This window comes from Dendrobium catenatum, unplaced genomic scaffold, assembly GCF_001605985.2.
Source record: "Dendrobium catenatum unplaced genomic scaffold, ASM160598v2 fragScaff_scaffold_621, whole genome shotgun sequence".
Taxonomy (NCBI): Eukaryota; Viridiplantae; Streptophyta; class Magnoliopsida; order Asparagales; family Orchidaceae; genus Dendrobium; species Dendrobium catenatum.
This window is the reverse complement of record NW_021319083.1, coordinates 5,371,517-5,443,605: the sequence shown is the minus strand read 5'-3', so window position 1 is coordinate 5,443,605 and position 72,089 is coordinate 5,371,517. Positions and strand designations below refer to the sequence as shown.

Genomic DNA, 72,089 nt, shown 5'->3' with positions numbered 1-72,089 from the left:
TTTTTTATGATGATTTCCAAGAAGAGTAGATTAAATTCTTACAAAATTATTATACATAAAAAAATTTATTGTAATATTTTGAATTATGAGAGATTGAGATATTGATTATTTGAACTTATGCATCATTTTGGTCATTTTTTATTATCATGATACTTTATCTTTTAGTTTAATGATATTTTATATTAATTTTTATTTTTTATAATTATTTTATATTATGTGTCATATTTAAAATGACTTGTGTCATTATGTGGGTTATGCGTCATGGCTCTACTGGATATTTTATGTCATGGTGTACCATTCTCTATTGACAAGTATGCCAATGCTAATATGATCTAGAACTAGGGTGCGAAGGATCTTTTGTTACTTGAACATAAAAAGCTATAGTTGAATTTAAGAGATAATGGTTGATTTCTTAAGTTATCTGACAACCATATGAAACAATAACACATTGATGTATCATTAATAAGATCCAACACATTTGACATCGTGATCATCTTCATGACTAACAGCTTTGGCATATCTTGTCGATGTCTCAGCCATGAACAACTCTTATACTGGGAAAAAAAATCACGTCATATATGACTTGAAGCTAGGCAAACTCATGTTAAGGTGTCTATTAGACACGTGTTTTACATGAACATGGAAGGCCAGTTTGTTTTATTTCAAGTGGCTGGAAGTGAAGCGAGTTCCCAATATTGGAAATAAATAAAATGGCAGGAGTTCCATTCTATATCTGTGCAGCTTTATATATATATATATATATCCTTTGATGATGTTGCTTCCATGTGCCATGGAATGCTGTAATTTTATTCATTCCTTTTTTTTTTTTCATTTCACCGATTTTCATCTTTAATTTTTCATTCTTGGTTACATTTGAGCCTAATTTACGGATCATCAGCTTCAATGATGAATAAAGTTGTGCACTATGCCGTTTAAAAGTTGCCATTAGTACCAGAACAATTCGCATTCTTTTGTTAAATCCTATCTATCTATTTGAATCCCAGCACTAGTTCACTTGTATCATTATTTTCTACTCTTTGCAGTTTAGATACGTTTCCATATGCGGGTACAACTACTACATGTGAATCTTTGTACATGGGTGTTCCATGTGTCACTTTGGCTGGATCCGTTCATGCTCATAATGTTGGTGTTAGCCTTCTTAGCAATGTTGGTAAGTCCATTCATATTCTTGTTAAAAACCCTATCGGATGTGAGATTTCTTTGAACTGTCTTACTAAAACAAATAGCCTCTTCCTATTTCATCGAACATAATAAGGATCTTTTTGTTTCTGGCGTTATAAAAATTTAATCATCGCACACTTATTTTAATCTCTTAATCTTTGTCAATCATGTGTACAAAAAAGGTTGAGTAATTTTTTTACCATTTTTTATCTGACTCCCATTTTGTCGCTACGCTAATCTTATATTTGATAATGTTTTTACCTTGGAAATGTTTTTCTTCCTTTACACAGTCTGTATTTTGTTTTTTATTTCCTTTGTTTATGGAGCTTTTTGGGTAATACTGTTTCAAAAAATTTCTCTTTTTTTTTATTATCTCCTTGAGCTCTCTTGTAATCTGTAAAGTACTCTAAATTTTATATATTTGAGCATTGGCTCTGAACTTTCCGCACCAAAAAAGAAAGCAGTTGCTGGAGTTCCTTGTAGATTTTTCTTCTTGTTTCTGATCACTGACCTTTTTCCTCTTCTTGATCTGTCTTCCTCTAGTTCTTATTTTGGTATTTCTCATCTTGACTTTGATTGCAATGCTTAATCAATTTACATTAAAGTATCTGATGATCATCTGTAAGTCATGCTGAATCATATAATCTCTTTCTCCTGCTAACTGTTCTGACTGAACAAAGCTACCTTTGCCTACGTATGTTTGCAGAGAGAATTCTTTGTATTGCGGCAATTTCATGCGCAGATCGGAGAAAGTCCAAGCTTTCTCTTCCTCTTGCGCATTATTTGCCGCAAAAACCCATTACAAAATTTTGAGAGTTTTTCTTCCGGTTTCTTTCTTTTTCTTTTCTTACTCCCCTCGAAAAAAGATGCTTCATGCAGCTGTTTATTCCAGTATATGCCTGATTTATTACAATCCTCAGGTTTGGCGCATTTGGTCGCGAAAACTGAAGATGAGTATGTCCAGTTGGCAGTGAAGCTAGCATCAAACGTCTCTTCTCTTTCCGAGCTGAGAATGTCTCTCCGTGAACTAATGCTTAAATCTCCTCTTTGTGATGGCCTAAAGTTCACCAAGCATTTGGAGTCCCTTTACAGGACTATGTGGCACCGATACTGCCGAGGGGATTCTCCATCTCTTCATAAAATGGAAGCTCTGCAGCATGAACAGCACACCCATTCTGACAAGATCACAGTTATTTTTTCCGAAGCCACTAAAACAACTCTTGTGGAAGAACACCACCATCTTTCACCTGAGGCCAACGGTCATGTCCTCGTCGCATCTTCCGGCGAAACGCATAGCAGCCCTGATAAGAACATAGCAAATGGAGGCTTGAATTGAATCAGAAAGCATTGTTGAGGTTTAGAGTGCCTTCAGGCTTCTCTTTGGCATGTCTGTGCCAACAATTCCATTTGGGATTTCTTCCATTTTTCCCTGCAACTGATGGGTGAGAGCTTCCATGGAGAGATGATGGTAAATATAGTTAGAATGGAGTTTTGATGTGAAATGATGAAGGGGTTGGCCTTAGAAATACAATTGATGTAGTAGATGCATGATTGTTATAATAGAACATGTCTAGTGGACAAAAAGGGAAATTGTTCTTTCTCAAGAAAAGAAAGAAATTGATTGTGCCCTTGTAAAATCTGCTTAGCCAGAATTTGAGGAAATGGATCACTTGTTTCAGTTCAACACTGCGCGGTTGTGCGTTAAGCATTTAGCTCAATTGTTATTTTTTCTTTTAGACTTCGTTTGGGATGATTTTTACTTATTAGTTTGGATTTATTTTTTTAATTGATTAAATTAAAATATAAAATTGTTTTCTTTAATATTAAATTTATAAAATTTATAAATTATAAATAAGAAAGTAAACAAAAGATCACTGTGGATATTATTTATTCAACATGTAAAATTTTAAATTTTAGTAAAGATGAGTTGCTGTTTTTATTTAAAATATATGTTAGTTAAAAGTGATTAAATTTGTTATTAAAAGTAATAATATTTTAATTACTTTAAATATATTAATTTATTTTATTTTATGAGTTAAGCTGGACTTGAGTCACTTTTGACTTGAGTTTGATTAACTAATAGAGTTCTAGCTAGAGCTCGAGTTTGTTCTATGAGTTAGAGTTGGCTTGTTAATTATGAAAGAAAATAATAATTATGATTCAAGCAATCATTATATTAAAATTAAAAAAAAATGAGAAGCTTATAGAAAATAATAAAGAATCACTTAATGTAAGAAAATAATTTATAATTTTTAAATATTTTTAGTAGCTATGTTTTTTAAATCTTGAATGTTATATATTTTAAGTGCATTTTCGATTAATATTTTTTAAACAAGTTTGCTCATGAGCTAACAAGTCGAGTCAGGGTTGGCTTGAACTTGACTTGTTAGCCCATAGGCCATAGAGCTAGGCTCACGAGTCATTTATTGAGTTGAGCTTGAGCAGGCTCACTTGTCGGCTTGACTAACTTACACACACCCCTAAAATTTTCAAATCTGCCAAGTATGCCTGGCAATGTCATGCTTTAAAAATCTTAGCCTACTTGAATATAAAAATGTATATATTATAATGATTAACAAGTAAAAGGTATTATGGATTTAATGGTAAAATAATTGAGTGCTAATTATTACCATATGTAACAACAATTACAACAAAAATCAAGCCTTTATCCCATTATGTGGGGTCGGCTACATGAGTCTTTTTTCTTCATTGTGTTTTATTAAGAGTAAAATTCTCATCTAAATTTAATAAAAAAAGTCATTTCTAATACTTTCAAACCAAATCTTTTTAGGCCTGCTTTTAGCTTTCTTAACATAGGTTGGATCTAATTCATATACTTTTCTAACCGGGTCATTAGAAGACCAACATTTTATGTTACTAAAACATTTAAGATAACTCTCTCCACAATACTTAATTTTATGCTTCTCTTTTAATGATGAATATTATGCACCGTAAAGCATTCCAGGTCTTAGCACAATCTTATTAAATTTTCTCTTAAGTTTGAAGGATGTTTTTAGGCTTGATGCATTCCTTCATTTCACCAATCAAACTTGAATTCTATTAATAATATATTCATCTATTTTACCATCACTTTGAACAATAGCTTCGAGGTATCTAAAACATGCAATTTTTTTTAAATAAGTTGATCACCATTGTAACAATCCCGCCGCTAAATCAATGACCACTAAAATTATACTCCACTTATTCTTTTTTAGATTTTCTCAAACAAAAATCTTTAGACTCTAATTCAAGTTTCCATAATTCAAGTTTTCCTTCAACTCCCTCTCTAGTCTTATCAACAAGAAAAATATCATCAACAAAAGCATACATTAAGGTACAACCTCTTATAAATGTCTAGTAAAAACATCGAAGACTAAAGCAAAAAGATATGGGCTTAAAGCTAATCCTTAATGTAATCCAACTTAAATAGGAAAGTACATGGTCAAACCACATTTTGTTTGAATATAAGTAGCAACTCCTCAATACATATCCTTAATAACTTAAATATAATAATTATTAACTACTTTTTTTGTCTAGAACTCTCCAGAGCTCTTCTATTAAAACTTTATCATATGCATTCTCTAAATCAACAAATATTATATATAGATGATAGATCCTCATTACTCTCTATATACTTCTCCATCAAACCTCTCACCAAATATATATCTTCCATAGTGAACATGCTTAGCATGAGTCCCAAGCATATCCATATGACCATATATACTTCTATTTGAATATCATTAAGTCCCATTACTTTTCCATACTACATTTTCTTTAAAACCTCTCCATCTTTGGTTTTAACAATACGACGATACAAATAAAAATCTCTATGTTTATTTAGGAGACCAAGATCACTAAAGTCAATCATATTCATATAAACTTCATTTAAAAGAATATCAAAATCTTTCATCCATCTATGATGAATATTGTTTTCTATGAAAAACATTTTTTTTATCTTCATTCTTAATGCACTTTAATTAAGCTAGATCCTTAGTTCTTTTATCTTTTCACTTGGCTAACTTATACATATTTATTCCTTCTAGGTATCTAATCTATTATATAAATCACTAAAATATAAATTCTTTGCATTGAATATTGCTTTCTTAAAGTCGCAATGGGCCTATCTATATCTTTCACAATTTTTTGAGCTTTTACATCTAAACTCATTATTTTAACAAAACTTCTTATTTTTAGTCTTTTGTTATCCATTTTGATTCTACCACCAACTTTTTTTATTATTAAGAGTTTTCTTCTTTTTTATTCTCCAAGCACATACTTTGTAATATTCTTAATATCACTAGTTATTTTTTTCTCACATAACATTAGCCTCCTTATGAACTCAAATCTTGAGATGTTGAATCATACTCTCAAAAATATGTTTATTAGCATTTTTTAAGTGCCCCCATCTAATCTCTAAGACAACATTTTACTTTATTTTTCATATTTCACCATTTCATCTTAAAGTCCAAAATGAATAAGCGATATTGTGTATATAAATTTTTACTTGAATTGAACTCTTTTTTCAGGATGTATCATTTGTTCTAATTCTTCTAAATCATTCTAAAACTTTAATTTTGAATAAATATCCAAATCTACTTGAGGAGCATAAGCACTTATAATATTAATAATCTTAAAATTAATAACCATCTTTAAAACTATAATTCTATTTTTATTCTATTAATTATACAAAATTATTATTTAAACTCTTATCTATAATCACACCTAATATGACTCTCACATAAATACCATAGTTTAAATCCTAAGCTATCAATCTCCTTATCCTTTTCTCCAATCAATTTAGTTTTCTTAATACATATAATATTTATTTCATATAAATAATAATATCCATTAATTCTATTAACTTTCTTGTAAGAGAACCTTTTATTCTAAGTTCCTATAATAATTTTAGTTTCATAGACTAGCTTCTTTGCATACATCCAACCATGATGTGAGAGCCCCTGCATATTTAATAATGCACCCGAGCACTAATACAACAACCCGTGCACACTTTTTTTGTTATATTTATACCCTAAAATACATAACTTTTAGCAAACGTCCTAGCGCTAACATAATGTATTAAAAGATTCATGATATGATTATTTGATTAATTTTATACTGGCTATCAACTACCTAAAGCAATCCTTCACTCTTTTCTTCCAGTGCTTGGGACTCCACAACAATATTGTTAACTACTACATAAATAATGAAATATTTAATAATATGATAAATATAATTTAAACTTGATTGACAAAAAAATTAAGCAAATGATTAATCAAATTGACATGATAATTTTTGCTAAATTTTATTTAAGTTTGTTGAATTTATTTAGAAAATTTAAATAATTGTTTAATATTCATGAAATTTCTTTTAATTTTTGGATTTCAAAGTTTTTGGTGAGCCTATATGATATATGAGTATATGACTAAAATTTTTAGAGACTTTAAAGACTCAAATAATGTTTAAATATCCTTATTGGTTCCATGTCCTAAGACTCCGTAAGATTTAGTTATTTGCATCAAAATTTATAAAACCTCTAAAATTTGAAATCACTTTGAAGTATATGATTGTTATCATCAAAATTTAACTTTTAAGTAATATGGATACATTTGATCAATAATTTTTATTTTTATTTATGATGACAAACTTATGTTGGTTTGAAAACAGGAAGAAAGCTGTCCCAAATGAAGCTGGCCTAAGGCTTCGTTTGGGACAGCTTTTGTTTTGCTTCCTAAATTGGCTTTTTTTTACTAGAAAGCTGTTTTAGAAAACAATAAAAAAGTTGTCCCGAGCTTCGTTTGATATGACTTTTTTACTACTTTTGAAAGCACTTTTCTTCTTCTTTAAATGAATCATCGAGTACTATTAAATAGATATTTGCTTCATTGTTGTTTTATCTTAACATGCTTACACCCTCACAATTTGACTCCATCCATATAACCTTTAAAGCTTTCTTACTTTTCTTATTTACATATATTTCCATTTTTTTTTATTTAATAGACACTCATATTGAAAGAATCTTTATTTCATGAAAATTATAATATATCCAAGAATCTTCTGTTTTTTTACATGCAAAATGCGATTTTACTTTATCTTTCAATATTCAGCATCTTTCCAAAACATTATAATTTTAATGCAATTTCATTACTTTTGCTACCCAACAAAGATACTTCACTCTCATCTAAATCTTAAAATTTGTGCTAAGATTTAATTCTTTTTTTTTTTAGCATCCTCTTTATCTCCTATAGAATTAATTTTTTATTCACAATGTTTGTACTCCGTATTATCAAGGCTTTTTGGTCATTTGTATTTGTCATGAATCTTCTGAATATTTTAGTGATGGTTTCATAAGATATCATCCTAAATAGTTAGCACTTTGGTATAAGAATAGTAATCCATATTTTCTCACCATAATTATTTCTTCATAAGTGATTACAAGCTTATCTCATATTTCTTTAACTATTCTACACACCTTCATATAATCATTATACTTTAGTGTATAAAGCATTTACATTTTTCTCATATAGTAATCAAAGATCTAACTTGACCTAAGGCCAATCTTCAAATGGCTTTAGTGTTGCAACACCATCAATAATAGAAATAGGTATTTTATATTCAGGGGGGTAATTGCTCCCTTAAAAACTATACACTCCGAGTGACCTACCTACAACATGTAATGTTCTAAAATGGTCTGAACTTAACAAGGTAAGCAGTGTGTATAACTTTTATATTTCTATTTTACATATGCTTGTAAATATTCTATATCCTTTTGAATGCATAAATTCTATTTCAGATCGTGTCCCAAGATATTGAGAGTGAAATCTAAATTCTATAAAATTCACTTAGGAGCACTACGACACTAGGGGTGATGGTGTTGTGGCACTGAGGTTTTTGTATCCTGTTGGAAAATTGGTTTTATGGTAGCACTATGGCACTGGTTTGGTGGAGCCTCGGCATGGTTCTATTTGAAATTCCAATTTCTGAAGGGAGCATTGCGGCACTGGGTTTCTAAGTATCACAGTGCTTGGCATAACTTTTTAATAAATATATAAATCCACAAAAGTTTCTAAATGCCAAATCATTTGTCCCTAATGCATGAATAGCCAGCTAGAGAGAGAGAGAGAGATTTTAGAGAGAGGAAGTGGATTTTTGGAGACTTCGAGTCCTTTTTGTCCATTGGGTCAGTTTAGAAAATTACTAAATTGTCGGATCTTGGATATATATGTTAGATTTTTATCTATCTCAATTTTTTATAATTTAGAGTTTTTGATCTTTTTTTACATTTTAATTAAATTTTGGCACAAAAATTTGGTATATCAAATAATTCGATAGATTTTCACTTTGTAACACTTGATATAGTGTCGTTGATAATATTGTGCACATTTTGATAATTTATTTATAAATTTTTGCCATATAGTTTTGAAAATACATAATTTTAATGATCTAAAAAAATATTTTGACACTTATAAGCAGTGTCATAGTACAACAAAACTTCGAAATATAGCTATGAACAATATAGGATAATTTGATTAGTTTTTGGAAAAATGAAACTTTTGTTTGGGTTTACCTTGAATTTTTGTCTGTGGCACTACCTATAAGGCAATTTTATAAAAAATTTGTGATAAGTCTGATGTTATCTATTATATATGAAAATGAAATTTTTTTTTTGTATAAATATTTGAAATATGTGAATTGGCAAAGTTTTAATTAATGATCTATTGGAGATTCAATTGTGTGGTGCACATGGAGTTATAAAGGCTTAAAATTGTGAATCTAATATCTAAATGAGAGTCATAAGGGCTTAAAAATCTGAATATTTGATTGTTATGCATTGGGAAATATAATGGCCTAAAATCTAAATTATGTATCTATTGAGAGTTATAAATGGATGTGTTCTGCTCTAAGCAGTTGATGTGATGTGTTTATTGTTCTGCTATTTATGAATTGGTGTAATGGAATTTCTATTTAATGTTCTGTATATATCATCTACATATTTATTCTAACTAGTCTATTTACACTAATGTGTGGATGAATTATCATAATATTCCTTTTTCATTACTATTAATTATTATCATTAAAGATTTGGATAGGTTGAATGTGATCTACGGAGTTGTGGCTGCTAATGTTAGCTTTCTACATTTATTTCAGGTTAGGTTAAGGGGAAAGTGCATGTTGAGTAAAGAAAGGTTGTAGGATCTGAGATTTATTGTAATAGCTCAAACATGTGAAATAAATTTACTTAAAAATATGATAATTATGAAGTAGAGCTCTTTAGCGCTGATTTGGAGAGTGTTGCAGCGCCATACTATGAACATTATATATATATATATATGCTTGCCTCTATGAAACCCTTAAATCTTAACTTATTTTTGGAGAAAAAAGAAAAAAAAAATTTGTGAGTGCAGGTTCTCCTGTACAAACCGCCAGTTCATCTGTACGATCTGAATAAATTTTTTTGCTAGAACCCATCGTCTTGGGACGAAAATCAAATATCGTCCTTACGAACGTGTTCTGAGGGCATGACAGAGTCGATCGTCCCAGGACGAATGTAAATTTCGTCCGAACGATCGTAAATATCTTTTTAAGCACGATTTGTTTCATTTTGAAGAGAGAGAAAGAGGAGAGAGGAAGAAAATCTTTGTTTTGGGCATATTCAGTCCATTTTCGTTCGACGACGCAGTTAGAAAAGTTGATCTACTCGAGGTACGACACATTATGTCGTTCTCAATTTTCAGAAATGTGAGTTTTGACGGATTTTCTGATTAAATTTTATTTTCATTTGCAAAAAACGGGTATAACTTTGCACCGGTAAAATTTTTACGACGTAACTTTTGGTATGACATAGAGATTATGATTTTGCATGTTTTGAGTATTTTCTAAAAATTTTGCACCGAGTATTTTGAATTCTACAGAGTTTTTATCGAATAGATGATTAACTGGATGTTGAAAAATATTGTTTCAGTACAATAAAAGCTTGAAAATATTATTTTATGTGATCTTTGGTAATTTGAAAATTTTTTGAAATTATAAATTTTTGATTCATTGGCTTTTTTTGTCTACTGCTATACAAAAAAGTTAAAATTTTAATATGTGCTCAATTACTCCGTAGTTATTATGATATGATGATTTGATATTTTATATGATTGAATGATATCAGAATGGAGTAATAAGGTGTCAGAATCCATTGAGTTTCTGTCTGTGTCAGGGATGGGAGGCATAAGGGGTCAGAATCCTTTATGATTCTATATGGATCCGGGAATATAAAAATGAATTATGATATGATAACTCCGTATATCTGATATGTTCTGGTGCTGTAAGCACAAAGGGAGGCATAAGGGGCCAGAATCCTTTGAGATTCTGTCTGGGTCCGGGAATATGAAAATGAATTTTGATTTGATAACTCTGTATATCTGATATTTTTTGGTGCTGTAAGCATAAAAGGAGGTATAAGAGGTCATAATCCTTTGAGATTCTATCTATGTCAAGGAAGGGAGGCATAAGGGGCCATAATCTTTTGAGATTTTATCTGGGTCAGGAAAATATGATTTGAAATATGATTTGAAATTTAATTTGAAATATGATCTAAAATGTTATTTAAATAATTCTTTATATGAATCCGGTTCAGTTCTTCTATATCTGTTATTTTGATTTCGTCTGATTATTTGATTTCTGCACGATATTCTGAATTATGTCTGATTATATGATTTCTGTGAGAATATATGAATTTTTTTTATTCTTTAAATTATGTATGAATACTTGAATTAAAGAATGGATTGCTATGTATTATGTCTTGAGATTTCAATTCAGTGAATATTTGATTTAAAATGAACTGTTTTTAAAGCTTATGTGAATTATTTTTAAATGAGAGAATCTGGGAATTTAGATCGGCTAGTGTGATCTGGCTGAGTTGTTAGCTCACTGTGGTTATCTTCATGGTTTTTAGGTTCAGAGAAAGGGAATGAAGTTTTGGACTAGCCGTTCAGGATCTGATCAGAAGTTATAGGTATTTTTGTACTTTTGATTTTTGTACAGTCATGGCTGGTTTACTGTTCTATTTTGAAATTTCTGTTTATAACTATGCACTGTAATGTATATAATTATTTTGAAGAATGAGAAGAAAAAAAAGTATGGATGAGTTTTCTGTATATTTGAATGTTTATAAAATTCTGTGGTTATGTATTTCATTGTGTATTGGAAGAAAAATCTGAAAACAAATTCCAGAACTAAATCCTAGGGTTATCCGTCGCAACTCAACACGATAGCATCCATCCTGGTCGGATTGGGTCGTGACAGCCTCACCCCATGGACTCCCTTACTTGGTTGCTTAGCTAGAAAGAATTTGAAAGAGGGGTAGAAGAGAAATGAGAGAGAAAGGTCATTTTTATTTTTAATGAATTAAATTTCTATAAATAGCATCTCTCCTAAATCTAAAAAATTGTATTATCTCTTGATTTTATAAGATTTTATCATGCTAATTTGGATATGTTATATATTTGATCATTCTAAAAGATTTGATATAATTTTATTATATTTTAAATGAAGTACTAAATGATATCAAATATATGATATGATAACTCCACATGATACCCTACTAATTTATGTGATTTACTGATTGGGAGTCATAAGAAGTTGGAGATTAATTGTGAGTTATAAGAAGTCAGGGTGACTAGTTTATGTGATCCCGTGGGAGTTTTAATGAGTATATTAATTGAAAGTTATAAGGAGTGACTGATTGGGAGACATAAGTGCAGAAGCAAAATATCTTTAAGATACACTCATTGAATATCTAAATACTAATATACACTCATAGAATATTTTAATAGTGATACAAACACTTTATGAATATTATACTAATATTGTGACTGACACTAGTATTATTTACTGTTATTAAATTGTGACTAATGATATAATGGATTGAGATGTAATGAATTATAGAAGGATAAATATTTAAAACAGATAATCAATATAGACATTAATATAAATATTTATATATATGATTTATAGCATATTGTTCTGTTTTATCTTACTTTAATTTCAACTATAAGATTTTAGTTACTTGCTGAGCTATGTGCTTATTATATGATTTTACATATTTTTAGGAAAAAGTAAGGATTCTATAGTATGAGTTTCTGGACAAGACAACAATTTAATTATGTTGTTTTTTAATTGGTAAGCTCTAATTAAATGGTTAAAATGAAAGACAGATGTAATTCTTTCGATTTAAATTTTGGAGTGTGACATGTATGTCTATACAAGTATGTGTGATTAGATTTTGATAGTCATGGATTTTTTTGTTTTGTTCTGTGACATTTGTGCCATGAATTATTTGTAAAAAATATATTTTTATTTTAAGTATTTTTGAGATGAATGAAAAAGAGTTTGATAATGAGTAATTATAATTTAATTGAAGTTTTGATGGATCTATAGCCTATAAATTATATTTAAAATTTTATAATTCTCTATAATTAGGACTTATGATTTCTGTCATGTTATAATCTGACACAACATAACTTATTCTATTCATGGGTTATATCAGGTCAGGTTGTGACAATACCAACATTAAGATTGTGTGAAATTATGATGTACATGTATATCACATGTGATCAATTAAAAATTAAAGTTAATTATAGAGTCAAAACCTAGTAATTTATAGTTTTACATGTGACCCAAGTGGGGGTGAATTGGATACTTAACAAATTTAATCAAATTATACAGTTGATTCTAATAATAATAGTTTAGTGATTTGTAAGTATATAACTAAGATTTAACGTATAAAACAAGAACACTGGATATATAGAGAACTATAATTCAAGTGGCATAAAGATTTTAGATGGTTTAGCTATATAACCTTGCATCCATGCATATATGTAATATTTAAATAGGATTCTTACAATCTGCATAACTCTCCTTCAGTTCACATACATGGAGAAGCCTTTGCTATCCTTTCTTTAGGTGAATCGTACCTTTCACCTTAGTTATGGGAAATCCCATCTTTTCTAAGCATGCCTCTTAAATGACTTAGCAAAATACTTTATCAAAGTAATAACAACAAAAGTTCAAAAACAACCTATCATGCAAATCATAGTTATGTGAATAAGTGAGATAATAATAAGAAAATGAAGTGGATTGTAATTGCTAGCAATATTTTCATCCTCATAATTTTCTCTTGGTGGCTGCATAATTTTGCAATCCTGGGCTAGGGCTTTTCTTTGGTGGTTAGAACATGTCGTTGATTATATTAGGTTTTCCCCCTTAACTTATATTTATGTATATTGTAGGAACTCTGGAGTACATGCCTAAATTTTTAGAGCAGCGCAAATATTTTTCAGAGACCTAATATGTAATATATGTTATTACGAGACCTGGTTGACTTAACCTAATCTTGTATAGATTTTAACTTATTTTGATTACATTTTTAAATTTTAAATCATTTTGGTTCTAATTTAATTCCAAATGAATTTAAAAATGAAGTGGAGAAGAAGGGAAAATAGGGGTCAAGAGTTTTGGGGAATGTTATGATGTGAATAGTAGCGGCATTGCCCTCTCCGTATTAGGGTAAGAATTGAGGAGGGAGTGTGGCACTGGGAAGTATTGTTGCGGTATTGAACTCTCTATCTATGAAGGTCAAAGGAATTCTATAATATTATGACCAGTTGAAGTGGTGTTGACCACTAAAACTAACTTTTATATATAAAAGATCTAAATCCATTTGTTAAAACTATTACCCTAACAACATGCCGAATAAGGAAGAGATAAAGAAGAGAAGAGAAAAAGAAAAAGGATGAATTTAGAGGTCGTGGTGTTAGATTCATCTGTCAGGTCTATTAAGAGAGTTATTATATTCAACATTGACTCTCAATGCCCTATTTCTAATTTCAATTATGATAATTCTACAACATGTTATGGAGTAAAATGTGTTTTTAATGAATATTACAAATCTATGATAAAAATCGAAATGACCTACAAAGCTCATAAAGCCTGCTTTATTGTATATAAAATTTTATAAAAAGGAAAATGTCCAGCTAATTAAGTAGGGGATAGTAAGATCAAGATCGTCATATTTAGCTCCGTTGTGGAGCAATTATTACGTCCGGTCAAATCCGAATGTATACCGAGTTTTAGGAGATGTGGCTAGTGGTTATTGGTCTGTAAACGTATTCGGTGACCAGACGTAATAATTGCTCTCCGTTGTGAGGTACTTTAGTAATCCAGATACTTTCTTTTAATGTATTGAGTATATTTGGTTTGAATTATGTATATATAATTCTATTTTGAAATAAAATTGGATGATCTTGTGTTGTTTCAATTAATTTGGGTTATTTAGTTGGCTCCGGCGTGTGTGACATTGTGGTTGACAATATTAGATTTAGGATTTAATTCTTCCATTGGATTCTTGAGTTGACATATAATAAGTTTCATAATACCTCAAAATATTCTAAACCTAACGACCCTATCTTTATCCCCTCTCTCTCTCTTCTCTATTAAGCCCTTCACTTTTTCTTAAATATTAGAGAAATGTGATAGAGTGAGTACCACTAGCTCAATCGATTTCTTTCATAATCTCATCATAGATATCAATATTCATTTAAATTACTATTAATAATTTATTCAAATATTCAATTAAGCAATAATGCCTAAATAAAGTACTAACAAAAAGTTATTTCTAAGGATTATCAGAATATATTTAACTTTGGGCTTATTACTTGTACTTTCACATTTGGTATCACAAAGAAATCAGAGATATTAGATAACACTAACTATCAGAATCTTTCTTGCACTTAACATTCTTATTTCATTAAAATTTATACAAGCATTTCAAAGTTATCAAAATCAATTCAGAATATCATTTGTACTTAATCCATTAAATTATCATAACATGAAATGCATGAATGTAATACATTGCTCGATAGCTACTTATAACTCAACTTCTACTTATAACTCATTTTAACATCTCACACTACAGGAAATATGGTCTATACCGGCGGTTTTAACCGGCGGTTTATAGGCCGTCGGTATTACCGACGGCTCCGCCGGCGGTTACGCCGTCGGACTCTAACGACGACCAAATCGACGGCTTAGCTACGATACACCGTCGGTATTACCGGCGGTATTGGCCGTCGGCAAACCGCCGCAAAAATAAACCGCCGGTAAAAAGCCGTCGGAATTGGTTTCCTACGCCGTTTTTACCGGCGGTTAACAAACCGCCGTTAGACCGCCGGTAACGTAAAAAACCGCCGGTAATTCTACACTAACCGCCGGAAAAAACCGCCGGTTATCAGCGTTTTTCCTGTAGTGTCACACCCACATATAGCAAGTGGGGTCAGAATATAACATGACATAATAGAACAACCTCCCAAACTCGTATTCAATAAGTGGGGTCATAGTTCCTCCCGCAGCATATGGAGTTAGAACATAACAAATATGACCCTTGTGTCATTTTAAAGAGTGCACTTGTCATATTCCAGATATCAGAATTTCTTGCATATCATGCCATGAATTATGCAATAACATATAATTATGACATTAATATATGATTATGATGATTCATAACTTACCATAAATACTAATATTAAGCTACATTACATGGATAAAAGCCTACTCATTGAATATTTTCTAATTCAATTTCATTGGTAGAGAAAAATTTAGAATAGCATTTTAAGACTTTTAAAGAACTATTGTGAAAGCCAAAAATACCTCATTTGTTCAATACATGCAAAAAGCATCATAGAAAACTAACTAGTAAAAATTCAACTTTTTATAATCAAAATATTAAGAATAAAGACTATGACAAATATACTAAAAATTACATGGTAGAAATGTCATAAAATGTAAGAAAAATTTATTTTTATTCTTGTCTTTTTATAAACTTATTAGAATTGAAATCAAAGATAGATGTTTAGAAGTCTACTCCATATTCTACAAAACCCTTAAAGCCTGATGGATAAATACAGTGTCTTGGCCTCCAAATATTTCTCTCCTCTTTCTCTTTCTCCTCCTCTCCTTTCTCTCCCTTCTCTTCTCCTCTTCTCCAACAGCTTAAGAAATAGGAGAGGGGAAAATGAAATAGATTTAAATATATTATTTAAAAAAAAAACTTCATTTTGGGTTAGTGTTGTGACGCTCTCCTCCACAGCACCGTTGCACTAGACGAATATTCCAGATACTCCCAAATACTTCAAACCTGAAAGTTAAGCACCACGGCAATGCCAGTCAGTGCCACAAATTATCTTCCTAAATAGAGAGGACAATATCATTGCGCCGCCTCTACCAGAAACATAGCACTTCAGGAATATTTTGACTTCTCATAACTTCACTTCTCCATTTCAATTCTAAGCCCGTTTAAGGGTAATTGGACAATACATGACATATAATTAACAACCAATCAAGTTTAAGCAAGAATTGATGCAAGAACAGGTTAATTTCCTGGATTCAGAAATGACGTGTGTTAAACGAGCAATTATTAGGTCCTTTCACTGGATGTAGAGGAAGGTTCGGTTTTAGCCAAAAATAGCTAAAAAGTGCAAATACCGAGTTTTTTGAAAAACTCGGTATTTTTTCAAAAAACTCGGTATTTGCACTTTTTTAGGCAAAACCGAACCTTCCTCTAGGTCCTTGCACCGGACCAAATAAAAACTCGTGTTAAACATTATTTTTTATCTTATTTACCCATCTCTTATATACGAAGAGCAAAAAAAAAAAAAAAACTAAACAACCACCTTCATATGCTTGATATAGGTTGAGTGATTTATCCTATAAATCTCCACAATACTTAGCTGATTATTAGATTGATTCCTTAGTATACTTGTTAACATTAAAATGCAGCATATGGTATAGACCCATGCAAAGAACAATAGTAATAATATTATATTCTAAAACAATAGAAAAATAATTATATTTACTAATTCAACTTTATTTTTTCATTGTGGAAGCAAGAAAATGAATACGCGAAAAAGTTTTTAAATTAAAAAAAAAAAAGATAAAATAACGAGAAATTTTATAATTTTTTATTTTTTATTAAAATTTTAAACGCATGTGCGATTAAAATTATTATATTAAAAAGTAATTTATATTATATTGGAATAAAATCTCAATCAATCAATCATTCATGTATTCTAATAATTAGATCTCTATCTATTTAAGATATATTTAGGATAGCTTTTTTGTTGCTTTGTTGTTCAAATAACAACCATAAATTCGTTTGGGTATTACTTCCTTACTGCTTTTCAAAACTTTATAAAACGTCGCTGCTATCCCAAACAGATCCTTAATCTAAATCTCATTTAAAAATATTTCACACTATGATTAAATTATTACTTTGCTTCAATTATTTGATATTATTTTTATTAACTGATTATAATAATGCTATCCATTATGCTCATTATAATTCTTAAAATAATAATTTATCCCTCCTCAAAATAAAAATTTAAGAATATATAAGATTAAAAAAATTATATCTAAAATTTAGTAGTAAATAAAATTTAATGATATTTGGATGTGGCATAAAAGGCCATGCCATATCAATATGCAAATACTTAATAAATTTTCAAAACTTGATTTAGTTATTTGATTACCTAATATAAATGTTCATTTTGACTATATTTGTAATGTCTATGCTTATGGTATATAAGCATGCCATAAATTCATTTAATTGTAAAAATATTATTTCTTCTTCTAGACATTTAAACTTACTTTATATGCATTTGTTTAGATCTATTAGTATGGAAAATTTTATGATTTAATTATTATGGATGGTTATTCGAGATGAATAATTTACTTGACACTATTTCTAAAGAAAACTCCTTATAAATTATTCATTGGGCAGAAATAAAATTTGGTCATTTTAATTATTTTTGGATGAAAAATGATTCATCTTAAATAATAAAAAAAGTATCTCTAGAAAAATTCGATTGTAAATCTAATAATAGGATTTTCCTAGGTTACTTGATTTTTGGAAGGGCTCATAGAGTATTAAAGAAAAGAAAATTAATTATGGAAGAATTAGTACATATATATTTTTTATAAGAATTTAGTGGATCTTATTAAAAATGATGTGAATGAAGATGAGATTGAAATAGTTGAGAAAAATAACTTTAGATTTTATTGTGGATGATTCTTTGCTAATGAAAATATATTAATAAACACCCAAAAGAATTCGTTGAAGGAGAACCATCTAAATGTGTTGTGATTAGAATATATAGTAGGGATGTCATAGATTGTTTTGTATTTTAATTTGAAGTTGATCCTATTTTAAAGAACCATTGCAAGATAATTTTTATATTGTATCCATATAAAAAGATTTAAATCAATTTGTGAGAAATTATATTTCTCAATATCAAAATTTTATTGGAACAAATGGGATAAATAAAATAAGTGAGATGACTCGGGTTGTATTATTTGAAATAAGACTATGTTAGTTGCATAATGTTACGTATAAGTTAAGACTATAAAATTTGAAGAATCATCTGCATATGTAGAAAGATTAAAGATTAGTAGATTACTCCTTGCTTATGCATGTTTTAGGTATATTAAACTTTTCAGATGGATACCAAGAGTGCATTCCTCAAATAGTTTATTATCTAAGATGTATTTGTTGAGTAACATCCTAGTTTTAAGAGCCTTGATTATCTTGATCATATATTTAAATTGAAGAAGGCTTTATATGATTTAGAACAAGCTCCTCATGCATGGTACAATAGGTTTAAATTTTTTTTTATTGATCATGGACTTAGAAAGGGCAAAGTTGATACCACCATATTTGTTAAGAATGTAGGAAAAGATCTGATTAATATACAAGTCTATGTAGATTACATATTATTTTATCTGTATATCTTGAGTTTTCATCATTGAAATAAGTATGATAGGAGAGCTTAATCTTTTCTTAGGTATGCAAGTGAAGCAATATGAAAATAATATCTTTTTTTATCAAAATAAGAGCCCAAATAATTTGATTTAATGATTTGACATGAAGAGATCCAAGCTAAGTAAGTCTTTAATGAGCCTAACTATAAAATAAAATCTAGATTTTTCACATAAATTCAGTTATCCAAAATTGTATAAAAGTATGATAGGTTCAATGTTTGTACTTTGTTGCCAACAGGCTTGACATTATGTGTACAATATATCTTTATACTCATTTTCAAAACAATTCGAATGAGTCACATCTAGTAACAATCAAGCATATATTTTGTTATTTGATAGGAACAACCATATTAGATTTTTGGTATAAAAAAATTATATATCATGTGACTTAATTGTATATTTTGATGCAAATTAAGCAAGCAACAAAGTTGATCGAAAATGCACTTTAGGCATATATCCATTTTTAGGATCATCCATTTGGTCATGGTCTTTTGGGAATAAAATCTTGTAGCATTTCACTATATTAGTTGGTAACCTCACTCTTAAGTACACACCAGTTTAAGTATGCATCTCGATTAAGTACGTAAAATTTTAACAAAAATATAGGGTTCAACATTTTAAACTTAAACATGTCATGAATGGTCGCAAACATAGCTGGGCATGAGGTCGCAGATGGGGTGGGGCGTGAGGTCACAGAAAGGGTGGGGCGTGAGGTTGTGGATGGAGCTCAGTGTGCGAATGGAGCGTGGCTTGCGAACGGGAGTGGAACCCTCGACAATAACTAAGTACCTAGTACCTATCAGTTAGATGCATCAACATCGTACATTATTGGGAGGTTACTGTATTGTGACACCTACAGGTTCAGTATCTGGATTGGCCTATTCCGACTTGATTAGAAAAAAGCCATAATAAGAGGATTTGGGGAGGAAGAATGTGATTTTTAGCTGCTTTAGGTTGTTTCCAGCCATCAGCCATAGTTCAAAAAATTGTATGGATTGAAGTATGTCACATTACGTCTATCTTAAATTTCAAAAATACAAAGTTTTTATCAAATTTCTTTATCAATTTTTTGTTTCCATTAGGAAAAAATGAGGATAACTTTGCACTAGCAATACTTTCACCGCATAATTTTTTATATGTTATAGATATTATGATTATGCATATTTTGAATATTGTTTTTAAGATTTTACAATAGGGGTTTTAGTACTTGTGTAATTTTTATTGAATAAAAAATTATATATACTCTAAAAAATAGTATTATAGTATGATAAAAATCTTAAAATATTTTTTGTATAATCCATGATTATTTAATTATTTTTTAAAAATATGCATTTTTTTCCCTAACAGGATTTTCTATTGCCTACCATTAGAGAAAATTATGCAATTTTGAAACATGCTCAATTATGCTTTAATTATTATAATATGATTAAAAATATGCATATGTGATTAAATAATATCTACTGGAAGTCATAAGAGATCAGATTACTTGAAGATTTTGTCTATGCCACGGAATATTATAGTTTCCATAAGGCATATTCTGGTGGCTATAAAGCTATGTTCTAGTGCCTATGTGCATGCTCTAGTGTCATAAGCACAAAAGGGAGAAATAAAGGGCCATAATCATTTTGGATTTTGTCTAAGATCGAGATATGTGATCTGAAATATTTTATGATATAAAATGTTATATTATTTATCTCTTTGATATGGTTATCTGCTCAATATTATTATTTAAATAAATTGGACTACTTTTATACTTTTATTTTTTGTTTTTAGTATAGACAATGATTTATTAAATTGTATTTAACTAATTTTTAATATTTAGTAATTTTTGTTTTCAGAAATTTAGATTGATTTGTGTTGTTTGCTGAGTTATTGCAACTCATTATGGTTTTTTTTTATATTTTTAGGCTCTGGAAAAGAGTAGGAGGTTGTGGATTAATAGTTAAGGATTGATCAGAGTTTATATGTATTTTTATATTTTGATTTTTGTTTAATCATAACTAGTTTATTATTTAACTTTATAGTTTCTAAATGTAGCCATATACGACAGTGTAGATATATTTTGATGAAATGAGAAAAAAAAACTTGTGGATGAGTCTATTTGTAGTATTTAAATATTTTATAACTTCTACATGTAGGTTTGTAGTCTATAGTTTATCTAAAATAAATATTAAAAGATAATCTAAAGTATTCATATTTGTTTTTCATAGCTCAACACGATAAGACATGTATTGATTAGGTTGAGTTATGATAAGCTTTTATGGTATAAGAAAAATAATTTTCGAATAGATCATAAAACAAAGCTATTGGAACTAATATGTAAGCAAAAGTGGGGTAGTTTTAAGTCTGTCTAAGTATTTATTTTTGTTTATTTCATGTAAATGTATATTTTGTTGTATATTTTATGTGATTATGGATCCTCTCGACCCAGATATGACAGATGGGCAGAGTAGTAGTAAAAAAACTCATGTATATAGTATAACTCTAATAATGGGTTCTAATGTAGTTTCATAGTTTTCTAGTTTGATAACTCGGATGATGGGTAAGGCACGGGATAGGGTTCTTGCTGTGAGATCTATTGATGTAGATATTTCTGAGATTAAGGCTTTAGAGGTTTAAGGGTACTATTAAGCCTAGAGCAGCAGTGGACTGGTTGAGGATGCTGGAGAAGACACTTGATGGTATACAATATCCTCGTAACATGAAAATATTGCTAGCAAATTTTCTATTAAATGGCGATGATAAGTGCTAGTGGATGGGCTAGCAGGAGAAAAAAAATTTGTGGAGATTGAATTCTCTTATTTGTTGGGAGGAGTTCTCATACCTATTTAGAGCATGGTTTATACAACCTTCTACACAACAAATTGTTCAGATGTGCACTGCAGCTAGTTAGCACTCTAACAAAGAAGTGTTATAGATTTTTTAGGGGACTTCGAGATAGTCTGTGATAACCACTAAGACCATTTCACATTTTTTTTGAGCTTATGAAGAGAGATCATCTAATAAATAATGCTCTGATGGCTACTCAATAGCGATGAACCGCTAATAAAAAGAGGTTCAATGGTAACACTTATGGTAATGGCTCTTCTAGGAAAAAGATCAGCTTCGCACCTAAAGATTTCAGGAGAGGTAGACAATCAATAGATATAGCAGCCTTTAGGAATGGCGCCATAGCCAGTTTATGTTCTATTAATGGGCACATGTGTGCCATAGTTGTGGCATAAGTCACTTTGGTCAATGTTATTGAGTGACTGGCCAATGTTTCAAATATGGATGATGGGACATAGGATGGCTAGGTATCCAAAGGCCGGATTTGATCGACGATTTAAGCCCAGATCTGAGAGTTCTATTAGACCAGTAGGGAGATCGAGGACAGTTCCACTTCATCCATTTCATGTGAGTTTTGCTAGTAGAGGCATTGGTTCTAGTTTGGTAGCAGGTCCACCATCTGGCAGTGGTCAGGCAAAGTTTGGTAGTATTATTACTCCAACTCCAGTTCAGCCATATATATACAGTTTGACTTAGTAGGTGGCTCGTGGTTCTTTAGATGTAGTGATAGGTATGACTTATATTTTTTATGAACCATATCATATTTTATTTAATTCTGAAGCTAGTCATTTATTACTTTCTAAGAATTTCTTTGATTTACTACGTACACTAGCTTTTTGTTATACTACCTTTTTTTTTCCCTTATCGATTGAAGATGATATTTTAGCTAGTAGATTCTATTTCTGTGATATTGATATTTCTGATAAGAAGTGTAAAATCCAGTTTGATTTTATTACCCTTTTTTTTTTCAAATGATTTTATTTTGGGTATAGACTAGTTAAGTCAGTACTAGGCTCAAATTGAGCATAACTTTAAAAAAAAAAGAGTTTTTTTTTTGTGTGTGGTGAAAGTTGAGTATTTTAGGGAGCTAGAGGTATTTCATTTTATCTGATTTCTGATATTAAAGTAGATAGATTATGAAAGAAGAGTTTCATGGTATTTCTAGCATCAGTCTAGAATAAGAGTATATATTATGGTTCGCTTTCTAATGTCATAGTATAAGAATTTCTTGAAGTATTTCCAGAGAAGTTAGCCAATTTTCCTTTGGACAGAGACAAAGATTTCTTTATTGATATATTTTAGGTACATCCTCGATATTTAAAGCTCTGTATAGGGTGGCACCTAAGGAGCTTTAAGATTTGAAGGTTCAACTTCAAGAGTTAGTTGATAAGGGATTTATTTGTCCTAGTATATCTCCATGGGGAGCACTTTCTGTTTATGAAAAAAAGGATGATTTAATGCGTATGTATATTGACTATAAGGAATTAAATAAAATCAATATCAAGAATATATATTTACCATAGATTGATTATCTTTTCAATCAGCTTCCAGAATCTTCTATATTTTTAAGATTGATTTACGATCTATATACTATCAGGTGAAGGTAGAGAGGCTGATGTGATGAAGATAGCTTTCAATACTCAGTATGAATATTATGAATTCTTAGTCACACCATTTACGGTGACAAATTTACCAGCCATCGTTATGGATCTGATGAATTGAGTACTAAGAGATTCTTTGGATCAGTTTGTTATTATTTTAATATATGATATTCTGGTATATTCTGCTTCTAAGGAAGATCATGTCAAACATTTGAGAATAGTTTTGGAGACTTTGAGGTAGCATCATCTTTATGCCAAATTCTCCAAGTATGAATTCTGGTTGTGGATTATTTCTTTTTTAGGGCATGTGGTTAGTAGTGATGATATCTCTATAGATCCCCAGAATGTTCAGAAAGTTACTGATTGGTCGAGGCCTACTACTATATTTGAGGTATGTAGATTCCAAACTATGGCTGGATATTACAAGAAGTTTATAAGAGAATTTTCACAGATTTCTACACCTCTAATAAGACTAATTTAAAAGTCAGTATAATTTATCTAGACACCAGAGTGTAAGGATAGCTTCCAGAGATTAAAGGATTGTTTAACTTTTGCTTTAATTTTGGCTCTTCCGTCTAGTATAGAAGGATTTCAGATATTTAGTGACGCTTCATTGAGAGGTTTGGGGTGTATCTTGATGCAATACGGTAAAGTTACATCTCATGCTTATAGACAGTTGAATCCACATGATAAGAATTATTCGACACATGATCTAGAGTTAGCTATTATTATATTTGCTTTGAAGATTTGGTGGCATTACTTATATAGAGTCATACATAGGATCTTTACTGACCATTAGTATGAAATACATATTTACTCATAAGGTTTTAAATCTAAGATAAAGGAGATAACTTGAGTTTATTAAAGACTATGATCTAACTATTTAGTCTCAGTCTTGTAAGGAAAATGTGGTGGTAAACACTCTAAGCAGGAAATATTCTAAAGTTTCATTTTTTTTAGCTTACTTCTAATAAGTCTTTGAATCAAGATAAGGAGATATTAGAATTGGAGATAATTTTTTCTACTTATTAGGATTTTGATATATTGCCTCAGATGATTATTCAACTTTCTTTCTAAAAAAGTATTCATAAATCTTAGAAATTAGATAGAGAGTATCCAAAGTTGATTGATTTGATTATATATGGTAAGAAATCAAAACTACATGAATCTGATTTTAATATTATTTTCTATAAGAATAGATTGTGGGTTCCTATTTTTAATGATATAAGGAGAGAGATTCTCCATGAAGATCATATACTAGAAAGAAATATTTTGGTAGTCTAGATTAAAGAAGGATGTGACAGGTTCTGTGTCGAAGTGTGAAGCCTGCTAGTTATTGAAGACAATGCATCAGCGACCATGAGGTATTTTGTAGTCATTACCCATTCCATAGTAGAAGTGGGAAGATGTCACTATAGATTTTACTATGTGTTTTCCCATGTCAAGATAAGGATATAATGCTTGCTGAGTTATTGTTGATCGACTGACAAAGTTTGCACATTTCATTCTATTCTGATAGTATAATTTCATAGATAGATTGGCTCAGGTATATGTGCGAGAGATCATCTGACTACATGAATACCAAAGGTTATAGTATTTGACAGTAACAGCAGGTTTATATCAGGACTGTAGAGAGATATTCAACAAAGTTTGGAAATTAAATTGCATTTTAGTAGGACTTTTCATCCATAGACATGGATAGTGTGAGAGGAGTATACATGTATTGGAGGATTTTCTAAGACTCTGTATTCGTAATGTTGGTGGCAATTAGAAAGATCATATTCCTTTGATTGAGTTTGCTTACAATAATAATTTTCAGTCGAGTATAAGTATGGCTCTATACGAAGCTTTGTAAGGTAGGAAGTGCATGACTCATTTGACTTTGATAGAGGTGGGTGAGAGACATCTTATTGGGTTAGTCTTAATTGATGATGCTATTGAAAAGATTCATTTGATTAGAGATAGTTTAAAGGCTGTACAGGATAAGAAATGGTAGTATTTTGATGCTAAGTATCAGGTTGTGTAATTTTATCTTTTAGATTTTGTATATGAGAAGATCAAGATGATAAAAAGCATTAACAGATTTAACAATGAAGGGAAGTTGAGTTTAAGGTATGATGTACTATTTTAAGTTATTTAAATGATTTAGAAAGCTACTGAAATGTTACCATTTTTCAAATCATATGTTAGAAATTCATAATCCACATCTCACTTCTGAAAAAAATGGATATTTGATTATAAAAATTGGAGATCTACCGAGGACATTGAGGTACTTCTGAATATGAGATATAGGAAAGAACAAAAAATGATTTTATCCAATATTGTTAGAAAGTTAAGGAATAAATAGATTCATATGCTTTTAGTTCAATGGAAGAACAGTGCTGAAAGAGAAACTTCTTGAAAAAAAGTCTGAGATATGACAACTGTATTCTAGTTTATTTTTGTGAGATGAGATCTAAATTTTAAAACACAGAGGACAATATTTTTTACAAGGGGAGAGTTGTGACACCTGCAGGTTCATATTGAACTCACTTTTTCAAGAGGTTGACCAAACTCAAATTGAATTAATCAAATCCAAAACCACATTTAAATCTAAAATTCCAAACAAAAATTCAAGGTCAAGGGGTAATGTCCTATGACCCTCTTTGGGTAATTTTTCAATCACCTCAAAACTCAATCAAATGACCCTAAATTCATGATTTATTAATTGAATATATATTAGGCATGTTCATAGGTCAACCCTCAAAATTTGAGGCCAATCTGAGACCTCTAACCCCAAAAAACTTGATTTAAATCTAAATGGCACAAAACCTTCAAATATTTACATCCTATTCCCCTAGACTTAGCATCTTGTGAAATTTGACCTTGTTACCTTCCCCAAAGCCATTGAATATGACAACATTCATCATTATGACAAGTAAAACCCAAAATTGTACTTTGGTGGACCATGGTTGACCGAGAGTTGACCAAGGCCCAAATGACCAAAATGCCCCTTAAGGGCAAAATTGAACTTTTCTCCAAACTTCAACATGGCACAGTCAAACCAATCCATAGTGTTGAGTCTAGTAATTAGGTTATTAAGCCTAAGTTAATGTCCCAAAGTCTACCAAGAGGGGGGGTGAATTGGTAGTTTAAAAATTTTAAGTCCTCTTTTAAAATTATGTTGAACCGAAATAAAAATTGTTTCTTTTAAGTTTTGAAGAAAAAATTTTTCAACCACAGAATTTTTAAGTTTAAGAATTAAAAATGCGGAAACGTAAAAACAGTAAAGTAAATGACACCAGATTTATAGTGGTTCGGTCTAAAACCAGACCTACATCCACTCTCAAGAGGCACCCTCTGAGTATTGCACTAATACCAATAGTGACTCTCCTTTTGCACCCACAGCAAGGAGGAGAAGCCTTTACAACACACTCTTTTCACCACTCCCCGGTGCGGCAGAGAACCGTTGTCCTTTTACACAATCCCCAGTGTTGGCAGAGAACCATCCATCCTTTCTATTTGACTAAGAATCCAATCCCATGGCTCCAAATATTTGGCCACTCACCCAAGTAACCAAATACACCCTCCTAGAAGCCACCTCAACTCCATTGACTAATTTGAGCAGTCAAACGATTCACTAGCTCTCAAATGAGCTTAAGTGGACAAGCCATCTTAGCAATCCTAACTCTCCAACAAATCTGTTCAAACTTGTCAGTCCAAATCCTTCTTAAAGGAAGTCTAATCCACCCCCTTTAAACTAAGTCATGCATTGGTTTAGCCAAATGGAGGAAAAGTAAGTGGTCCCCTCATTACATGAGCCAAAGGGTCGCACTCAACCACATGCAGTTTCCCTGGCATTCTAACATCCTTAGACATGTGGCAATCATCCAATGGAGAGCTCAAATCAATCTATGTTCTCCATTTCAAAAGCAAGGGCTAAGGAGGGGGAAAACCTAAAGCCTAAGGTTCATTCTATTCTAAATATTCTCTCAATAGCCTCCACTCTATAGAACTCTTCCTCTAGCCTCTCCAACATCTTCTCTACTTCCTCCCATAATTTCTTCATCATTTCTAAGCCCTCAAACCATGTTTTGGTGAAGAGAGAGGGATCTAGAGAGAGAAAGGAGACATTTCAACACAACTTTCAATCTATCTATAACTAGGCCGTAACATCTTTTGTAAAATTGGAGATGACATCACCAGAAGTAAAGGGAGCCTAAGAAGTAAAAATTCATTCATTGGTTGGTGAGATATCTTAACTTTTAGTTAAAATTTTAATTTGAAACCACTCAAAATCTATAATGCATGGATCCTCCAAACTATATGTATCAGAAGATTAAGACATCATGAGTTTGTGTTTCAAATTCCATGGAATCTTGTTTAGCATTTTTAAAGTTATGGGCATTTAAAATTTTAGTTCATTTTGAACTAGAAGGTTCTGGTTAGATCATAACCATCCGATCGCGATATATGCGCGAGTAGAGGGTCTAAGTGCTTCGAATGACATCACTCGTCCATGGATAATAAAACATATCTCCCACAATTTGATCCCCCCGTTAACATGGCTTGATATGGACCATCGAATATCATGCGATTTGATCCAACAGTCTTGTTTCGATGCTGATGTGGTTTATGATCGTGATGGTGTGGCGCTGCATTACGCAATCTTTTCCAATGATAATGCCAACCATTTTTTTAATAAAATAAATTCAAAAATACATTTAAAAGCCAAAAACTTAGAAAGTTCAAAGTAAATCCATTTTTCACCAAATTTGATGATTTTGGTGTCATTGAAAAGGTCTTAAGACCTAGTTTATTTTAAAAATATTTTTAAAGAATTTTGATTAGTGAATTATGAGAATCTTGTGTTTATTTAAATTTAAATTTTAGTAATTTTCTCATGATCCAAACTAGATTCATTTTTTGGTGAAATTTTTTACCACTTTAGGCATCCCCATTAATTTTTATAGGTCTAGGTGTGCTCTAGATTATTGTGGAGTGAATTTGCAAAATGATGGGTCCATTTTGAACCCAAAACTTTGAAAATTAATAACTCCCCAAATTTGAAGGATTACGGTATGATTTTTTTGTGGTGTGATTGCATGTGTGTGTCAGGGTTAGATGAACTTAAACTTGGACCCATTAGAACACTAGTGGTACCTAGGAAAAGTTACTAAGGATAATATTTAGAAAAGTTAAAAATATTTTTAAAAATTACCCACACACCCAATAGAGATGAAACTCTGGGACATTGAACTTTAGGATATTATAAACCCTAGGTTTTAATTTCATTGAATTTTGATGTCATTAGGTCAGAAAATTAATCAAACAAAGAATCAACCCATTTAATGGGCTTCAAACTTCCAAAAAACTAACCAAGGTCAAATTCAATCTTCCAATCAACCTCAGACATAATTAGCCATCCACAATTATTCAATTGGATATTTTAAGCATGCCAAATATTCTCCCTAAGTCAAATCCCCCATTAATTTGACTTGGTCAACCCAAATGGAGGGGTAAAACCCTATTATACTTCCATGTATTTGACTAAGAATCCAATCCCATGGCTCCAAATATTTGGCCACTCACCCAAGTAACCAAATACACCCTCCCAGAAGCCACCTCAACTCCATTAACTAATTTGAGCAGTCAAACGATTCACTAAGCTCTCAAATGAGCTTAGGTGGACAAGCCATCTTAGCAATCCTAACTCTCCAACAAGTCTGTTCAAACTTGTCAGTCCAAATCCTTCTTAAAGGAAGCCTAATCCACCCCCTTTAAACTAAGTCATGCATTGGTTTAGCCAAATGGAGGAAAAGAAAGTGGTCCCCTCATTACATGAGCCAAAGGGTCTCACTCAACCACATGCAGTTTCCCTGGCATTCTAACATCCTTAGACATGTGGCAAGCATCCAATGGAGAGCTCAAATCAATCTATGTTCTCCATTTCAAAAGCAAGGGTTAAGGAGGGGGAAAACCTAAAGCCTAAGGTTCATTCTATTCTAAAATATTCTCTCAATAGCCTCCACTCTATAGAACTCTTCCTCTAGCCTCTCCAACATCTTCTCTACTTCCTCCCATAATTTCTTCACCATTTCTAAGCCCTCAAACCATGTTTTGGTGAAGAGAGAGGGATCTAGAGAGAGAAAGGATACATTTCAACACAACTTTCAATCTATCTGTAAAATTGGAGATGACATCGCCAGAAGTAAAGGGAGCCTAAGAAGTAAAAATTCATTCATTGGTTGGTGAGATATCTTGACTTTTAGTTAAAATTTTAATTTGAAACCACTCAAAATCTATAATGCATGGATCCTCCAAACTATAGGTATAAGAAGATTAAAACATCATGAGTTTGTGTTTCAAATTCAATGGAATCTTGTTTAGTATTTTTAAAGTTATGGGCATTTAAAATTTTAGTTCTTTTTGAACTAGAAGGTTCTGGTTAGATCATAACCATCCGATCGCGATACATGCGCGAGTAGAGGGTCTAAGGAGCTTCGAATGACATCACTCGTCCATGGATAATAAAACATATCTCCCACAATTTGATCCCCCATTAACATGGCTTGATATGGACCATCGAATATCATGCGATTTGATCCAACAGTCCTGATTCGATGCTGATGTGGTTTATGATCGTGATGGTGTGGCGCTGCATCACGCAATATTTTCCAATGATAATGCCAACCATTTTTTTTTAATAAAATGAATTCAAAAATACATTTAAAAGCCAAAAACTTTGAAAGTTCAAAGTAAATCCATTTTTCACCAAATTTGATGATTTTGGTGTCATTGAAAAGGTTTTAATACCTAGTTTATTTTAAAAATAATTTTAAAGAATTTTGATTAGTGAATTATGAGAATCTTGTGATTATTTAAATTTAATTTTTAGTAATTTTCTCATGATCCAAACTAGATTCATTTTTTGGTGAAATTTTTTACCACTTTAGGCATCCCCGTTAATTTTTATAGGTCTAGGTGTGCTCTAGATTATTGTGGAGTGAATTTGCAAAATGATGGGTCCATTTTGAACCCAAGATTTTGAAAATTAATAACTCCCCAAATTTGAAGGATTACGGTATGATTTTTTTGTGGTGTGATTGCATGTGTGTGTCAGGGTTAGATGAACTTAAACTTGGACCCATTAGAACACTAGTGGTACCTAGGAAAAATTACTAAGGATAATATTTAGAAAAGTTAAAAATATTTTTAAAAATTACCCACACACCCAATAGAGATGAAACTCTGGGACATTGAACTTTAGGATATTATAAACCCTAGGTTTTAATTTCATTGAATTTTGATGTCATTAGGTCAGAAAATTAATCAAACAAAGAATCAACCCATTTAATGGGCTTCAAACTTCCAAAAAATAGAAAAATCTAAATTAAATCTAAAAATTACAAATATTATACCATTTTTTTTTAATTAAATCCTTTATCCAAGAAAATTAAAAACCTCTATAAACAACTCAAAATTCATCTTAATTTAATAATTAAGAAAAATTACTAATTCATTAAAATTAATAATTAAAAATTATAAAAAAAAAATTTAAAACTCTTAAAAATGCTTCAATATGTCATCTCTGACTCTTAAGAGTGATTTTAAAGAGTTTGAAGTGAGTTTGATGCAAAAAAAAACATCCTTAATTAGCAAATTAAATAATTCAATTAAATAACAAAACTTCAAAAATTCATAAATAATACTAGAAAATTTTAAATTAAGCAAACTCAAAAGCATTGGACTTCTTTCAGGGTCTAATATTTATAAAAATACCAAATTTCTAGAAATTACTAAAAATCTAAAAGTCTACTCTTTGGTTAATCATAGTTTAAAAACATACTTAAACCTTAAAAAATTATAACTAATTCTAAAAAAATTCAAAACGAGCAAACTTAGTATCATTTTTCTTAACTCAATGCCTAGTATTTATGAAAAATATTAAAACTCCAGAACTTGATCAAAATAAAAAAATTAAAAAATGGACCCTTCTTTTAATGAATTAAAATAATTCATAAAAGCCAAAAATTAAACAAGTGACTAAAATTATAGCAAAACATCAATCCAATCAATACAATCAGTTAACCAATCTAAAAATACACAACAAACCTTTCATTGATGGAATTTTTAGGATGGACTACCTTGAACTGTTGGGCTACATATCCTAAGGAGCCCTGGTTCCTCGAGCTCTTTGTGACAACTCCACGAACAAATTCAATGGAGTGTAAATGTATAAAATAATCTAATTATTAATTTGTTAATCAAAATTAAATAATTAAAATAACTATATCGACTAAGGTTTTTAGGGTGAACTACTTCAAGCTACGAAACTATTTGTCCTAATGAGGCATGGTTCATCAAACTCATTGTGACAATGCCATTAACCAGTTGATGGCAAACAAAAAATAACTAATCTAAAGAGTTAAATTAATAATCAATTACTTAAAAATCCTTAAACCCTAATTTCAACCAATTAAATTAATTAAAAAACCTTGATTACTACTAAGTAATCCGGGCTCACGGGGCTATTAAATTAGCCTTGTTGAGGCTGTAATTAAAAAGCCTCACGGCACTGGTGTAAATAGAGCCAGTAATCACTCAATAATTAAAATTCATCCTAAAATAAATATTAATTTACTAATACTTTAACTTGAATTAAATCCCCTTTGATCTATAACAAATAAAAAAACACTAAAAAATTTAACAACTATCCAACATATGACACATCTAAGCCACACAGTCTGATGCACATAGTTTAGATGTTTTGTTAGGATAATCACTCATAGTTCTAGCCTAGGTTAGCATTCTTTGTTTTTCTGTTGCTTGTGTGCCAAGGTTTTCAAGAGTTTTTACTGCATAGTGGTTGTAATGAATTGATTTATGTGATGTCGATTGATGTGCTGATTTTTATCATGCAATCTATTATCTAAATTGTTGTGCGATAGATTTTCCTAGGTTAAGATGATCTAGATGTTAACAAAGTCTTATGCATGTGGACAAGCCCAAGTAGGGCTAAAAAGGGGGCTAATTAAATACGAGTAACTAATTTTATACATATGTTTTAAATCTTAAGCCTCCTAAAAATCATAAGACCATGGACAAGTGATGTGAATTGCTTAGGATAACCATACAGATTATATTATAATCTTTTTATTGTTCATATGTAATTTGAATTTCATGAGTTATAAAAGTTAACTTTAAATGAAATATTATCTATCAAATTTATAGTCCAAAGAGGAGGAAAATATTTCTTAGGAGAGTTCCTTTCATTTAGGGATTCAAATTATTATGATTTGAAAATCCAAAGAGAAAGGAAACATCCCTTCGGGGAGGAATTCTTTCCACTTGCATACTTGGACCTGATGAATCTGAGCTCATAGAAGAGAGGAATACGAAGAAATAAAAACTTCAAAAAATATCCCATTTTAAAATTACTTGCATCTTCTTTAGGGTTAGAATATGGGTTGTTGTCAGTTGTATCTGACCACTTTTAATTTTTAAAGACCTCGGGTTGTAATTATGTGGTATTTGTCATATGGACTTTTTTATTTACTTGATATATTTTGATCATGTGATCTGATTGTTGTGTTTACTTTTATGCATTAGGGGTTTCGTAAATCTTCCTAGGTTTGTTTCTTGCATTGCAATTTTATTTTAGCCTGGATACAATTAGGCTCTCAAAGGACAATTTTCTACTCATAACTAAATAAAATATTTAAACTGACCTAAAAAGATAAATTGATCAAAGAAGTGAGCTCGAGCATGCTGAATGTCTCATGCTTGCATATTTACCTTCTCTTCCTTGCTAGGTACCTCCATACTTGTAGGTTGTGACAGACTACCTGACCTATTAGGATGGAGCTCTATATAGGGGATGTCGTGCAATTTATAGAGAAAAATCTATTTTCTATGCCAAATTTTTAAACAACTTAATATTACTTATGTATATAAGGTCAATCAACATGCATTGCACTAGAAACTAATTAAATTGATAAAATTTTAAATTGCATTCAAGTATAATCACCCTATATAATTAAAGGGACCAATTATTACATTCTCTAGACATTAGCCCCAATTCCTCAAAACTTATGTAACAATCCTATCAATCTTTAATAAAGATTGGGCTCATGGTTTTCAGGTGCCTACATAGTTAGCTAGCTCTCCAATCCAGGCTGAAGTAAGTTTAGATTTATATGTGTTTAGCTAGGTTCGGGCCATTATGGTTTAGTGTCTAACCTAGATTTAGGATCCAAGGCAGACCTAAAATCATAAATCCCCAATTTTAGAAATATAATCATAATATTCTAATAAATTGCTAACTCAAACTAAATTTTTTCCTAAATCAAAATATAAAGCCAAATATCTAGGATAGATATAGGTGTTTCTGAATTATTTCAAAATCCCGAGACACCTCATACCATTTCTCAATTGGCCTTCAAAAATAAGTGTTCAAAATTTGATCTAGTTTCATATGGAATTCCAATATCATTCCTTTGATGTCACTCCTTGAAATCTCAAAACTAAGACTTTTACTACTATTTTAGACTTTTACTACTATTTGAATCGAGAGTGTTTGTAAGAAGCTTAAAAATTTTTACGATATAATTAACTATGAAGGCTTGTCTTTATAGGAGATTTAAATACCCCATATCAATTTAAAAATTAATTAATTCTCTTTAGAAAAATTAAGAAAATCAATGACATTCATTATTGTCATATTCAAACGATTGATGGTGGGTGATATCCTCCCCTTTCTGGTGAAATATATTACTCACTATCAATATGCTTGAGTATGAAATTAATGGTACACATATCAGAATTATTGTAGTAAGATATACATGTGAGCATCATTTTGACCCTGTGGGATTATTTGTAGTTCATTACAATAATCTAACTATGATAACTAATGATAAAGCATCCTAACTATCATAATCAAATGAATAATTGGATGTCATGTTGATTCTTTAAAATCATATGTAATTCATCCCTAAATTTGATTATGGTAGTTTGGATTAGACTTCTAGTGTCATCATATAAACCTATTAGGAAATGATATTGTCACCTTCCAAGATGATATATCGTTCATAATGACTAGTTCGATTACAAAACTAAAAGAAATTTAAGACTTTCTATAATTTCAAATTTTCACAAAGAATTTATAATTTCAATTGCTTTGCATCTTTCTAAAGAAAAAATTTTGTTGCATCTACATTGGCATGTTCTGTCCTGATTAGAAAAAGCCACAATAAGTGGATTTAGGGGGGAAGAATAGGTTTTTTTAGCAGCTTTGGGTTGTTTTAAGCCGTCGAGCCAATTTATAAAATTATCGAGATCAAGGTAAGTCATATTATGCCTATCTCAAATTTCAAAAATATGAAGTTTTAATCATATTTTTAAATCAAAATTTATTTATGTTAGCAAAAAATGCGGAAAACTTTGCATTAAATAAAACTTTCCTCGCAGAACTTTATATATGATATAGAGATTATGATTATGCATATTTTGAATAATTTTAAGAAATTTTATAATAGAGGTTTTAGAATTTATGTTATCTTTATTAAATAGAAAATTATCTGGACTTTCAAAAATAGCTTTATAATACGATAAAAATCTTAAAATATTATTTTGCATAATCCATGATAATTTGGTTATTTTCTTAAAAATATTCATTTTTACCTAGTAGGGTTGTTTGTTGCCAACCTTTAGAAAAAAAACTATATAATTTGGACACATGTTTAATTACACTTTAACTGTTATAATATGATAAAAAATGTGCATAAATTATTAAATAATATATGTTGGGTGACATAAGGGCCTTTTTTTCCTTGAGATTCTATCTAGGTCAGGGTATATTATAATGCATATAAGACATATTCTGGAGGCTATAACGCCATGTTCTTGTGGCTATAAGTCATGTTCTGATGCATACAGGCATGTTTTAGTGCTACAAACATAAAAGGGAGACATAAGGGGCAAAAAATCTTTTGAGATTATATATGGAACTAGAATATGTGATATAAATTATTCTATAATTTAACTGCTAAATATTGTTATTTAAATAAGTTGGATAACTATTAATGCTTTTATTGTCTTTCTCAATACATACAGTGATTTATTAAATTGCATTTAACTAATTTTAAATATTTAGCAAAATATTTAATAAAAGAATTTTGAAAATTTAGATCAACATGTGCGTCCTGTTAAGCTGTTGTAGCTCATTATGGTTTGCTTGTGATGTTTAACATTTAAGGATTCAAGGGGGACCAAGGGGGGTGTGTGCCCACCCTAAAAAAAATGCAATGTCTAATTAAGGCTTTTAAAAAAAGTCTTAACATATGGGTTAGGTAATTGTAGGGACTTCTCATGTGTGGGTGTGAGAAGTTCTTAAAGGATTACTTTTTCCCTGAAGAATTTTTAAAATATCTAATTCAAGGGGGACCATGGGGGATGTGTGCCCACCCTAAAAAAAATGCAATGTCTAATTAAGGCTTTAAAAAAATGTCTTATCATATGGGGTAGGTAATTGTAGGGACTTCTCGTGTGTGGGTGTGAGAAGTTCTTAAAGGATTTCTTTTTCCCTGAAGAATTTTTAAAATATCTGATTCACCTCCCCACCCCCCTCTTGGTTAGTCTCAAACTAGTTCTTAAAGATTTAACAACCTTCACGAACTTTCAGCATCAACATTCTAAGCATTGAAAATTTAAATGGGGTTTTATTGAAATAGGGGGCATGGTGTCCATGCTATAGAGTAAATTGGTGTGTATGTGTGTGTGTGTGTGTAAAATATTATATTACTATCAAAGTCTTAACTCTACAATTGTCTTTACATCCAATAGTTGATCATATGATATATAGTTTCACACGTGACCCAAGAAAGGGTGAAGTTAGTATTTAATCATTTTAATCAAATTATACAATTGATTTTATTAATTTTATTTTAATTATTAGTGATATATCATCAAAAAATATCTTGATCGGGCATGAATCTCGAGGCAAAGTTCAAACGAAAGCCTCTAAAGTAAGAATAAAAATGGGGATGTGAGAGAGAGATGAAGGATGAAAACTCTAACTTCTATATAAAAGAAGGGCACTTGTACTTGATATAGGATATTTAAGATAGTAGAATGCCTCAACTATAAAAAAGTTACAGGAAGAAAAGAGGGAGAAAAAGTACAATTTCTCTCATGTCCTGAGGAGGCAATATTTAGCAGAAAGAGGAAGGAGGAATATTTTGTAAGGAATAGGAATATTCTAAAATATTTTAAGAATATTTCAGGAATAAAAATATTTTGAGAATATTCATATATATATACGGACATTTAGAATCAAAACTTTTTGGGGTCATCAAAACCATTTTTCAATATTTCGAATCCAATTTTGACACTCGGAGCTCAATGGAGCCTCTATAATATATTTTGAGCAATTTTGATTTTCTAAAGATTAATTTTTTAATAATTTTTGCTCCAATTAATGTGCCAACTTCTGGACATTTTTAATTTACAACTAAAAATATTTTACTTTGTTCACAATCTCGAGAGGAGACCTATGTTGATGTCCAGAGAGTGATCATGCCTCATAATTATTTGAAAATTATAATTTCACATTTAAAAATTTTATAGAGCTACAATTGTATTTTCGGACTCTACAAATTTTGACGTCTAAAAATATTTTTTAAATTTTATATTAGTCTAGCACGAATGTCGTGGCAAAACTGATAAAAACTTCCAAAATTAAATTTGGAATCATATGAACTCATATTTCAACAAACTTATAGTCGAACTAAATGCCTCAAAAGGATGAACCCAATAACATCAAACTTGATTTAATCCAAGCCAAATGGGACCAAATCAATGACTTGAAGCACATTTAAAAGAATTAAACTATAAATTGGATGACCAAATGATTTTTAAATGTAACATGCTTATAGCGGGATCGAGCGGCTCAAAAAGACAAATCTAATGAGCCCAAGATTGTTGAATTCTGATATCAATAAGACATTCAAATACGTAGTAAACAATCCATAATCAAGGGGATCATATCGGCCGTCTATTCAAACCACTCCCAACGTACCTTTGATCTCCCTCCTATTTACTGGCCAAGCCACTCTTAGAAAACCATAAATAGACCCCTCATGGAAAGGGGAGGGAAGTGAGAAAGCAAGAGAGGAAGGGATGAAAGCAAGGAAGAGAAGGAAGAGAGAAAAATTAGAGTTTTCTTGCCACCATATTCCGCCTCGACCATCACTGGACTTCTTCCTGGCCACCTACTGATGTTGAATTTCTTCCTTGCCATCAACTGACATCGGACTTCTGGTTGGCCACCAAATGATGACAAATTTCCTCCCATCCATCGACTGATGCCAGACTTTCGCCCGGCCATCGATTGACACTAGACTTCCATCCGGCCACTTACTATGGTTTTTCCAACCTCCATCACCAGAAAACAGTCTTTTTGACCTCCATCGCACACTGACTACAATCCATCTGATCACCTCTATTTTTTTCGACTATGAATCTTCCGACCTCCATCGCTAGATAATGGTTTATCAGTAAACTATGGCTTTTATCACCTTCGTCACTAGAGTACCATCTTTACGACTTCTGTCACCCGCTAACTACGATCCTTCTAACATACATCATCAGGCAATGGTCTTTTTTTACCACTATTGACCATTGACTATGATCCTTTTGACCTCAGTCGCCAAACTATAGCCTCCTGACCCCCGTCACTAGATAATAGTCTTTCTAACCACTGTATCCCGCCAACTACGATCATTTTGACCTCCGTCGTTACATAATTATCTTTCTAACCACTGTTATCCACCAACTATGGTGTTTCTATATTTTTTTCCCACCGACTACGGTCTTTCTGACCTTTATTGCCCGCCGAATATGGTCCTTCCAACCTCAGTAGCCAGACTATGGTTTTTCTAACCTTCGTCACCATACTACATTCTTTCCGACTTCTGTCACTCATCAACTACGGTCATTTTGATCTCTGTTGTCATACTATGATCTTTTTTTACCCACGTTGCCCACCAACTACGGTCCTTTTGACTATCGTCGTTCGACTACAACCTTTCTAAACTTTGTTACATGCAAACTATGGTCTTGCCAATCAAATAAACATGTCATTATTGATTCTTCCAATTTCCACCATACATTGCATTTTATATTATGCATATTTTCTACATCAAGTCAAGGCCTCCCCCCAAGGAAGGGCCTCCTTTGTAATGGACTGTAAACATTAGTTGATTCATTCAAACTTGGTCAGGCCCCATGATTTTTCCCCTTTTCATAGATTTTCACATAAAAACTCTAGTTTCTCTTATGAACACAACACCCCTCTTTTATTTGTATGTGTGCTAAATTTTTGTACAAAGCTAAGACTCTAAACTTATAATTCTCTATCACCGCGAATATTTCATGACGCAAGAATGATTATATTGGGATAAAATTTCAATCATTCATATATTCATTGATTTTAGTAATTAGATTTCTATCTTTATGCTTTTTTGTTTTGTAGTTAAGATGTTTTGAGTAAAAATGTTGAAAGTTATATATTTTAATCAAAATTTCCCTCTAAATACTTTCATGTATCACTTTTGATTACATGAATACATTTAAAAAATTGTTGAAAAATAATTATATATATAATTTTTATGTATCGATGATCCTTCTAGAAGAGTAGATGTACTAAAGCTAACCTATATTAAGAAAGATGGAGATATGCCTAAAATGACTAAGTTAAAAAGTATTTAAAAATAATTTTTTGTTAGATTTAAATGATATTTGACTATTAATACGATAGAATTGAGAGAAAAAAAGATTCTTACAGCCAACCCCATGTTGTGGGACAAAGCTTGTTGTTGATGTATTTTTATAAATTGATTATATTATACAACTTTTTGAGTTTAAAATATAATAATTCTTATTTTTTAATTTGATAATACTTAGGTGCAAATAATTCTTAAAATAATTTTACTTTTGTAATTTTGCCTTCTTAAATAATAATGTAAGAATACATAAGATTGAAAATTTATATTAAAAAGTTAATACTAAATTATAAATTAATAAATGAATATAATAGTAACAACATCAACATCAAACCTTTATCCCATTAAGTAGGGTTGGCTACATGAATCCTATTTCTCCGTTATGTCTTATTAAGGAGAAATTATTCAGTGCGGAGTTTGGACGTAGCTCTACATCCAGACTCCAATTTGTGGTCGACAAGTATTTGTTGGGTTAATTTATTTTGTCTAGTCACCTGGATTTTCTTACTAATGCATGACCCGATGACTCAGCCCGATCATGAGGTAATATTTTTGAAAAAAGAAAGCCAATGCATCTCATTCAATTCTGAAATCGATCGAACAAAAGTTTTAGGGTTTGTGATTGGAAGGTCATTTTTCATCGTCAAACAAGGAACGTTCTATTCACAAACCACACTTTATCTTCAAGAAAGCAAGCTCTATCCTTCATGTTTACTGTTTATGATTTATTATAAGCATCAAATTAAGTTTATACTTCTTTTTATTTCATGTAATTTTAAATTTATGCACCATTTCTATTTATCAATTATTTTAATATTGGGTTTTTTGTAACTGGAGAAGTTATTTTGTGTGGAGTCTGGACGTAGAGTTTTCATACACCCAGTTTTATGATCTTCTGTATTACAATTGACCAAACATTTATTGTTTTGACTTCGCAGAATAATTTTTTGTTTGTAATTTTGCTTGTTTAGTTTATGTATAAGGTAGTGATGTGTATAAGCACTAATACACACTGTGTACAATACTTGAACACAATATGCACAAGTGCTTGTACTTATTGTGTACAAGCTCTTCTATACACTTTGTATAAGATTATAATTAGCATAATGATGATAGCGAGAAATATTAAAAGATTTACAACATCAACAACATCAAGCCTTTATCCCACTATGTAGGGTCAGCTACATGAATCCTTTTTCTCTATTGTGTCATATTAAAGGTCAAATTCTCGTTTAAATCTAATAAGGAAATGTCATTCATAACATTTTTTAACCATGTCTTTTTAGGCCTACCTCTACCTTTCTTAACATAAGTCAAATCTAATACCTCTACTCTCCTAACCGGGTCATTAGAAGGCCGCAGTTTTATGACCAAACCATCTAAGGCGAGTCTCTTTAATCTTATCTTCTACTAGAGCTACTCGAACCTTTTCACGTATAAGCTCATTTAGTATCCTATCTCTAAGGGTAAAGCCACTCATCCACCTGAGCATCCTCATCTTTGCCACACTTAACTTAGTATCATGCTTCTCTTTTAATGGCCAACATTCTGCACCATAAGGCATGTCGAGTCTGGCGTGCCCGTGCATCGCATATTGCTTTTTTAGATTCCTTACGAGCCTTTTTATATCTTTCCCAATTATCAAAATTTTTAAAATTAAACAAATTTTTATAACAAATATTCTTATTCTTAATCTTTTCATGCACATTTGGATTCCACCACTAACTATTTTTACTATTAGGAGCTTTTCCTTTTGATACTCAAATCATATCTTTTGTAATATTCTTAATATCACTAGCCACTTTTTCCCACATAATATTATCATCCTCATGTACAGATAAAATCTTAAGACCTAAAATCTTACTCTCAAAAATATTTTTGTTAATATTTTTTAAATACCCCCATCTAATCCTAGAATATCATTTAACTTTATTTTTTATTATTCGCCCCTTTTATCTTAAACTCCAAAACTAATAATCGATGTTGGGTACATAAATTTTTACTCGGAATAACTTTACAATCTTTGCAATCTAAACGATCTAATTTTCTTATAAGAAAATAGTCAATCTTGGTTGTACTATATCCATTTTTATAAGTGATAAAATGCTTATTCCTTTTCTTAAATAAGGTATTAGTAATTGAAAAATCATAAGGTAAACAAAATTATAATATGGTCTTACCACATTCATTTGTTGTTCCAAAACTATAGCCACCCTGAATGTTTTTAAAATCATCTACATCTCTACTAACATGTCCATTTAAATCTCCTCTAATAAAACCTCTTTATTCTAGAAGTATCTTTTATAATAATTCTTCTAAGTCATTCAAAAAATTTAATTTAGAACTCATATCCAAACCTACTTGAGGAGTATAAATACTTCTAATATTAACAACAATCTTTAAAGCTATAATTCTATCTCCAATCCTATTAATTTTTATAACATTATACTTCAAATTAACTCTTACTATAATAACACCTACATCATTTCTAATACGATTCCTACCCGAATAACACTCCGTTGCCAGGTCCCAAGTCCTGGATGAGAAAAGTGGACGGTTACGTTAGGTAGTCGACAACCAGGATAAAACTTGTCGAATAATAATGACATGAATCCTTTAAGAAATTATATTAATGCTAGGGCATCCCCTGAAAGCGATGCGCTGTATGGCCTAAATATAGTGACAAGTGTACAAGGGTCGCTGCACTAGCACCCGAGTGCAGTTTTAAATAGGCAAGGGTTCCTACATTAAGGACAGATGTGGGCAAAGAAGCTAGTCCTATATTAAAAAATTTAAAAAAAAAAAAAAATCAAAGAATGCATTTGATAATGAGAAAAAAAAATATCAATGATGATTTTAAAAATAACAAATGTTGAATTAAATATAAAGGTTTACTTTGTTGAGTTATTAATATGTTGTTTTATTTTATATTATATTGAATCTAAGATTAATAAATATAGTGAGAAAAAAATATTTTACAAGCTTGCACATTTTATGTATAAGGGAAATATAAACCACTTGTAAATTGTGTTCACAAGCTTTTATCATCAATTTAAACATTATGTACAACTATATACACATGTATTACTAAATAAATAGCATTTAATCTTCTAAAGTTTTTTTATAAGGCAAATTAATAAATATTTTAAACTTTTTTTGGTTGCAGATGTACATCTCAAATATTAATTTCCGTTGCAGACCCTCAACATTTAGATATGTCTATGACTCTTTAAAAGGGATATTACGTGATGATGTGGAGGACATTTTGAATACGTTAAACAAATTTCAATTTATGGAGTTGCCTCCATTTCAATAAAATACACCTCTCATCTATATGCTGACATCATGTTGGGATATTTCCAAGTAAGCATTCATAATCAAAAGACATTAGCTAAGATTTATACTAGAGAAGTGGCTCTAATGATTGGTTTGCCAAATAGGGGTGATTTGATATGTTAGAAATCTAAGCCACTAACAAAATATGCTGGAATTGAAATTAAAAATGAAATAAAGAATATTGATAAATAAACCCCCTGCCATTTTGAATGTAGTTATAAGCATATCTCTTAGAGAATCCAACATTCTCGATACCTTCAACTTTATTTGTAAGGTAGAAAAAAGCATATACGGTTCTAATTATGGCTTATGTCATTGTTTTAAGAACTAAAGTTTCCTCATCACTCATGTTCTTACATGATCTGAGTAGATCTTTATCTTATGGCCTTGCGAATACTAAAACCAACATTATGTACATATCTACAGTACATCACGTATGCCTCCTTCTCACACTTGTAAACACTCCATAAGTGTGTATATAATATTTTGTAATATTTCTCTATGCACACAGTGCATAAATTGTACACAGTGTGCACACACTATGTATAAGATTATACACAGTGTGTGTAAGATCGTACATAATTTGAACAATAATCTTTTATACAATACGTATAATCCTGCACATATTGTGTATAAGATTTTGGCACACACTTTATAGAATATTGTACACTATGTACAAGACTTGTACACATTGTGTACAACAACCTTGTATACATTGCGTACAAGACTTGTACACAATGTGTATAAGGTTGTTGTATACAATGTGTACAAAATTGTTGTATACATAATGTGCAACTTCATATATAATTTGTACGATCTCGTATATAGTGTAAAACAATGTAAACAATGTGTAGAAGATTATACATATTGTGTACAAGAGAATTAATACACATCTAATACATCTAATACTCTTATCCAAAACTTTAACCTATACTTCTTCTTTTCTTAATATAAGCACATCTAATACATTTACTATCTTAATCCGGTCAAGGGAAGAACAATGTTTCATATGACCAAATCATTAAAGGAGACTCTCTAATCTTATATGTCATTGAAGCAACTTCAAACTTTTCATGCATATACTAGTTTTGCATTATGTCTCTAAGAATAAAGTTACTCATCCACTTGAGCATCCTCATCGCTCCAACACTTAATTATATATTTCTCTTTTAATGGTCATTATTTTGGATCACAAAATAGTATAGGTCTCACCGCCGTGTCTGTGTGTGTATATATATATATATATATGTTTAATGCCCATTATATCGTTGTGGTGAAATTATAATTTCATTTGGAAGCCACGTCACTATATTCAGCCGCGTCATCGGCCGCCGGAGACGCGCACGTGCACCATCGACGATCAATCCGCTGCAGAGAAGCCACTGGAAATCCACGTCGGCATCGGGCCGAGGGAAGTGGCTTCACAAAAAGGGCCCCCGAGCTATCTCCCGATTCCCATTTTTCTCCCCGCCTTTCAATTTTTCTAGTCCGACTGCCGAAAGTAGGCTGGGGAAATAAGACTCGCGCTTATTGGTCTCCTTTGTTGTGCATAAACCCTAGTATTTACTCGGATTCATCGGTTGCTCAGTTCATCGAGTTGGTGCTCTTTGGTGGGATCTTTGATTCTGTGCCACCCCTCGAGGTAATCTTCCGTCGCTCCTTTGATGCATTCGATTCCGCTTATTTTCTCGATTTTTGGACGATTTTTTTTTTTTAATTTTTTTATTTCTTTCGGGGATTTTGGTTTGCATTCTATGGGATTTATGATTGTTGGGTTTTTGGTAGGGGATTAGTTATCGTATATCTTGAGCTGGATTTGAGTTTAGGCAAGTGTTTCTTCTTGGTGCTCTGGGTTGAAGTCGAGGGTTTGGTTCTCATGAGAATTGTTAGGGGGATGCAGAAATCGGCCTGTGGGGAGGAGATCGTGCAGGGTTGGAAAGATTTGTTCTGCAAAGGAATTGGCATCACAGCGCCCAAGGCGAGAACTCGTGATAAACCTGTGGGCTTTGTTTGGAATCTCTGATTTGCGTGAAGGGGCACGAAAGTGGAGAAATAAATAAAGGACGGCCTGGTGTTTCTGTAGAGCAGGATGACTCGAATATTGGTTCAGCGGGGCTCAGGGAGTTCTTCCACGAGCCAAAACCGCCCGTCTTCAAGTTCAGTTCCACCGCCTGTGCCACAGGGTGCATCAAACACTAAGGAGGAACAGGAAAAGGAGCAGACTCAGGATCCTAGTGGTTTGAACGACCTTATGCAGCATTGTGTTGGTATTGATGAGAAAGTCGCTAGTAGCAATGAGATTCCAACTGAAAGTTCTCAGGGAAGTAAGATTGAAGTTACGAACATTGAACAAATTGAGAACAAAAAACCTTATATTGAAGAATCTGTTGAGTCTGCTGTTAGAGTAAGAGTTTCTGGCGGGCTTCATTTATCTGAGAAGTTGGAACGTGATGATTCTGTTTCTGTGGGTGTTGGGCCATCGCAAATGCTCATTGGTGGGTCTAATCCCCCTCCTCCTCCTGTCCCACCTCCAAAGCCATCGTCATCAAATACGGGATCAAGAAGATTAGGGCTTGGGTTTTCTAATGCAGTGACTATTGGTTCTAGAAGACAAGTGGCACGTCCTGTGGTTTCTACATGGTCATCAGCTTCAGGCTCCTTGCCTTCTTCTCCTAGATCATATGTGGATGGTGAAGGGTACAATAGTGCAGATGAACAGGGTCCTTGTTTTTCCTCCCCTTATAATGATGTGGTATGGTCTATTCATTTGCATTATTATTCACTTCAATTCCATATTTTGTTGAAACTTTTAATTTGTTTTATTCGCACAAGTTGTAATCTTAGTGTATTTGGTTTTCTATTCCAGTTAAGTTATTTTCCTTGCTACATGTAGAATTTATCTTTACTTCACAAAGTAAAAGCATGATGGTCCAATTTTTCACACTGTTTGTTAATTTTGAAAAATCTTAAACCAAGAACAATATATCTGTTTCGAGGCATATCTTTCATAGCCACTAAATGTATGCATATTTATTTAAATGGTTATCTTAATTCTTTTCTCGAATTGGAGATCAGTTGCATAAAGCTTGTTAATCTTTGCAAAACCAGCCCTGCCCCCTCTAAAAATAAAAGAAATGAAAAAGAGGAAATAAGGAAAAACATGAAAAAGGGCAGTTTTGTTAATTTTATTCTTGCATGTTAAATTCCTGAAATAATCACCATTTTTTGCAATCATCATCCATAGATGAAGTAAAGATATAAGTTTTAGCGCTATACATTTTTTTTAGGCAGTGAACCTTCTTAATATTGCTCATTACTTATGGTTATCTATTACATGAATTCAATTTCCTTTTGAAGAATTTTTAAAAACATGAATGCTTTGCTGTCACAGTAAATCAAACACTATGGCGAAAATTTGAACGCACATGTGCTTTAGGTTGCCATGTTGGACACACTATTTGGAATGACTAAGAAGAATTAACATAAAGTATACATCTGGGAAGAAAAAATTTTGTTGATGAAGATTTAAATGAATATGTTGGTAGAGTGATAGAAGATTTTAAAAGCTTTTATGGTGGCTATGAGTTTGAAGCAACTAATGAAGTGGTAGGGTTATATTTGATTTTGCTCTTGCTTATGATTTTGTAATTGCTAATATCTTATTTAAGCAAAGAAATGAACATTTCATCACTTATAAGAATAGATATAGTAAAATTCAAATTGATTATTTTTTTTATAAAAAAAAAATATCGTTTCGATTGTAAGGATTGTAAAAGTATTATGAGTGCAAGTTTATGCACCCAATATCGCTTAATAGTTTTGGACTTTAAGATGAAGGGATGAAATATAAAAAATGATGTAAAATATTATCTTAAGATTAGATGAGGGTCTTCAAAGAATGCTAACAAAAATATTTTTAAAAATAAGATTCAAGACTTTAAGATTTGATTGTGTATGAAAAATGGTAATTTTATGTAAGAAAAAATTGCTAGTGATATTAAAAATATTATAAAATATGTGTTTGGAGTATCAAAAAGAAAATCTCATAATAGTAAAAATAGTTGGTGGTTGATTCAAAATATGCAAGATAAAAAATAATAAGTTTTTTAATAAAAATTAGTTTTGATGTAAAAGCTCATGAGATATAGAGAAACCCATAAAGATTTTAAGAAAGTAATATGTGATTCAAAGATTTTAGCTTTTAATGATCTATATAATAGATTATATATTAAAGAGAGTGAAATATGTATGTTTAAGTCAGCCAAGCAAAGAGATAGAATAAGTGTTTATTTCATGCAAAATTCATTAAGGATGAAGATAATTTTTTTTTGAAGAGGATATTCAACATAGGTGCATAAGATATTTCGATAAGCTTTTTAATAAAGATTGTGAGAATACGATTGACTTTAGTGACCTTTGCACCCTAAATGAAAATAGAGATTTTTGTTTTTGTCATCATATTAATAAAGCCGAAGTTAAAGAGGATTTAAAGAAAATAAGGTATAGTAAAGCTATTGGACATGACGATATCCCAATAAATGTATAGAAATTCCTAGGAGATGAAGAAATTTCTTGATTTATTAAACTTTTTAATTTTATTGTGAAGAGTAAAAAGATGTCAGATGAGTGATGGAGTGCTTTGATTCCTATGCATAAAAATGTGCGAATTATAGAGCAATTTAATGTGTCATACATTAAAATTAATGGAGAGTTATTGAGCGTAGGTTACAATGTGATATTAATGTTTCTCAAAATCAATTTAGATTTATGCTAGGTAGGTCTACTATGAAAGCTATACATTTATTGAGAGGTTTGATGGAGAAGTATAAAGAGAATAAGGAGGGTTTGCATATGATATTTATTAATTTAAAGAAAACCTATGATACAATTCCAAGAGATGTGCTTTTTATAGTTCTAGAAAAGAAAGTAGTTAATAATGCTTATATTCAAGTCATTATGAATATATATGCTGGAGTTGTTACTTGCGTTAAAACACAAGGTGGTTTGACCAAGTATTTTTCAATTTAAGTTGGATTTAATCAGTGACAAGCCTTAAGCCCATATCTTTTTGCTTTAGTCATTGATGTTCTTACTAGACATTTTCAAGAGGATGTACCTAGTGTATGATTTTGCTGATGATATTCTTCTTGTTGATAAGACTAGAGATGGAGTTGAGATCAATCTTAGAGTCTAAAGGTTTTTGTTTGAGTAGATCTAAAACCGAAAAAATGAAGTGTAATTTTAGTATTAATAGATATAGTGGGGGGATTGTGACGATGGACGATCAAATAATTAAAAATAGTGCACATTTTAGATATCTCGAGTCTATTATTCTAAGTGATGGTGAAATAGATGGAGACAATATTAGTAGAATTCAAGTTGAATGGTTGAAGTTGAGGAATGCATTGGCTTGTTGTGTGGTAGAAAAGTACGCCTCAAACTTAAGGGAAAAATCTATAAGATGGTGGTGAGACTTGCGATGCTTTATAGTGCAGAATGTTGGCCATTAAAAGAGAAGCATAAAATTAAGTAAAGTGTTGCAGATGAGGACGCTCAGGTGGATGAGTGGCTTTACTCTTAGAGACAAAATGCGAAACATGTATATACATGAAAAGGTTGGAGTAGCTCTAGTGGCAGATAAGATTAGAGAGTTTCCTTAGATGGTTTGACCATATAAAACGTCATTCTTTTGACGACCTGATTAGGAGAGTAGATGTATTAGATTTGACCCATATTAAGAAAAGCAGAGGGTAAACCTAAAAAGACTTGCTTAGAAAGTATTAAAATGACCTTTTTTTTATTTGATTTAAATGAGAAGTTGACCCTTCACAAGTCATAATGCAAAAAAGGATTCCCGTAACTGACCCCACGTAGTAGGATTAAGGCTTAATATTATAGTTGTTGTTAAATACTTTTGATTCATTGTAGGCATTTTAGACATGGGGTGGCCATGTATGGGCCAAAAATTGTACATAATCTAATGCTAGCACAATCTATTTATTTTTCGAGTAACCTTAATTTTACTCTCTTGCACAAATTCTTTCTTTTTATCACTTTATCTTGGTATATTTATAAATAAACTTGCTAAATTTATAAGTTTTGTGCCTGTAAGTACTAGCGTAAGTTTTGTCCCTTTCCAATCAGCCCTAGGAGTAGCTGGCGAAGCCTTTGATTGCATCTTGATCAATGTTTTCATCATGCCTTCCATGTTTCCAAAACCGATTTCCATGGAGGAAAACCTTCCCTCCAGTCCTGAAAATCTTTACTCCATCCTAGAATGTTTCTCCTGCATCTCGATCCTAAGTTGTTCCATCTCACTTTCCAAAGCGTCCATCTTCTTTACTGCCATTCACAAATTTTGGCCTCCAAACAACAAAAATCAGTAAGGTTGAAAAAATTCAGCCGAAATCAACAATAGGGACTTTAGCTTTCAGGCCAAGACACGGCTTTGATACCAATTTGATACGCCTTGGAGTTAAATTCAACAAGTAACATCAGGAAATTCATAGAAAAAAATAACAGATTTAGGAGGAATACTTGTCTGATTTTGATTAATAACTCAACAAGAAATAGAAGATACGAGCGATCTACAATTAGAGAGGTAGATTATCCCTCCCGATCAACCTAGACGCTGCCAGGAAGCCCTTACAGAAAAACTACAGCAGAAAAACTCAATCAAAACCTAACCCTAATACAAAATAATAATCCCTATATAAGCCTCTACTCTTCCCCCAATTTAGCCTTAAAAGATCTCCCTTGCCTTAATTAATTCCCTCTCTATTTTGAATTCAAATTTACTTCATTAATTCATTCTTTAATCATCCTCCTAGCATATGGTATAATTGGATTGCTCGGCCCCACAAGCGGGGCTGAAATTTCTAATGGTTCGCCCTCTGTAGCTGGTCTACCCCCTTGCTGCTGGGTCGGTTGCAGGACTGATCCTGCTGGACCGGACCGGTCTTAACAGATCATTAATACACATTGAAGTCTGTGATGATTGTTACATTTGTAAGGTAGAAGTTCTTCTACTGTGTATTATATTAAAATGATTGAGAGGTGAGAATTAGAAGTGCCCTCTGGGCATTTCCATATGATGTATATTCTAAGCAGTCTTCATACAGAAATTGTACTTCATGTTATCATCTATGATACATCTTTACCATCCATTCATATGCTTGTTCTCTTACCAAAAAATCCAATGATTCACTGTTTTTATGTTATTGACACAGTAAATGTTACTACACTTGATATTATATAGCATGATGCTAGATGATGTTGGAGATTTGTTTTTGGCCATGCTATAGCCCTGGAGTTTCTATATCGAATGTTGTGGTTTGGTATTGTGAAGAATCTGGGAGATGCCTGTCATGGGTAATGAATTTAAGAAAGCTGAGTTGCATGGATAATGATTTAGTGAATTTCTATATATACTTGGTTGAAGTTTGACTGATCTCATGATTTATTCAGTCTCACATGTTATAAAAGCTTTTATTATAATTGTGTAATTATCACGTTGAGTTTAATTGACTTAGCATTTTTTTTTTTAACATGAGCAATCATGTGGTGTTAACTATTTGAAAGAACAACTTTGCAGTGTATCTCCTTTTATTCCATTTTTATTGCACTGCTACTTGCTCTTTTAACGTTAATTGTGCTAGGATGCAGAATTTACATACATTCCTCTTACAGGAAAGGGAGCGACTCTTTGAAATTGAAATTAGGCGGGTGAAGGGTTTAGATGTTAAGAAGATGGCGGAAGACGGTAATTGCCTATTTCGAGCCGTTGCTGACCAAGTTTATGGTGATCCTGAAGTGTATGATTTAGCCCGGCAGATGTGCATTGATTACATGGTATTTGTAGACCTTTTTATTACTTTCAATTCAGAATGCTCTGTCCTTTATCCTAAAAGCCCTATGTGAAACTAGGTTTCTTGCTTACGCTTTAACAGAACAATAAAAAATATTTTGACATGATTGCATACTATATTTACTGCTTTAAGAGAACAATAAGAATTATTTTGACATGATTGCATGTTCAATTAACTGCTTTAAGAGAACAACAAGAATTATTTTGACCTGATGGCTCGTTCAATTAACTGCTTCTCCAAGTTGTAAGGTTTTACCAGATTGTTCTATTGTTCTTACTTTCTCAAAATGTTCTAATAACAGATTTCTTTTTAATTTATGGTTTGTGTATTTTTTTATAGAATAGTTAAGCTCTTCTATTTTGTGAGCTAGTTTTCTTTGGATTAATCAGATTGATTTCTTGAATCTTTTCTGCCTCTTTACTGATGTTCTAATATGTATAAATTTGTTACTTCTACTTTGATGTTTTTCTTTTCCAGATTCAATAAATAGTTCTACTAGTTGATATGTCTAGTTTCATGCCTCTTTAGGCAGTCTATATATATATATGTGTGTGTGTGTATGTACCCTTGATAAGTGCAGACCTGACGGATATGTTTCTCTTCTAGATGTGGGGGCATAATTCAATACTAGATAAGACAAGATGAAATAGTCCCATTGTATTATCTGAACTAGTTCTTCTGAATGATTTATTAGCCCATGCTTACTATTTGGTGCATTTAGGTTTTATTTGGCCTCTTGATGTATCTTTACAATTGAGTTTCCGTTGCAAAAGATGAAACGGTTCTATGTCCCCATTGGCCGCAAACCATCTTACAGTACTTGATATGCTTCTCTTCTAGATGTGGAGGCATAATTCAATACTAGTTATGTGCTCGTAATCTCTGTTGGCCATGGCAGGTACTGATAATAATCTTTTTCTTGTTGTAGGAAAGGGAAAGGGATCATTTCTCACAGTTCATAACGGAGGGCTTTACAGCATATTGCAAGAGGAAAAGGCGAGACAAGGTTTTTTTTTTCTCTTGTTTTTTTTATAAATATTTGTTGTGCATCCAAATTCATTTTGTTATGGCTTCAGTAACTTAGGGTATTTTGATTTTTAGGATACTTTTTCCCCGCTTTAGTCTTGTTGAGGGTTGATAATGGTTTACATGGAAGCAATAACAAATAATACTATTTTATTGTAAATATTATCATGTTCATTAATTTAACTGTGTAGTTTCTACAATTTTTCTAGTGGTGCTGCTCCGCTAGAAAATGTGGCGTCCATTCTTATTTAATTAGTTTTTGATGTGTTCTAAAATTATGCTGCCTTGGGCCTAGTCGTTTTTAATGGTCCTACCATAAATGCTATTTTTGTCACTAGTGATACTCTTATTTTCATATATTTGTCTTGCTATTGTATTCGTCACAAATTTCTAGATCAATTGCAATCCAATGTTATTGTGTTCTAAAATTACGCTACCTTTGGATCTAAGTTTTTGTCATGCAAACGTAGGATGAGATGCACAAAATAAGTACGGAAAAAAATTAAAAATTATAGCCACTATTGTTGTAGGATTTAACTCTTAATAGGACATAATGAAAAAAAAAACCCATATAACTGACCCCAGATAGTGAGATAAAAGCTTCTTCTTGTTGTTGTCATCACTCTTTGTACGGGAAAAAATATATTTTTTATATTGCAAATCAATATCCATATAGTTGATTACATCCCTTGTATGATACCTGAGCAAATGCTTGATTATAAATGTTTTTCTTGTATTCTGCATTATGCCTGTAATGAGGATAGTAGGGTCAGTTCAGGGTTTGGAATAGTCAAATGACTGAAAGGTCGCCTGGCAGGAAACTGCTGGAAATCTGATCAAATGAGATAGGATTAAGTAGAACGTACCCATGAAGTAAGGGAGATAGTACAATGGGATTCATAACAAAGAGGGATCAGATCTACAAACCTATGAACCTTCTTGATTCAGGCTTTTGCACGCAAGATTTCATGTATGCCATTAGGATTAGGTATCACATCCTATGAAGAGGACTGCCAAAGATCAGCCTTGGAGATGACCAATTGACTATGCATAGGGAATAAGACTTATTAGACTAATTCGTTTACTACATGAATATAAAGAATTCATGAGGTAAGGATTTTCGATAGGATTTTTTTAGAAAAGCTATTTGGGATTTGATTTTAAGATTTACAGTAAATCCAATTTCTTGTGGAGAGCAAAACATAATTTAGTGAAAATGGTTAATTTTTTGCAATTATCTGAGGATAAGAATATATAGAAAATCAATGAGCATGAGAACATAATTCATGGTCACAATCCTAATGGCGCTTATAATGTATGGGTTATTATTCATGTAATTATGAAAATTTTAGGATTTTTTGTAAAATTTAAAACAAAATGGATGGCAGCCTTCTGATGATTTTGGGATGAATGCAAGGAATTTATCATATTTAAAATACTTTTTTGTAGATTATAAACATCATGCCAATACAAAAGAAAAAATCTAGCAAATTTTTAGAATTTCCTACATTTAAGAGTAAATTTAAAGGCATATTACTTTATGAAAACATTAAAGTAGATATTAAGAAAGTAAAAAAGAATCTTAAACATTTCAAGATTTGTACCCTTAAAGCCTTGAAATATTCCCAGATTTTAATGAAATTTATTTGTTTTTTTTTAATAATTTTAAAAACATAACACCGCCATTGTCGGGTTGCAGGACTTGGATGAGGGAAGTGGAGTGTTGCGGTAGGTAGTCGACATCATTAAATTTATCAAACAATCATGATATGAATCCTTTTATGCATTGTGTTAATGCTAGGATATTTTTGGAAGCAATGTGTTGTATGAGCTGAATACAACAAAAAAGTATGCAAGGGATACTGCATTGGCCCCCAGGTGCAATGCTAAATAAACGAGGGTTCCTACCTCATGGACGGATGTTGGCAAAGAAGTTAGTTCATGAAAATAGACTTGGGATAGAAACTTGGAATATAAGTTATTTTACATGGAAATTAATGAAATTAGTAGATATTATGATTCATAGAAATATAAATATTCTACCTATTTAGGAAACTAAATAGGTTGAAAAAATACTAAGGAGATTGATAATTTAGGATTTAAACTTTGGTATTAAGGTAGAAGTTGTGTAGGTGTGATTATAAATAAGATTTTGAAGGATAATGTTGTAGAAATTAGTATAATTGGAGATAAAATTATAGCTTTAAAGATTTTTGTTGATGTTAAGATTATTAATGTTATATATGTTTATGCTCCTCAAGTAGATTTGGATGCGTTCAAAAATAAAATTTTGAAATAATTTAGAAGAATTAATACACATGATATCTCTTAAAAATAATTTTTATTAAAGGAAATTTTAAATGGATATGTTGGTAAAGTAGTAAAAGATTTTAAAATTATTCATAGTGGATATTAGTTCGGAGTAACTAATGTAGATGGTAGGATCATATTAGATTTTGTTTTAGCCTATAATTTTTTATTTAAGAAAAGATATGAGTATCTCATCACTTATAAGAATGGACATAGTAAAACTTTGATTAATTATTTTCTTATGAGAAAAATAAATCATTTATATTGTAAAGAATGTAAAGTCATTTCAAGTGAATGTTTATGTGCACAACATTTACTTATTAGTTTTGGACTTTAAGATTATTGTGTGCCAGACCATTCGCGGCAGCAGGGAGGTAGAGTGTTTAACATCCTAATTTTGTATGAAGATTCAACATATAGAGATAAATGAGAGGGTTATATCAATCATAAGAAACCAATATTTGTATGTGGAAAATCGTGAAAAGGGAAAAAATCACGGTGCCTTGCCCAGGTGAAACGATTTCGTTGATTTGAATACTGTTGGCAACGATCAAAGCCTGGTCCTCTTACTTAGGGTACCTGGCGGTAAGAGTTGAATGCTGTTGGCGGTGATCAAAGCCCCAATCCTCTTACGCAGGGTGCCTGTCAGCAAGAGTTAATTGTCGTTGGCGGCAATTAAAGCCCGATCCTCTTATGCAATAGTTGAATGTCGTTGGTAGTGATCAAAGTCTGGTCCTCTTACGCAGAGTGCCTGGTGGCATGAGTTGAATGCAATTGGCAGTGATCAAAGCTTGGGCGTGTGTCAATGATGGCAATTGGAGGGTGCACCGATGATTGCAGTCGGGCGAAGGGCCAATGATTGGTTGCTTGAAGGCAAAGGGTTGATTATGGTTGTTGAGAGGTAGGGGTCAACAGTGCCATGTGAAGGCCTAAGTCATCGGTGGTCAAGTTGCTTTCTATTGAAGGCAATATGCATTCACATTGATAAGGGTGGATGGCGGATAGTGGATAGCTCGACGGAGGGGTTCGGGTGGTGTGCTGATGACAACAGTTTAGTGGTGCACTATCGGTGCCAATTGAGTGGAGACCTGATGGTGATCAGGCTCTAATCTTTCCTTAAAGGATTTATGGAAGATGGTTCAAAATGCTGCATGAAAGAGGTCGATGAAATTTGGCAAGGATGTTTGACTTTTCCAAGGCTGTTTGTCAAAGCATTGCTTGATGATGTTAATCAATTAAGATGAATTCCTTAACGTTGTTAGACTTTTCCGAAGTTTTTTGTTAGAGTGTTGTTCGATGATGTTAACCTATATGGAAGAGGTTGAGGGAATCCACCAAGCATGTTTAACCTATATTAGATTATTTGCCAGAGCATTGCTTGATGACGTTAACCTGCTTGGAAGAGATCGAAGGAATCCACTAAGGATGTTTGACCTATCATAGATTGTTTTCAGAATGTTGCTCGATGATGTTAATCTATGTGGAAGAGTTCGAGGGAATCCACCAGTATGTTTAATCTATCTCAGATTGTTGTGAGAGCGTTGCTCTATGACATTAACCTGTATGAAAGATGTTTAATCGAATCTCCGTGGGGTCGATTATACCTTGACCGAGAGGGGACGAATGCTGCATGTATCCCAAATTTAAGGTGAAGATTGGTCTGTCTTTAGACTGTCACTGCCTTTTTGAGGTCGGGCCATGATCTTGACCAAGGAGTGGAAATCCAGCCGAGAACTGTATAGAGTTTAGGATTCACTTGAAGCCTTTGCTAATTTCTCTTATTTCTTGGAAGTTTTATGAGAGATGGTTGTCAACTATGATGCACCGACACTTCTCCTCAAAGAGGCGTGCAGTGTTCGACACCGTATCCGACACGACACTCGTCCGACATTCCTCCAACACGTGTCAGACACGCCGAACACGTGTCAGACACGCCGAACACGTGTCAGACACGCCGAAAACGTGTCCGATTAAAAAATATTAAATACAAGTTGGACACGCGTGTCCGACATGCGTATCTTAAATATTTTATGAATGTTTATAAATATAATTTCTTGTATTTGACGAGATTTAAACTAAATTTCTTATTTCCTATCCATAACACCAAATCAACGTCCGCAATTAATGCCCAATCATCGAATATTCTCATTTTCATTTCTTTTTGGCAGTGAAGGTATTTTCATCTCCTTTCTCAGCAACTAATAAATGGCACCAACACTTGACTCTCGACATCCTAATACTAATCATTTTAAGCACAAATTCTAGTTAAATGACTTATTATTTTTAAAATATTTTTAAAATTATACTTATTTATTTTTATACACTATTTTTTAAATATAAAAACAATAATACCATGTCCAACCCGTGTCCGTGTCCTATATTTTCAATAATTAACGTGTCCGTGTCGTGTCGTATCTGTGTCCGTGTCCGTGTCTGTGCATCATAGGTTGTCAATGATACTATTTTGGATGTTGAAAATATTGGAGGACCATGTTTTGCCTTAATAATGTTTGAGGTTACAGCCAAGGTTGCCCTAATCCAAATATGTTTCCTGTGAAATTAATGCACTAATGACTGATAGTTGGGAGGAGATAGAACAATGCATATTTGCTATTGCAGTGAGGTTCCCCCCAATATTGAAGGTCTTCTTTTAGACCTGATAATAGTTTGATGGTAAAGGGATTACATCTTTATAACCATGCCTAGGACATTGACGTGAACCACCCTTCGAGGTTGTAGTAAAGGTTTCCCCATAATTAAGAATCATTTCCCATAGCCAATGCCAAATTATTGTGTGCCAGAACATTTGCGGCGGTAGAGAAAGAGTATTAATGTCATAGTTTTGTACGAAGATCCAACATACACGCAAAATAAAAGAGAGGAGTATATCAATATAATAGGCACCAAAATTTTTACGAATAAAGGTGATTCACAAGAGTGCGAATTATAGAGGAATCAAGTTAATTTGTCATACAAAAAGCATATGACAAAATTCCAAGAGAAGTTCTTTGGAGAGTTATAGAAAAAAAAGAGTTAATAATGCTTATATTCAAATAATTAATGATATGTATGCAAGAGTTATTATTTGTGTTTGAACATTAGGTAGTTTGACCAAGTATTTTTTTATTTCAATTGGATTACATCAAAGATCACCTTTAAGCCCATATTTTTTGCTTTAGTCATGGATGTTCTTACTACATTTGCAAGAGGATGTACCCTGGTGTTTTTTTTTTAACCTGTGATTCTTCTTATTGATAAAGCTAGAGAGGGAGTTGAAGAAAAACTTGAATTATGGAGATCAACCTTAGATTCTAAAGATTTTTGTTTGAGTAGATCTAAAATCAAATACATGGATTAATAAATTTGGAGGTGGGATTTTACTAATAATAGATCTAGTGATGAGGTTGTGATATTGGGTGATCAAGTCATTAGAAATAGTGCACCTTTTAGATATTTTGGGTCTATTTTTTAAAACAATAGTGAAATAGATGGACATATTATTAGTAAAATCCAAGTTGGATGGTTGAAGTGGAGGAATGCATCATGCTTATTATGTGATAGAAAAATATCCTCAAACTTACAGGAAAATTTTATAAGATGGTTGTGAAACCTGTAATGCTTTATGACGCAGGATGTTGGTAATCAAAATGGAAGCATAAAATTAACTTAAGTGTTGCATAGATGAAAAATGCTTAGGGGTATGAGTGGCTTTAAAAATAGAGATAGAATGCGAAATGAGGATATACGTTAAAAGGTTGGAGTAGTTTCAATGACAAATAAGATTAGAGAGAGTCATCTTAGATGGTTTGATCACATAAGACGTTGGCCTTTTGATGATCCTGTTAGGAGAGCAGATGCATTAGATTTGGCCTATGTTAAAAAATGTAAAGGTAGACTTAAAATTTTTGGTTGGAAAGTATTAAAAATAATTATTTTTTATTAGATTTAAATGATAATTTGACTTTTAATAGGACACAATGGAGAAAATAGATTCATGTACTTGACAGCATGTAGTGGGATAAAAGCTTATTATTTTTGCATAATTTCAAAATACATGCAACATGCATGATAATCCTTGAGGCGCATACACTTTAAAATGCCTTCTAGATACGTGTCATGTTTCAACTCATGTTAGATAAGCCTCGACATGTGTCATGACACTTGAAATCTGTCTTAAGAGTTATTTTAAGCTCAAATCAGGGTCGTGCATATGCTAGGCATGATCCAACATATGGGCAATTTGTGTGAAGCATTTCTGTGGATTATGTTAATTACAAGGTTCAGTTGTCCAGTTCTCTTGCTACATGACCTTAAGATCTCAAAAGCCATCTGCTCCCATAAGACATTCCTTTGTAAGCCATAACATTCCTTTATCTTTGTATTATTCACTCCCAAGACCTCACAATTGCTCGATTACTGCTCACATAAGCCATTCCAGCCGCCTGTCTACTTGTATCATCTCTCCCAATCATTTTATTTAGTCAAATTTTTCTGCTGCTAGCTATTGCTCACACATTCCTGCTTTGATAAGCCATCTCTCTTGTGCGTTCTGTTAGTCTGGTTGTTCGCTGCAATCATTATAACCTTTCACATGTCTCGTACTTCAGCCATTTGTCTTTCGATCCCCACAACAGTCAATCCTTATTTTTGGCTCTTGTTTTTCACTTAAATTTTGCTTTTAGCTTTAGCATTCGTCTATTCCTCCTCTACTCTGGTATTATGGTTAGATGCTAATGGCTATGCCTTTATCTTTTCTTCCCTAACCTTAATTTTTAATTTATGTTTTTCTTGCTTTTTTGTTCTTTATTGCCAATGAGTAATTTTTCTATTTTTAAGATGAGGCTTTCTCTTGTTTTTTAATAATAAGTTTTTAAGATTTTGTTTGTTTATTTTGAGGAGGATACTGGTGCTACTATTTTTTAGTTAGGATTTTTTATTGCTTCCAAACAATGTTGATTTTGGCAAATTATATGACAATGATTAATGAATGTTAATGTTTACAACAATTAGCACTCATTGAAAATTTTGAAATTTAATTGTAATTTGGATTGTTTGTTTTTTCTTTTTGTTAAGTTTTTAATGTCAAGTATATTATATTATACTAAATTATGTGGTGCTTTTAATAGAAAATGCTTGTATTAGGCGTTTTAATTATGCATTTTATATTAGTAATTTATAAAAAAGAACATGTTCATGGCTTGCAACATTTTTAATGGTTGTCATGTTTATTGTCTTGTTGTGTCCATGTCTCATTAACAACTGGATAAATAGAATCAATGAATATGAATAAATAGTTACAATTTCCATTGTTACCAAATAATAGAACCTTCAAAAATAGTGGTTGTATAGAAGCTAGGAATTTTATGTGCTGAATAGGGACATGGAAACAGTTGAACCTAACCAATCAAGTAATCAAAACTTTAACATTCACATTTCGTTCTTATAGTCACCATTATAATAGCATTTTACATAAAAATAAAACAAGAAAATAGAAAATAAGACAATAGAAAAACGTCAAAACTCATAATGTCAATGTTCTCGTCTCGATGCTAGTAGCTTGCATTTACCATCAAGAGTAAATTTTCATATTTCCATCAAATTGAATTTAGATTAGGCATGTGTAATTGTAGTCACAATGTTGTGGGAATCAATAGTGTTTGTGTAGACTTAGGCTTCGTTTGTGACAGCTTTCTTATTGTTTTCTAAAGCAGTTTTCTAGTATAAAAATTATAGTAAGTATGCGCATTTCATTCTCTTATGACACCCCACACCGCAATGTCATTGGCTGCAGCATTCATCAGGGAGGTGGTTAGACTACATGGGATTTCAAAGTCAATAGTGTCTGACCGAGACAAAGTGTTCCTCAGCTAGTTCTGGAGGGAGCTGTTCAGGTTGCAGGACACTATTCTCAAGAGGAGCATCGCCTACCATCCTCAGACAAACGAGCAAACAGAGGTAGTGAACCGAAGTGTGGAGACTTACTTGAGGTGATTCGCTTCTGAAATATCGCGGATGTGGGCAAAATGATTAGCATGGGCCGAGTATTGGTACAATATATCGTACCATTCTGCTTCTCAGATGACTCCTTTTGTACTTTGGGAGAGGAAACACGCTAGTTTCGTCATTAGAGCAGTACTTGGAGGAGAGGGACAAGGTGTTGGAGGAGTTGAAGAAACATTTGTTGAGAGCACAACAGATCATGAAGAAGCAGATAGATATACATAGAAGAGAGATACAATTTGAAGTAGGGGAGAAAGTGTTCTTAAAACTACGACCTTACAAGTGCAAGGAAGGCGCTAAGACGGGCAGGGCATCGCTATAGTCGGTGCAAGACGGCGGGAGTGCGACCGAGCGGGACGGCAACAACGCCAGCTCGCGGGATGCGACTGATTGACGAGATGCGACTGATTGACGAGATGCGACGGTGCGGTCGATTGATGCGGGTCCGGGATGACAGCAGGCCGAAGCGACCGATTGAAGCGAGACGCGATGCGATTGACACGAGACACAACTACGATGAGACACGACATATGGGGCAATTTGGGTTCCGTGGGTTTCCAGGTCAACCTGAATCTGACCTGTTTTTAAACGGGTCAAAAACCGAACCCGAACTCGATCCCTTTCACAAATGGGTTGACCCAAACCCATATTTTTTCAGGTCGGGTTTTGGGTCGTGTAAAAAATTGACACCCCTACACATTGTCGGAGCTGCTACATCGATGGAGTGGCTGTTGCTATAGGCTCGAATCTTGAAAATGGTGCATTGGAGTTTTTGCTTGGAGGCTCGAAATGCTAGTGCGATCGAAGGTTGTTGGAGAAGATAGAAGACTTATGGAGGCTCTAATCGACGTCTCATGACAACTCTTTGCTTCTGTTATGACAAATAATATGCCAAGGATTGAACTAAACAAAACTTTGGCGACACCAAACCTTGAATTATAAATTGACTTGAAAACTGTTTATGTAGCATGCTTTTTGCTAGCGTAGCACTTAATGGTGCGAAGTGCCTGCTTCATGCGCTTTGGTTGCATAAGAATGTGGCTTAGCGTGCAAGCAGGATGCTACACATTTCCTTGATACTAAAGCGCGCTTTTAACAAGCTTGGATCACATTTCCTTGATACTAAAGTGTTCTTTTAACGAGCATGGATCTATCATATTTTTGTAGTTGTGGAATTCAATAATGTAAAACCTGAAATTATGGTTTTGCTTCATGATGTTGACTTTGCAATGAATGATTTTGAAAACATTTATCCTAATGAACTTCATAATTACCACCACTTAGTAGCATACAATATTCTATTGATTTAATTTTTAATCATCATTGACTAATTTACCTCATTATATGATGAATCCGTTAGAATATGATGCATTGAAAAGACAAGTGAATGAATTACTTAAGAATGAATTTATTGTCTTTGCATCATACCTAGTTCGCTTCCACATAAAAAGGATGATTGTTGGAGAACATGTAGATATGAGGGCCATCAATAAGATCACCATTAAAACAAATTTTCTAATTTTTTTTTGGCATTTTGTGATTTGATTAATGGTGTTGTGATTTTTTTTAATTGATTTAAGAATTGGATTCCATCAGTTAGAATGAGGAAAGTTGCCGAGTGAAAAATTATTTTATAAATTAAGTAGGAATTATATGAATATTCTGTGACACCTTTAAATTCATCAGTGCACTGATTACTTCCTTGCATATGATGAACCATTTCCTGTGACTGTTGATTAGATAGTTTTTTGTTGTATAATTTAATGTTATTCTAATCTATACTAGAAAAATAATTATTTGGTGCATCTGAGAAAAGTATTTGAGGATTTATTAGTTGAAAAATCATATTTGAATTTGAAGAAGTATAATTTTGTGACTCCATTTTTGTTCTTTCAAGGTTTTTGTTGTCTTGGGGGCATTATTAATTGATTTTGATTTGGTGAAAGCAATTATTACTTGACCAAACTTATTAATATACATGATATTTAGATTTTCAAGGTTTGGCCACTTTTTATTGATGACTCATCATAAGGCTTACTAAATGGCTCCAATTATAAATTGTTTGAAAAGAAGGAGAATTTAGGTGACTAATATGCTACATGTACTTTTACTAAAATAAAAGAAAGATTTACTGATGCACTTGCACTTAAATTGCCTAATTTTAATAAGGTGTTTAAGATTTTTTGTGATGCATTTGGGGTAGATATTGGAGCGTTGAGTTATGGAGGACATCTCATTTTGCCTTCTTTAGTGGGAAGCTGAGTGATGCCAAATTGAAATTCTCATATTTTCTTAGGAAATTCTATGTTGTAGGCTTGTAGCATAAGCTCTTGGATAATGGAGACATTACTTGCTGTATTGGGAGTTTATGTTATGTTATAATAATCAAGGCTTGAAAAACTTAAAATCTCAAATGAAGTTGGAATGGAGACATAAATGTGGGTCTGAGCTTTTGCAAGAGTATTTTTTTATCCTTAAACATGTATTAGATTTGATAGTAAATCTATTGATGTTTGAGTAGATTTTATGTTATTTTACATATAATGCAAGTTAAAGTGATATGATTTGATCATATAAAAGAGAAGTACGTTATTTGTCAGGATTTTGACAATATTTATAAAGGCTTCAATTATGATTCATTTATTATTACTAAAGGCAACACAATTAATGATTGTTAATTATTTAAGGTACTCATATGTGTATTTTTGATTCATCATTAAGGAAATTTATGACCAAATTACATGTTAGGGTGTTCCTAGCGATTTTTAAAGAGGTAAGACCTTTGCAATGACTAAGGATATGTATTTATGACCAACTTTGAAAAAAGATGTGGCACATTATTTTACAGTGTCGGACTTACTAGTACGCTGAAGGTAGGAAGCGTAACACATGGTTGAATACTCCTTTACCAATTCTATAAAAATCTTAAGATTATCTAGTATAGATTTTATGTTAGGGTTTCATGAATATTGAGAAAGAATGATTTTATTTTTGTTCTGGCAAGTCATTTAAACAAAAAAGACATTTTATATCATGTCATAAACTTGTAGATAGATCTTGCATTAAAATATAATTTATTGAAGTGGTTAAATTTTATGGTTTATTTAGAATGATTATTTCTATTTGTGATGCAAAATTACTACGTTTTTTGGAATGTGCTTTGGAAGAAAATAGGAAACTGTTTAAATTTTTTTAGCAATTTATCATCCACAAATTGATGATTATACTTGGGTGATAATAGAAGATTGGAGATCAATTACAAATTTTGGTAAAACATGGCATCTGGGTGGGATTTTATGTTGTTATGCTTGAGGATGCATACAATTCATCTACAATGAACTACTAGTATGAGTCAATTTGAGATGTCCACGTGTTGTCAACTTAGAAGGTTTATAGATGTTGTCATCCTACTTATAGAATTTAGCTTAACAAATTTGCACAATCATTTGCTTGAAAATATTTATCGAAAATTGACTAGTAATTATGATATTTATAAGCTTTCTGCTAATGTGGATAGGAGAAATATGAAATTTAATCCTGGTGGTAAGGTCATTGTGCTTTTAAATCTAGAAAAGTTTTCATCTGGAACCCTTAAAAATTTGAATGCTAGCAATGAAACCATTTAAAATTGTGCAATATGTTGGAACTAGTGCTTATTATAAATTATAGAAAATTGGGTATAAATGTAGTTTTTAATGTGTCTAATCTGACCATAGTTTTGAAGTTTATTATTAATTGATTGAATTCTACTCTCTTTTAACCTCATCTTTATTACTCTACATCCAATTCTTTGTTGGACACTTTCATGTAGCTTTTTGCTGAAGTTATTGTATATGATGAAATTCATTCCACTATTAATGATGAATTTTGAAGGTTATTTTGTTCAGTAGTGAGATAGACCTAACTTTGATGATTCATGGATTATTTTATATGAAATTCATGATTTATGCCCATAATTGCTTATTGAGTATCAAATGCTAAATTCATCAGGCTCAAATTTGTCTAAGCATGACAAATTTGATTGCTTCTCATTTATTCTCATAGAAGAATCACACCAGCTTTAATTTTTGTGAATCTTATGATTTTTTTTTTGCAATAGTGAGTTTCTTTTCATTTAATTCATTTCACTTATATTTCTATCTGAATTCATGCAAGTGATGATGATTGAAAAGGGTTGTCATGGCTGAAGAAGGTATTTTCTAGTTTCAGGTTAAATTATTTGGTTGGCGTGATTTTAATCTTGATTTAATATTAATTCTCACATAATGTTGAGAAGGTTACATAAGGCTAAGATGTTATGGTGGATTGCTGTTGGATTTGGTATAAACCATTCGAGTTATTGGAGCTTAATTTTTTTTTTTTTTAAACTTATGCTGTGTAGTAGCTAATTATTAAATTGTTGAGGTTCAGTTTGACATATTTAAAAAATGAAGAAGCAGATTATGCATTGCAATTTCACGTGAAATGGAACTTTAGGGTTTTTGTGGGAGTTATGGTTTTGCTAAGTTTTATCTTGTCCCGACTGTTGGGCCTTATCATTGTAGCTACAAGTTACACTTCACATGCTCTATGGCTTTGCGTTTTTGATGTGATCAATGAAGTTGGTTTAGTTGTTATGGGAATTCGAAAAAACTTTGGAAAAATTGGATTTAAATTGAGATTGATTTGGTGGCAGTCTTATTTATTAACTTAGGTTATGAGGAATTCATAAAAATTGTTTTGAGGCGTGCAATGACTTTTATATAATTTCTTTAACTTTTTAATCATGCATTTAAGTTGTACGTGTGATTCTTTCGAGCATGATATAGTTATGATTACTTTATTTTGAGAGATTGTAATCTTCCTCATATTTGTGTGAGGCCTTTTTTATTTTCTTCGGTATTTCGTTCTTTGTAATTTTTCTACTTAATTTATGAGAAAAGAACCAAAATGGTCCCTCAACTCTTTGTGAGGGACCCAAATAATCCCCTACTATTTTGAGGGACCAAAATAGTTGATCCCTCAACTCCAAATAGGACTTTTTTAGTCTTTCCATCTAATGGTAGAGTTGATGGTGTTGAATATGAAGATAATTTTATTTTTTTAATTAAAATAATTAATAAATATAAATTTTTATTGATTATAATTTTTGTAAAAAAATTAATTAAACATTTCTTTAATAAAAAGATTATACATACTTGTAGTTTTAATAATTATACATAATTTCTTTACCCCTTCTCCACTATTCCTTGCTTTTCGACTTCGCCTCCTTCGCATAACGGGTAGAGTTTTGAATGACTAGCTAAATAACTTATTCACCTCCTCGACGATGTTCCTTCCTGTCGGATCCACAATCACATTTCGTCGTTAGTCTGTTGACCGGAAGAAACGATGACAACAGGAGCTTGCTTGTTGCGAAGTTAGCCATCTTTCTTCCGTTCGTGTGCTTCTTCGGCCAAATCGACTGCGATCGAAAGTAACGGCGACGAATGTAGCTTGCTCGTTGCGAAGGTAGCTTTCTTTCTTACGTTCACACGCTTCTTCGGCCAAATCGATTGCGATTGGAAGTAACGACGACAATGGGAGCTTTCTCGTTGCGAAGGTAGCCATCTTTCTTCCGTTCTCGCGCTTCTTTGGCCAAATTGACTGCGATCGGAAGTAACGACGACAATGGGAGCTTTCTCGTTGCGAAGGTAGCCTTCTTTCTATCATTCGTGCGCTTCTTCTTTACTTGTTCCGATAATACTGTCCTGCCCATCTCACTTTTACATTTAAAATTGATGGCAGGACCAAAATAGTCCCGTTTGTAGGAGTTGATCCCTCACAAAGAGTTGAGGGACCTTTTTGATAATTTTCTCGCTTATTTATTGTTGACTAGTTTAGTCTCTTGATTTGGTCAAAAATTAAGATGTCCAAATTGTATTTTTCTGAAGATTAATTTGTTTTGCTTGCTGAGTTTGTTTTTTTTCCAAATTTTTTGAAATTATCAAAATTTTGTGATCTTTTTACAATCAATTCAACTTAAATATTACCGTTGCTTGTTTATATTAAAAGAAAGTGAGTTGTTGGTTTATTTAGTGCATAGTAATTATGAATCCTCATTTTATTTGCATGAACATATGATATGCATCATATTTGTTGTATTAGAAAATCCCAACCCTTTGTTTTTCTGAATGATTAGGTCGAAGAAAAATTAGAAATAGATTGGAAAGCACGCTATAATCAGAAAATCCAGATCGGATAAGTTTTGACTAATTCCAATCATATTCGTTAACTAATTACTAATATCGTAGGAAAAAAAAGAAAGAATTCACCAAAATTAGAAATCCATACCTCCCACATCTTGAAAGAGATTTGCTTTTATGGGAAAACTGCTATCACCATGCTAGAAAGATCTACAACCGACACTCAAGCACCGCACAAAGGGGAAGCGCAAGAATCAGAGAAATTCTCATTGAAAACTGTTTTTACATGAGTTAATTATTCCCTATTTATAATTTCAAGTCCGCTCCATTTACAGTATAAAGATGGGTTTGAGTATCTGAACTCTCATTGATAGCTTCCCAGCTGCAGTTCGCTTCCTTTATGCGGATGATACCATGCGGTAGCATGAAATCCCGTAACCACTCTGCCGCAGGGAGCCGAAACGCATGGCTACAATCCCGTAGTAGTGAACTGCAAGCAAACATAATTATTAATCTCCATGCGTGGAAATAGCTGTTGATCCTGTCATATATAGGAGCCTAAATAGTGGAGTAGACAGCACAACAAGAATTCAATTAAAAGTCCATCAATAAAAAAAACCCAACAGCATTTAGCAGAATTGAAGCTTGGGATGACTCAGCTCACTAATCACATAAAAACCCCTTGAATCATCCCAGGAAATAACATTAATGCCCATTTAGCAACCTAACAGAGAACTGGTGGCTGAAGAAGAGTGAACAAACAGTAGCAATCGATAAGAGAACCCATTAGTGAACCAGTGTCTGAACCCAATCTAAATCAACACAATGAACCGAACCAAACAAAGAACACAGTTCATTTTTCTTAAAGAATCGTCCACAGATGTTGTTCTAATCATCGTCAGATGCTTGTTTTCACTCAACTAATGCAATAATAAAATAAAATAATAATAAAGTTAATTCAACAAAATCAACAAAGTAAAAACACTCCTCAGATCATCAAATGGTTTATCTCAACACTATTTCTATTTCTGGCAAGTGCAGGCTTGCACCTATGATATTCTAATATCCGTATGTCTTGAGATTAGGAAATTAATCCATCAACGTAAACAGCAGCCAAGTTGCATATAAGTCATTCTTTTTCTAATCGCTATGTTGGCAGCCTGCTTTGATTTTAACTTCACCTAACCTAGTCAGATGATGCTTTATTGGAGTACCTAAATCTATTTTATCATTCCATATTTTCAGGTTTATGGAAATAACTTGGAAATCCAAGCCTTCTCAGAGATGTACAATCGTCCTATTCACATTTATTGCTACAGTACAGGTGATATTTGTATTTCTTTATCCTGTTAATTTGTAATATTACCTTTGTAAGGTAGAATAGCCATTTGTTGCTGATAATGAGGTGTTAATTTTGTGACTTTTTTAATTCCCTTTTCTGTCTTCAGAACCTATCAACATCTTCCACGGAAGCTATGGGACAGACACACCACCAATTAGGTTAAGTTACCACCGTGGAAATCATTACAATTCACTTGTTGATCCCCGCAGATTGACAATTGGGGCTGGCCTTGGATTTAGCTGTCTTCGGGAGGTGAGCCCTTGAATAGAATTTTTTGTGTAAAATTTTTGAAGTTATGTGAATTTGTTGTTCCATGAAATTTGAGCCAAGCCAGTGCAAAATTATCTGCTCATCTCGATTCCTCGTTCTTCTTGATCTTGTGTGTGTTATGCTACAAAGAAGAGACAACTTTCACCCAGCACGAGAATAACTTTCTTTACTAATCATCAGTATTATTCATAATTTATGCATGGATCTTATCAGAAAAATAAATGCATTATAAAGTACTTATTGAAATTTGCTTCAGCTTTCTTTTTTCTTTTCCTTACGTGGGTACTCGGCAAATGTTTGTATTACATTTGTTGTTCTTTAGGCAAATGTTGATAAGGACCAGGTGAAGGCTGCTATCAAGGCCCAGCAAGACCAGCAGATTGACAATGTAAGTGTTCATAGCTTCTTCTGCCTGTTAATTTTTTTTAATCTTTTTTTTTTAGACTAATACCATACCAATTTTGACATAGCAATGCTTTAAGTATGTGAAGCATAGATGTTATATTTTATTTAACAACTGAAGCATGATGCTAGTTGCGTGAGCCTTCTTGCTCACTCATAAATTCCTTGTTCCCTGTATTTGCTCCTCACTTATGAGTTGGTAAATTCTAAAAAAATTATAAAATTTATAGATTTTGCTATCCAGTTCATGCTTATAAAAGATGATGGATGGTTTTACATTTTAAAATAGATAATTTGGGCAAAAATAGGTTCAGTCATTTGTCAAAAGTCAAAACAAATTTTTTTGTAGAAGATTGTACTAATTATTTCTAGCTTGAAAAGAAGAGATCTGTTTAAACTTAAAACTTGTGGGAACAAAATTTAATGAAATCCTTTTCATCGTATTCGATTATCATTTAATCAAGGGATCCTTGTAAATATAATCAATTATAACAGATGGTGTGGGACCTTGGTCACACATGGAATTATCTAACGCTGATAATGCCTCCGTGAACAGGCACTTCTTGCTGAGGGACGTTTCTACTCGGACTTGGAGCTAACAGAGAAAGAAATAGAGCGCATGGTCATGGAGGCCTCTCGAGCTGAATATCTTGTTGAGGACAAGTTGAGGCAACTTTGTTCGCAGGAAACTTCCACATCTAGAGCTGAACCATCTTCTTCTGGTACAAGTAAGTTAGCTAGCAACTAATCGAGTTAGAAGTTAGATTATTATAATGCTTACAAGCAGCCTCCTGGTTATAAATAAATAACAAAATTTTTGGAGGTAGCAGTTTAAATAAGCCTAACTTGAAAGACTCAAGTGTTATTTATCTTTAATTGTTAAGCTAATGAGACAATTTTTGTTGTTGTTTTTATTTGGTTTGTTAACTTACGGAGTTGAGCACGAGCTGCTCATGAATATAAAATCTACTTGAAAGTCATATACAAATTTTAGAATACACATATGCAAGCACCCCCTTCCTATATATATATATATATATATATATATATATATATGCGTTCTTATACTTTCTACATTACTAAAGGACCAAAATACTTGTTCTTTTTTCTTCACATGGGAGAAGGCTATACTTCTCAGTTTCTTTCTATGTTATAAACTGGTTTGGGAATTTGGAAGCAGCTAAAGAATAGTGATGCATTTGCTTTTAGTTTTCTGTGTATTAATGGGATGATTTGATGCATTATGGATGCCAGCTTATGTTTATGCGTGGGTCGAGTGCTGATGGCCCGTTTAGCTGTCTTTTTTTGTTTTTTTTTAAGGATTTTAATGGTAAAAATATGCTTTAAACAATAAGAAAAAGTATTAATCTTAATAATTTTATCATAATAATTCTTCAAATTACTGCAATTAATTGTGGCTGCAAAAATGGAGCCAGGAGTAGTTTTCTTATCATTCTCCATCGAAGGCTTGAAGCTGTGAATCGTGAGACGTGAACGCTGGCATCCTCTCCTCTCAGTATGTGAGGAGTTACAAGTCGAACAATCGTAGCCAATCTCAAGTAAGGGTTTGGCACTTTCGTACCTTATTTTCTACTTTTGGGTTGGAACCATTTGGCATATTCCTAACTTCTTTTATTGGCCTGTTTCAAAAAAATTTTTTTTTTTTGCACAAATTCTGCATGTGTTTTGAAAGAAGTTCGGATTGTAGTGCAGCTTTATTTCTGGAATAAGTCTCTGTCTATAATATGCGCTAAACTTAAGATTAAAATGATCAATTTAGGCTTCATTAGTGATGGTTTTTGTATTGATTCTCAATATAATTTTCTAATATAAAAATTGATTTTTTATTAAAAAAGTTATTTTAAATAATAAGAAAGCCGGCTCAAATAAAACTTTAATTGCTTTATATGTTCTTTATAATTTCGGCATGATTATATAGTTCCTCACATCATCACACTGAATATCTCCGCTGCATCATTTCATTTCAATGTTAAATGTAGTAAAAACAAAGAGTGCTAAGTTATATCTGCCAAAACTGAATTCATTTCATAAAAAAAAAAAAGTTATATCTGCCACAGTTATTACTGTGATGTAGTTAATATAATAAATCAAAAAATTAAATGATGTTGGTAGTGTCACTTACTTTAAGTAGTTTTTTAGTGTCAAAATTTTAATTTTTGAACTGAAACTTTACTTAAAGAAATAATAAAAAAGTCATCTCTCTATAGCTTTAAAATTTAAATAATAATAATAATAATTTTATAATCACATTTATAAAAAATTACTATCTTCAAATGGAGAAATTATTTTGTGCGGAATACATAAAGTTGTGTTCGGATGCTTACGTGGAAAGTTAAAGTCAGCGTTATTTATTTGACCTGCGTATTGATTGAGTATTTATTGCGTATTCGTCGCGTAAAATGTGCGTATTGATTGAGTATTTTATTGCGTATTTGTTGCGTATTTATTGAGTATATATGTTGCGCATTTTCTATTTATTTACTGCTTATTTGTTGCGGATTTCTCTTCGTCTGTAGTAAGTCCGAAAAGACAAATGGGTCAGGTAAGAAGTTAAATGAATATCCTAACTTTTCACGTAAGCACGCCACGTGTAATGATTTTATTGGCATCCGAACACAGCTCTATATCTGTATTCCGCACAGAATAATTTATCCTTTAAATGAGCCCGAAGTGTGCTACTGTGGTAGTTATAAAATAATAGTTGGTCTAATGTTTTCAAAAAGAAAGAAAAAAAAAATCTCTGCCACCTATAACAACTTTCAAGTACTCTACTTTCACTACAAATCATGGTCACCCCAAATAAATACTAATTTTTTATTTGGGATAATTTTCTTTATGTTTTTTAAAAGTAAATTTTTAGTATAAAAATTTTTTGAATTAAAAATTTTTGTGCTAAAAAGTTGTTTTATAAAGCAATAAGAAAGCCGTCCCAAATGAAACCTAAACATATATTTAAGATAACTTTTCACTTAGAAACAATTGATGTGTTGTAAAAAAAAGCGCGATGTTTTTTTTCGCTCCGCTAGGGTTTTTTCTCAGCTAGGTTCCGCCGCCTTGTCTTCTCCGACGAGTTGTGTGAGCTTTCTCTCCTCGTTTGTGGGTCATTTTTCCCGTCTCCTCGATGGCTTCGGTTCGTCTTCACGATCCTGTTTTTTTATGTGGGGCTTCCTCGCCTTTATCTTTTAAAGATGTTTTATCTGGTTCTCCTTCTTCTTTCCCTGAGCTTAACGTATCTTCGCATCGTGGCTTACCGGCTTTATTAATTTCTGAGGATGAGTTGTGTTCGCTTGCTGCTCCTTTTGATTTTGCTTTGGTTGGCCGTTTTCCGGGTAGACATCCATCTGTTGATGCGATTCGAAAGTTCTGTTTCAATTTAAAACTGATAGGGGATTTTTCGGTTACTATTCTTAACCAAAGGAATATTTTGATTAAATTGGTGAATGATTTTGATTATTGTCGGATTTTTGCTCATAGATCCTATTTTGTTCAAAACTGCTATATGAAAGTGGCAAAATGGTCACCCAATTTGGATGTGGAGGTTGATTCTCCCATTGTGCCTATCTGGATTTCCTTCCCTCTTCTCAGGCCGCATCTTTTCTCTCCTAGAATCTTGTTCGACTTAGGTTCGATTTTTGGTCGCCCTCTTAAGTCTGATATGGCCACGGCGTCCGGTTCCCGTTCGTCTGTGGCGCGTATCCTTGTCGAGTTGGATGTTACGAAAAAATTTGCTGATAAGGTTTGGGTTGGTTCAGCTGAATCGGGTTATGTTCAGAATGTGATTTTTGATGAGTTTCCTCATTTCTGTGGGTATTGTAGTTCTTTAGGTCACTCTAAGGTTCTATGTCCTATATTGCATCCTTCTGTTAAAAATATGAAAATTGTGGATGCCCAGCTCGGGATGCCGGAGGCGATTGACCCTGGTGAAGTGAATTTGGATATATCTAGTGAGATTAACGCGGGTTTAGATGTTGATGTAAATAAGGTGGTGGCTGTCAATTTAGTGGCTGCTGAAACTATTTTGTCTTCTATTGCGGTACCTTTTATTCCGGGGTGTGGGGTTGTTGGTATTGATCATTCGGATGTGGTGGAGGCTTTGCCGCATGTTGTGGTGGTGCCGGATG

General features: G+C 32.1%; 2 protein-coding genes across 5 annotated transcripts in view; both read left to right on the top strand.

The window, feature by feature from the left end:
• Positions 1-2,900, top strand: part of LOC110114142 (probable UDP-N-acetylglucosamine--peptide N-acetylglucosaminyltransferase SPINDLY) — a 79,718-nt gene extending 76,818 nt beyond the window's left edge. Inside the window, exons 17-18 of the mRNA XM_020846913.2 lie at positions 1,044-1,171; positions 2,103-2,900. Coding sequence (XP_020702572.1) covers positions 1,044-1,171; positions 2,103-2,518 — 544 coding nt within the window. The 3' untranslated portion in view covers positions 2,519-2,900. The remainder of the gene's footprint in view (positions 1-1,043; positions 1,172-2,102) is intronic.
• Positions 2,901-43,843: 40,943 nt separating this feature from the next.
• Positions 43,844-69,525, top strand: LOC110114144 (OTU domain-containing protein 5-B). Of its 4 annotated transcripts, none has more exons than XM_020846918.2 (9): positions 43,844-44,207; positions 44,466-45,317; positions 50,255-50,416; positions 51,362-51,439; positions 67,179-67,257; positions 67,382-67,527; positions 67,868-67,933; positions 68,504-68,675; positions 69,473-69,525. In XM_020846918.2, the coding sequence occupies exons 2-9, from the start codon at positions 44,655-44,657 to the stop codon at positions 69,508-69,510; spliced, it is 1,404 nt and encodes a 467-aa protein (XP_020702577.2). In that variant the 5' UTR covers positions 43,844-44,207; positions 44,466-44,654; the 3' UTR covers positions 69,511-69,525. The 4 variants fall into 4 exon arrangements, with proteins under 4 accessions (XP_020702577.2, XP_028550947.1, XP_020702576.2 ...); XM_028695114.1 differs by having other exon boundaries at positions 44,456-45,317; XM_020846917.2 differs by having other exon boundaries at positions 44,359-45,317.
• The last annotated feature ends 2,564 nt before the right edge of the window (positions 69,526-72,089 follow it).

What these genes read in the sequence shown, in the direction of transcription:
- LOC110114144 (XM_020846918.2), top strand. Translation starts at nt 44,655, where the DNA reads ATGACTCGAATATTGGTTCAGCGGGGCTCAGGGAGTTCTTCCACGAGC. An exon ending in AGATGTGCATTGATTACATG is followed by an intron (nt 50,417 to 51,361) that starts GTATTTGTAGAC and finishes TTCTTGTTGTAG; the next exon opens with GAAAGGGAAAGGGATCATTT. An exon ending in CATTTATTGCTACAGTACAG is followed by an intron (nt 67,258 to 67,381) that starts GTGATATTTGTA and finishes TTCTGTCTTCAG; the next exon opens with AACCTATCAACATCTTCCAC.